Raw genomic sequence first — 69,869 nt, forward strand, 5'->3', positions numbered from 1 at the left:
ATGTTTGCTTATGTCCCTAATTTATATGTAATTAATAAAGCATATAAATTAGGGATATAAACAAACATCATTAAATTAATCTCAAATTTTTTGTGAATGTCTATCTTAGTATAAAACAGTTATGCAAAAAGTTTCATGATCATAGGATATATTATCCTACAAAAATCATAGAACATGTATTTATTAATTAAAAGAGCTAATTTTTTAGCATCCAAAAAATACTTACTTTCATAGTTTCACATTTTTTCTACATAGAGAACATCATGACAAGGCTACCCAAAAAATTTAATGAATTTATCATGCTCAAACAATTCACTATGAAATTCACAGGTTTAACCATAAAAAAGAAAAAAAGGAAAAACCGCTCAAAGTGGCTCAAAACCGCCATATGCTCATTCCGGGTGCTAAAAGTGACCGGTTTTGATAGTTGAGGGTGAAAAACAGACGGTTTTGTAGTTGAGGGCTAAAATTAAACTCGGCCAATAGTTGAGGAGCTAAAAGTGGACTTAATCCTAATATATATATCCTATGATCATGAAACTTTTTGTGTAACTGTTTTATACTGAGATAGACCTTCACAAGATTAATTTAATGATATTTGCTTATGTCCCTAATTTATATGTAATTAATAAAGCATATAAATTAGGGATATAAGCAAACATCATTAAATCAATCTCAAACTTTTTGTGAAGGTCTATCTTAGTATAAAACAGTTATGCAAAAAGTTTCATGATCATACGATATATATATTATCCTACAAAAATCATAGAATATGTATTTATTAATTAAAAGAGCTAATTTTTTAGCATCCAAAAAAATACTTACTTTCATAGTTTCACATTTTTTTCTGCATAGAGAACATCATGACAAGGCTACCCAAAAAATTTGATGAATTTACCATGCTCAAATAATTCACTATGAAATTCACAGGTTTAACCATAGAAAAGAAAAAGGAAAAACCACTCAAAGTGGCTCAAAACCGCCCTGTCCTCTCTCCGAGTGCTAAAAGTGACCGGTTTTGATAGTTAAGGGTGAAAAACAGACAGTTTTGTAGTTGAGGGCTAAAATTAAACTCGGCCAATAGTTGAGGGGCTAAAAGTAGACTTAATCCTATATTATTAGATTAAACATGAAATATACTTTCATAATATACATATTTGCAAATACAAATATTGATATTATTTGATATATTTTTAGTTAAACTTAAAAAGTTTGACTCCTCAAAAAGCGAGACGTGCATTTATTTGTGGACGAAGGAGTAGTTATTTAGGCCTCGTTTAGATCCAAAAAGTTTTTAGACTTTAACACTGTAGCACTTTCGTTTGTATTTGACAATTATTGTCCAACCATAGACTAACTAGGCTAAAAGATTCATCTCGCAAATTACAGATAAATTATATAATTAGTTATTTTTTAATCAATATTTAATACTTCATGCATGTGCCGTAAGTTCGATGTGATGGGAATCTTGAAAAGTTTTTAGTTTTTGGGCAAGGCAATACTATAAAAAAAATTAATACTATATATGGTGATGATCTCTTCTTCTCTAAAATTTGAGATTAATTTGAATCATGGCATATTGATGTGAAAGTTCTCATCATAAAATCTCATATAGTCAGGTATAATTATTGTGGGTGCCTTGTTTTAAATCCTTCTCTAATCATCCTTGGATGCTAATCATCCTTTCTGTTAAATCAACTCTTCCAATGGTCACTTAGAACAGTTTTATCAGCACGGCTTTTTCCAATGTTTTTTTATCAGCCTTAACGAATAGTATCAAGGAACAATCCCCCCCCCCCCACACACACACACATAGAGAGAGATAGCAAGCATAATCAAGCAAGACATCATCCCATGAAACGGTGCATGGGCAATAACATTAGATAACCAGCGTGTATATGCAGGACTGGTTAAGGCTGCAATCCACAGCAGCACCTTCCTGATTTTTCTATTTCCTTTTTTATTAGCGTCTTGGGCTTTGTTTAGTTGTAAATATTTTTGCTAAATAGACACCATAGCATTTTCGTTTGTATTTGATAAATATATTATCTAATTATGAACTAACTAGGCTCAAAAGATTCATCTCACAAATTATAGATAAATATATAATTAGTTATTTTTTAATATATATTTAATGCTCTATGCATGTGTCACAAGATTTGATGTGACGAAAAATTTAAAAAATTTTGCAAAAAAAAGGCCATGTTTTTTCTAGCGAGATTGTAACTACTGTCCCCCCCCATCTACTTACCATTTGATGCTAAAAAAGTTCTATTATGGCCTTGTTTAGTTCACCCAAACACCAAAACTTTTCTAGATTTCTCGTCACATCAAATCTTGCGGTATATACATGGAGCATTAAATATAGATGAAAATAAAAACTAATTACACAGTTTGTTTGTAAATCGTGAGATGGATTTTTTAAGTCCAGCTACTCCATGATCGGATAAGTTTGTCAAATAAAAACCAAAGTTCTATAGTGTCAAAATCCAAAAACTTTTTAAATTTAAACAAGGCCCGGTTCCAAAAGCCCTTCTTACTACTACTCTAGGTTTTAGCACTAGTTTCCAACTTCAACTGACAAACTGATATGCCAGACAGAAACCTGAAGCAGTACTGATATGCATCAAAATAAAGATTACTACAGCACAGACGACAAAAAGGAGATTTTAATAATTACTGGCAGAGAAATACTGAAAATGCATTTTTCAACAGAATATCTTTATTGTGCCTTGCATTTTCTAAAGAATGGCATGAATTGAGGAGCAGCACGTATTCCCCCGGCCCCATCTATCGTGGCTGCTGGTGTTGCTGCCCAGCGCCGACCTGTTTAGTTCCAAAAAATTTTGCAAAATAAAAATAGTATCACTTTCATTATATTGGCAAATATTATCTAATCATATACTAACTAGATTCAAAAGATTCATCTCGTCAATTCCGATCAAACTGTGCAATTAGTTTTTATTTTTGTCTATATTTAATACTTCATGCATGAATTTAAAGATTTGATGTGACGAGGAATCTGAAAAATTTTATAAAATTTTTTGGAACTAAACAAGTCCGAGTCCATCCTTGTGCTGCTGCACTGTGTGGCTCCTGCGCTGCTAACTGCTGTGCTGTGCTGTGCAAGTGTGCAGTGCCCCCTGCCCACTGCCTCCAAAAGAGTTTATACGCGTGTAGGATTTCCTTGCTTGAGAGCAGAATCTGTCAACTATTCATATTATGTTTTTTTTCTCACAATAAATTAGTCAATAATATTTTCTATCATAGCTAATTAGCCAAACGAATAAGACGACAAAATTGACGGCTTGGAGGTGCGAATCCATGCCTGTCTCTAGTGATCAGAATTGTAGAACCTGTTACATCATTTCTAAGGTTATGTTTAGTTGGAGGCGGTAAACTTTACCACCTATCATATTAAATATTTAGATACATGCATAAAATATTAAATATAAATTATTTATTAAACTAAAAATATAGTTAGAGAATAATTTGCGAGACGATTTTTTAAGCTTAATTAGTCTATGATTGAACACTAATTATCAAATAAAATAAAAATATTGCAGTACCTGTTAAACTTTAATACTCCAAACACCTCCTAAGGTTGTCTCCGACAAGAGTTTCCAACACAATATCTACTGTAGCATACTATAATGGAGCTACTACAATGGAGCTGAGAGAAGTCTGCAGAGCATGTTTGAGACTACTCCATTCTAGTTTTTGCAACTCCACTACACGAACTCTACCATGGGCAGCTTTACCGTAGAGTTTGTGGAGTACTCCTTATGTCCTAAATTAAGTGTTATTTTCGGTTTTCGTGTCACAAGGTTAACTCAATTTTATAAAAAATACGTGCAATATTTATATCTCCAAATAATAATTTTGTTAAAAAAACTAGATTTAAAGTTTTTTTCAACGATACTAATTATGTAACATAAATATTAATATTTTTAATATATATTTAGTTAAAGTTATTTCTCGAGAAGCGAGAACGATAGTTATTTTGTGACAGAGAGAGTAGATGGTACAATTTGGTATACAGCCTAGCTCTAGGAACGAGTTGTTCCATGCAAAGATCTATTTATATATTGATGTTTGTTGTATGTTTTAGTGTCTCCGGGTATATATATGTAAGTGAATATTTACAAAATAAAATCTAATGTACTCCCTCTATCTCAAATTATAAGTCATTTCAAGAATTTTGAAAAGTCAAAGCATCTCACGTTTGACTAAATTTATACGATAAGATAATAATATTTATAATATCAACTAAGTATCATTATATTCTTTATTAATTATATTTTCATAATACATCTATTTGATATCATAAACTTTTATAATTCTTTCTATTATTTTGGTCAAATTTGAGATGGTTTGACTCTTTAAAATTTTTAAAATGAGTTATAATTTATAACTAGCAAAAATGCCCGTGCGTTGCAACGGGAGAAAAAAAGTTATCAAGTGGACTACTACATTATTTGGTTAAATCTAGTTATAACCAAACTCAATAGCAAACCAATTCCATCTAGAACCAGTCTAAACGTAGTTCGAATCGAACCTAGCAACAAAGAGTTGGCGGACAGAATTTTTTGGTAAACTAAAATTTTGACAATTATATATTGGAGAAAGATTAGATATAGATATAAATATAGATTAGGAATCTAGAGTTTCGGTTCAGACCTAATAAGTTTTGGAACCAAACTCTATATCCCGCTAGACAAAAGCTATTCTAACTTGTCTAAGTATAGGCTCTATATATAAATATAAATCTGGATGAAAGAAACTCCCCATTGTTCGGTAGTTAAAGAGAGATGGATCAAACAAATGGATGGTTGAAAAAAAAGTCTAAAACTTTACCTCTTTATTATTAGATATAAATATAGATTTAATGCTCTATAAGATTTGATATGATAAGAAATCTTAAAAAGTTTTGACTTTTAAACAAACTAAACAGGCCGTGGCTTTAATGGATCACCGCCTCTTAAAAAGTTTTGACTTTTAAACAAACTAAACAAGGCCGTGGCTTTAATGGATCACCGCCTCGGTCCTCATGTTGAAGGCCACCTGCGCAACGTGGGGGACCGTGTGTGTGTCTCCGTCAGGTTGGAAGGGACGTGTTAGGGAGAGACTTGTTGCTGGTCAGAAAGACACGCTACGAAACGGAAAAGATGACAACGTGATCGCGGACAGGATTGTGGCGGACAGAAAAAAGAAAGGCAGACTGAAATTTTCTCTCTTTACAGATAGGTATAGATTTGGGATGAAGGAAGTATCCTATAGAAATCCGGTTGGAGTTGAGAAGCCTTTTGCAGCCACGATGATATCTGCTCGGATGCCGCGAGTCAACTTTGTTTTCGTTCTTCGGCGCAGGCCTGTTCATGTAAAGGAAATATTTTTTAGTAATAAGGGAAACAAAAGAAACGACAGGTGTATAGTCAAGATATATAGAAAATGCTGATTTTGTTTCCAAACCTCTACACCTCAAAAAAACTCCAAAGTAATCATCTACCTGATGATTCCAAAAATGTATATTATTTAGTCATAAAGACTACCAAATATAGACTTACAAAAAAAACTCTAAAGTAATCATCCACCTAGTGATACCAAAAATTGTATACTATCTAGTATGAAGATAAAGATTACTAAATACACTTGCAGTTGGGTGGTGATACAAAAACGAATACTATCATATCACAAAAGACTACCAAATATGCTCATGCTAGTACACCCCCGTTGCAGAGTCTGCACGTAAGAGAATCATCTGCACATGCGAAATAGAGATCGAATCGAAAACGTTTGGCCGAAACTGAACCGAGGACGTCCCTGGCGCGCCGTGGTCGCTTGTAAATATGAAATCAACTGCCATCCATGTCCGTGATGAGCACCGTGGTGAGGAGATATCCTTTATTCATGCCCGTCTTTTTTGGTTGGCACGTTTGTAAACCTTTTAGCATAGGGTAACGTATGTTAGATTGCACCTTAGATACAACACGAGAAATATTAATACAAAATTTACGAACTTACGGGAATTAATAGATGCAAAAAAAGTACAAAAATCAACCAGTACATTGAAATCACCGGACATTGCATGGGTCTCATTTAGAGATGAAAACAATATATAGATATTTTCCGATCGTATTCTAGATCAATCTATAGAGGGGTTCAAATTTGTCCGTATCCGAGTCTGGATATTCAACATTCAATACCGTATTCATATCTGAATACTCAAATCGCATATTTATAATATTAATATCCAATTGTATTATATTCGACATGGCTGACACTATCCGTATTCGAATCCGAATTCGACCAGAAATATAAAAACAAATGTAATATCAGTGATATCCGTTCATATCCAATCTGTTTTCCTCCGTATATAGTCCCATTTATATTCCACGACATTTACGTAACCGAACATACTATTCATGTGGGACCTACTTTTTTTTACACATTGCCTTTGCCCTCAGCAATGATCTGCCAAAGCAAAAGCGGGACACGCAAAGATGGTCTCGAGAAGGATGGGTCGTGTCCTTCACGCACACGGGCGGAGGGCCGGGGAGTCCAACAGATACATGGCAAAGTGATTGGTAATTAATGAGTAGCAAGGTGCGTAATCATACATCAACTCTAGGTGAGAGAATAGAACTCCAAAACTAGAGTAGTATGAGGTGCTTCTGAAAAACTAAAGTACCTACTGAGGTGCTTTAGAAAAAAAATATAGAGGTCAACCTGACAGTGGGCTGAGATCCAAACCAAACCCACACCAATCCAAAACATATATATGTGAAAGTCAAATCCAAATCAAATTAGACTATGACTTCAATCATCCACACTAAACCATACCACTTATGCGCTAGACCCATTAAAATATATTTCCATCCCACCATTTCACCGGCACCTCATGCTATTGTTTATATTTAGCCATAAACAAAAGCAAAAAAATAAATAGATAGAATAAAAAATCATTGTAAACTGTATTATTTACAGCCAAACCAGTTCAGTTCACTTTAATAGGGCCCAAACCAAACTGGTCCAACAGCCTTTTCAGCTGTTTCAATCCAAACAAATACAGCCTAAAAGTAAAACCAAACCAAAAAACCCGGTTTTAACCAAAACCATTATCAGGTTTAGAGGTGAAGGTGTTTAAAATTGGAGTCGAGCAGTCTCAAACTGCTCCTTCGTTTTCTAGTTCGTTTTTGTTGGAGCCGAAGCTATTTTGCTCATTACTACGGTCTGCTAGAATGTTAAACAATGTTGTACAGTAGTTTGGGAGTTGAAGGATCTGAAAGCCGCACCAAACGACACCTTAGTATCAGTAAGATTGTAACAAAGCATGTTCAGTGCATGAACAAATTAAGGTTCGTCCTCTTCTTATTTCGCAGCAAAGGCAAACACGATGTAGCAGCAGGAAGTTGTGCCAAGCCCAGCATCCTATTATTATCATCCTAATGCACGACCGAACCCCAGGTAGAAACAAAACTAACAATGTTAGACATGGCGAATGATGTAGACCGTCATTGTAAGCATCTTGATGTCGTCCTTGGTCAGCTGGAAGAGGCAGATATCGTTGAGTTTGAGGCGGTTGTCGTGGACAAAGCCACGCCAACCTTGAATAAGCTTGTGTTCATGCATCTTGACCTTCCATGCCACGCTCTTCCCGTTCCTCACGAGCGTCACGGTGTGTTCCCCGTGTGGAAGGTACTTGATGTTATATTGTTTGCCGAAGTACTGTTTCTCATATATACATACATGCATACATATATACAATGTAACCTTCGACATCAAGCATACTATGTCGACTAGTCCGTATGGAGCTACCGATGCCTTGAGCATATGTCCCTCCGTTGGGTATACAGTATACTCCACTGGCTAATCTTACTGTTTCTATATTCAGTAAGGTTTTTGTGCTATTAAACATGATTAGCTGTTTCTATATTGAGTAAGGTTTTTGTGCTACTAAACATGATTAGTATATTCATCATAGTTGCCACTGGTAGTTCACATATGCACATGTTTGTTGTTACGAATTTACTACTATATTTTGGATCAAATTAAACATAAAAATGCCTAAATTTCTAAAGTTATGTGCATATGATATGTTGGAATAGTGGTTGTATTGAGAAGAAGGGCTAAAGCCCAAATATGTACAAGACCCTTATAACAAACATGAAAAATATAAGAACACACATATCTAACAACCCCTCCCTCTCAAACTCATGGGGTCACAAAGACTGAGTTTGGACAAAAAGAAACAGCTTTCATGAAAAAAATCTGCCAACTAAAGCACCGAGAGCAAAAAACACAAAGCAAAGCTCAATAACATCATCTTGTAACATGTGCCCAAGCTTGTATAAGAGGCATTACACCAATATGTGCAGTAAGCTCATGTTTGATTGGGTCATGCAATGCTAAGAGCACCAGTGCTATCAGACAAAAGAGATGTCACCACGGAAACACAAATACCAAGATCCTCAAGTAACCATCATAGCCAAGTAACCTCTATAGTAGCAAGAGTCGTAGCTCGCAAGTCAGCCTCTAAGCTAGAATGAGAAATATATAGTTGTTTGCTTCTTAGTCTTCCAAGCAATAAGAACCACCAAAAACACACAACAGACAGATAGAGAGCGATGATTGGAGGAGTCACTAGCCTAAGTAGCATCAGAATATGCTTGGAGCTGAAAAGAGTTGGAACATAGAAAGAACATACGATGAGAAATGGTCCCACGAAGATAACCCAAGACATGAGTGAGATGACTATAGTGGAGCTGAGTCAGAGTAGAGATCGACAAACTAACTCACAATGTGCACAACATATGAAATGTTAGGATGAGTCACACCCAAATAGAGAAAACACAACAATGTGATGATATATACCAAGTAGGATTAGTAAGAGGTTCACCATCGGTGGGGTGAAGATGAAGATTAAGCTCCATGGATGTATCGGCACTGGTGATCAGTGAGAGAGGAATGATCAAGAAGGTCGTGAATGTACTTTTCTTGGGACAGATAAAGACCATCCACATGCCAGAACTGATAACCACCATCGGACTATCACTACCGGTTGCTTTGGACCTAGTAGTGATATAGTATCATTGTCAGTTCATGGTTTCATCCGACGGCGATAAGTGAACTATCACTGGTAGTTCATGGCTTCAACAGGTAGTGATAGGCATACAACCTCTCACTGCTGGTTGAAGCCACGAAACGACAATGATAGGTCCACCTAACACTGCCAGTTCGTGGCTTGAACCGCTAGTGATAGGCTGCTTTGTACAAAAAAATTCATAACATTGTTAATAGGATGAAGATAAATTTTATATCGAAATTTTAGAGTTTACAGAGATATACAACTTTGTAGTTGACTTTTTTTGTTGAGGTGGTTTACAAGTCCAAATATTGTAACAAACCTGAAATCTCGGAAGAGACCTAAAAATCAAAATATAACAGTATATGGGCGGCTTTTGGCACCATTCAGCTACGTTGTCGAAATTTGATTGCTGAATTTGCCGAGCTACATTGAACTGCTCCCAGCCCAAAACAAGTTTCCACACTTCTTGAACGTATGGGCAGTGGAGGACAAGTGAGGTCCTGTCTCCATCGGTCCACTGCACATAGCACAATTAACTTGGTGTGGCCACAATAGAAAATATGATTCTAGGGTTATATAACACATGAATTAGTGTCTATAAAATTTCGTATTTTTCTTTTGTCCACCGCTGAAAGTATCTAAAACTCAAGGATTCAAAATCCAAAATTGCAGGATTCAAAATTTCACGAATTTTAGTTGCGGCAGTTAAACCTATTAGCAGTTAAACCAGAAATCTCAGAAGAGACATACAGATCCAAATATATAACAATATTGTCACAAAGGATGTTCAGTGCATCAACAAATTAAGGTTCGTCCTTTTCTAATTTCACAGCAAAGGCAACACGAAGCATTGCAGCATGAAGTTCTGAAAAAAAAAACAGCATTCTATTATTTATCCTAATGCCACGATCGAACCAGCTGGTAGAATCTAACAATGTTAGACATGGCGAATGATGTAGACCGTCATTGTAAGCATCTTGATGTCGTCCTTGGTCAGCTGGAAGAGGCAGATATCGTCGAGTTTGAGGCGGTTGTCGCGGGCAAAGCCACGCCAGCCTTGAATGAGCTTTTGTGCATGCATCGTCACCTTCCATGACACGCTCTTCCCGTTCCTCACGAGCGTCACGGTGTGCTCCCCGTGTGGAAGGTACTTGCTGCTGTATTCCTTGCCGAAGTACTGTTTCATTCAATCATGCATACATACATCATACACACGTACAATTTGTTACTCCCTTCATCCCAAATTATAAGTCATTCTAAGAATCTTTGGAGTCAAAGTATCTCAAATTTGACTAAATTTATATAATAAAATAATAACTATTATGACACGTATCATTAGATTCTTCCTTAATTATATTTTTATAATATACTCACTTTATGTTATAAATTTTAGTATTTCTCTCTATAATTTTGGTCAAATTTGAAAATGTTTCTCTCCAAGATTCTTGAAATGACTTATAATTTGGAATGGAGAGAGTAATAAATAGCCACAGGGGGAAAAGGGTTTTTGAGCTGCTTACTAAGATGCAGGTGCTGGTGACAGCGACACTACTCTTGTTCATCACTGCCACGTAAATGGGAACTTGAGACTGAATGCTGCCAACTATATCTTCAACTTTGTTCCTCTGCTCATCAGTCAAATGAGCATGAGCTGACAGAATGTAAAGACCTGCTTCAGAAGGTCCACCGGAATCGCCAGACTCATCATCAGTCCAATGACCTTTGGAATTAGAAGGTCCCTGATGGGCTGGTTCCTCCTTAACACGCGCTATCGGCGTCACCTCCGCCTCTGCTTTGCCATCATTTGGGTGCACAATCTTAAGATCATTTGCCTTTGACCTCATTGTTCTGCCTCTATTGGAGCTTGTTCCCCCTGCTGGACTAGGACTGTTTCCATTTTTTTCATCATGTAATAATGTACCAACCTTTGACTGATGAATCAGATGAACCATCAGAGTGAACCATACGCCAGCAGTCTTCAATGGCTGAAAGATGCAGATGTCACCTTCCTGCACATGGTTGTCTTGCACAAAGTGTGACCAAGGCACCCCGCTTAACATGTGGGAACTTCTATCTTTTCTGACGTTAAGCCTGGGATGCCACTTCTTGCTCTTGCCTGGCCGCTGAAGCGTCACGACTTGATTTTTGTATGGGAAGTGCGCTGCTGCATAAGCGTGGGGAATTACCTAATTCCAGATGGGAATGGGATGGATCAGCAAATTTGACTCGAATATAGACTGCAAGAGGTTCATAATCTGACAGTGAGAGCTGACTTAAACAGGCTGAGTATTTGAAGGATTGGATTAGATCAATTTAATTGACAAAAGAGAAGACCGCAGCTTACAAGAGTAGGGCGTCGTGGTTTGACATTGCCGGGCTTTATTAGTGCCACAAATACAGTAGTTTCAGGCTGGATTTGCTTGATAAGTCCATCTACTTGCTCCTCTTGTTCATCAGATAGAATACTCGTACATGATAAGACATAATCAGGTGCAGCATTTGTCTTAGGGTCGTCATCAAAACCTGACATTCATATTCAGCAGTGCCCTCAGGTCATGTACATAACTGATAATTACTAAAAGCCGCTAGGGAAAAAACAAACAAACAGATAAAAGACCTTTTAGATAAATCAAACCAAAGCTCATTGCACACAGGCACATTTAACAAAAGAAATTATCTTCATGCATGTATAAGGTAGCCAACAATTATGTATAACATAATAACCTGATTCCTCGGACGAAGAGGCTGAGTCTGTGGTAATCCTTGCAGCTTTTCTACGTTGACTTGCACAATCCCCTTGACAGTTAGAGACTCTTTTACGAACTCTGGATAATTTTTTGGTACGGTCATGGGCGCTATCTGAAACATCAACATAATCCTTGTCTCGTTCTTGGATGTTACTAGAACTGATTCTGATCCCATTACACGGAAAGACTTTCTCACAACCATCAGGATCGATTATCAGAACCTTAAAACGGGCCTTCTCAATGTGCTGGAACAGCAACGAGTCATTCTGGTCTATGGGATGGGCATCAACAAATGCTTTCCATCCACACTGGGGAAGCATCTTGTTCATGTACTTGATGCCCTTGACAGCATAAACACTACCGTCAGGGGATTCGATGTCCATGCTCTCTGAGATCTCTCCTCCAAATTGGTTCATGAACCTGACAGGCATTGTCTGCACCAAGAACAGTGAAATAAATATAATGCCTGGTTTATATATCTTTATACAGAGCAATCCAAGCAACAGAGAGCAACCAATGTCTAATTTTTGCAATTCACTGATGAACAGTAAGTTTGAAATTCAGGAATGTAATTGATTTCGCTCGCTCAATTAATCACAAGGCATGATTCTAGAATCTTTCAGTTTTGTATAGCACACAGACTCAGTTAAGTTTTTGGAAAGGGTAGGCAACTATATACTACTTCGAAGATTGAAATCTATCTCCAAAGGAAACATGGTAGATAACGAAAATGTATCAGGGTTCAGGGCACAAAGATATATAAATTTATGAAAGGCTCACCATGCTGTGTCTATAATTAGCAGACATTGGCATGAGGAAACACTTCATCTTTCCATGCAAATGATCCTTGTACATTTTGCAACAAGCACAAGATTTCTTCACCTGGGGGCCTTGTCCAGCCATGTTCTGCAATTTGCAGGATATATGTCAGATAGAAATTGGACTCAACAAATGAACAAATATTCAGTAACTTGGCGACACCACATTCATGTTAGAATAGGAGAGAAGATTGCCCGATATAGTGCCTTAACTTAGGACAGATGCTTTACGACACAACAAGGGCGGAGCCGAGAAAGAAAAATAAAAGATGACAACATGAATGTTCAGCATAAACATGTATTACAGTTTAGAACTACTACTATATATATGAGATTTTTTTTGGCAATGCTATCTTTCTTATGCAAATCCTGCGTCTCTCCCTCTTCTTCACCAAGTCGGCCTCCGGCGGCCTTAGAAGGAGCTCAGAGGAGGGTGGCGGAGACGGCCGGGCCAGATCAAGGTTGGGGCACCTAAGTCCGGAGCTCGCAGTAGAAAGAGAAGGGGAGAGAGGAAGGAGGCCACCACGGCCACGCTAGGGCTTCACTGGAGCTCCGACAAAACCCTAGCATGGCCGTGGCGGGGACGAGGAGGAAGATGAATAGCTAACAATTAAACCGAGTGTTCTGCCCTCCCCACAAACACCCAAACGTACAGTAGACAGACTTTTTTTTTACCCTGCTTTTCACCGAAGAACGGATAGGAATCTGCAGAAGATGTCATGATTTGCTTTCCTGGCAACTAGCAGTCCACAACAGATAAGCACCGAATTTTAACATTTGATGAACAAATTATATATCCCCGCAACACGAGGAAATGAAATGTCAAATGAATGGTGCAGAGCAATACGTACCTAAGTATCAACCAAGCTCTGCAAACATTCCTCACACAGGCCAGGCCTGGATCGCAGCTTCACAGTTGCACTTCTGTCTATATTCTGTGGCCAAAAGTCGAAAGCGTTTGATGAACTCCCTCGATCGAGTGCGTTCTATGAGTGAATTATTAAGGGCGCCAGCACCATGAGGGCTGGTGATTGATTCACCCAATTAATGTGGGAGACGTTAGGGGGAACTGAAGACCGGAAATTACGTACGGTAAATATGGGAAAAAATGTCTACTACCAGCTGTGCAGCAACATCGAGTAGCAGTGAACACAAGAAAAAAAAATGGAACTAATAACAAGGGGGACAGCTAGGCTACGGAAGAAACAGAGAGCACGAAACTCTGAGAACCAAAGGACAGGAGAGCTTACATTGATTTGCCGCAGAAACGTTTTGTACGGGAGAGGAGAACAGGATGCAATGACCTTGCGCCTCTTCGGAGACAGAGGCGGAAGAATGGAAGACGCCAAGAGCTTTTTTTTTTGTTGGATGATATAGATGAGACTTATTACTACCAGTTACCAAAGCCGGGCACGTCTGCAATTACTATATCAGCTGAACAGCCACTGGCCGTATGCCAGCCGTATGACACAAAATACTGTACTGTTTATATACACAGTGAAAAAACACATCAACAGTCGCCGGCAGAATGCCAGCCGAACGGGACCCATTTAAAGTGATTGTCGTTTGACCAAGTTTTTGGTGAACAAGTTTCTAGTAAATAAATGGTATTCACATTTGTGGTTTCAAATCAATTTATAATAAAAATACAATTCATAATTATATAATGGTACTTCCTCATATCTGAATAAATAGACTCCTAGAGTTGTCTTTAAAATAAAATTTTTAAACTTTAACCAAATTTTTTGAAAAAAATAACTTACGGTACCAAATTAGTATCATTAGATTTAACATAGAATATATTTTCATAAGGTGCATATTTTATGATATAGATGTTGTTACTCTTTTCTATGAAATTAGTTAAACTTTAAAAAGATTTTTTTTTTTTGAAGGAACTGGAGGGGCCTTGGCCCCTACAAAGATTTTATTAAAGATTAACAAAGATTACAGACAATATGATATAATGCAGTGTAGTGTTTCGAAAAATGTTATTCATGCAATTTGGTATATGTTGAGTTCCTAGCCACGAACTTGCATCAAATTTTGTGCAACATGACGAGCCACTTCCTAGGGGCCACATTTGACTTCAAATAATCACATATGGAGACAGTGACGGAGCTCGTCAATTTTCTACGTCTAGGGCCAATATGAAACCATGTATACTACGAGTCCACCACATCGGATCAAAATAGCTCACAATTAAATACATAAGTTTAGCTGTTATTCAATTGTATGCTTAAATCCACAACATAATTTCTTTTATCTCAGATGATGGTTTGGCTTAGGAACAGGAGTGACAAAATTTTAATGTATTATCCTTTTTATTGTGCAACTCTAAAAATCGATATTTTATTGATGGAATTTTTAGAGAGAGGAGAAGCCAAGAATTGGTTCTGAGAACCGGAATTTACAACACGCCCGATAAAAGTGACCGTACGAGTAGTCCATACTCATGCACTTGTGGCTGACGGCTTGGTGCCCTGCCCACAGTCCCACACGTAGACGTGCTTTGTGGCCAATGCACGGCGCGTCTCCAACGGTCAAGTGGACATCTTCTAGCGACTAGTGACTAGCGACAGCCAACATGGGCTGAGACCCCGAGTTGCCGGCCAATATAGTTGTTGCCTAGTGGGTTGACGAGCGGCAGGTAGAACGCTGTAGTGGGGATTTGCGGCGCGGCATGAGACGCGAAGTGGGGGTCACAGCGATGCCCGCGAAGTTAGAACTCGGATTTTTCTCTCCTCTCTCTGTGTTTGGGCCTGATGATTTAATTCCAATACTTAAAATTACTTTAAACTAAGCCAGAAATTTACATATGGTATAAGAGGTATTTTGGGCCACACCTAGGGCCATGGCCCCTGTTGTTGTAAGGTCCAAATGGCTAGAGGAGGGGGGGTGAATAGCCTATTTAAAAATTCTACAAACTTCAACTAGACAAGTTGATTAGTAAAACAAAAGGCGAAGTTATTCTAGCACTAGCACAACTAAGCTATGCAAGCCACCTACACAAGTCTAGCAAGAAAGCTAAACACTAGTTACAACAAGAAAGCACAACTAGAAGCTTGCTACACTTCTAAACAAGAAAGCTAAGCTAAACAAGCTACACAACTAGCAAGGTATATACAAAGATAAAGGAGAGGGGAGTGATTGTTATACCGACGTTGTAGAGTAGAAATATATCCAATCAATCACTCACAATCACAAGAGAATCCTCGGTAAGAGATGACACAAGATTTTTTACCGAGGTTCACTTGCTTCCCGGCAAGCTACTCCTCGTTGTGGTGATACACCCACTTGATGGATCACGAGCTAATTGGCAATCCAAAGCCAAACCCTCAGCGGGTGCCGCACATCCACTCACAAGATGGGGATCCTCCAAGCCACGAGCAATCCACTAGAGTAGCCAATTGCGATCTCCCGCGGGGAAGGCTCAAGAACCCCTCACAAATCACTTGGTGAGGCTCGAAACAATCTCCAATCACGAGCTCAACACCACCGCTGCTCCAAGCCGTCTAGGGCGTCGGAAAACACCCAAGAGTAACAAGAAATCCGCAGCAAACTCAAGAATCAAGTGCCACTAAATGCAACTCTCAAAGCAATGCACTTGAATCTCACTCAATCTCACTAGGATGAGCAATCAAGCAAGGAGATGAGTGGAGGGAGTGTTCTCTAGCTCAATGTATGTCTCAAGTAATCAAATGTGCAAGAGCTAACCTCCCAAAGCCGGCCACCAACTATTTATAAGCCCCTCAAAGAAACTAGCCGTTGGCCACTTTCACTAGGCTGAAAACGGGGGCACCGGACGCTACTAAGTGAGCACCGGACGCTCGACTCCCTGCGTCCGGTGCACTGGAGTTGGCCACGTGTCGAACTTGAATCTCGTGCGTCAGTTTCTAACGGCTACCTGCAACACACCGGACGCTCTGCAAGTCCACACCGGACGGTCCGGTGCACACCGGACTCATGCGCAGAGAGTTTGTCAAACTCGCGACCTCACCGGGCGCTGGGCACCGGACGGTCCGGTGCTCACCGGACTCGTGCGCAGAGAGGGTTGCAAAAACCCCTCACACCGGACGCTTACCACCGGACGCTCTCAGAGTGCGTCCGGTGCTTAACCCTAGCAGGGTCAAGCACACCGGACGCTGAGGCCAGCGTCCGGTGCCTCCGCACTTCAGCGTCCGGTGAGTGTTTCTCAGAGAGAAAACACTCCCGCGACTTCTCCAAATTTCCCACGGGCGCAATAGAAAATAAACACTTATTTTTCTCAAAAGCGCCGAATCCCGCCTCGCAAGCTCGGCGGGAGGGAGAGAGGAACCCACACCCCTCTCAACCCTAGGAACTCCACCTCCTTTGTAAAAGTGCTAACACCAACAAGTGTCCACCACCAAAGTGCATGTGTGTTAGCTTTTCACAAACATTTTCACCAAAGGAGTTAAGTTAGCACTTTACTAGATCCTAATGCATATGCTCAAGATGTAGACCTAGTAGCACTTGATTCGAGAGATGACCGTAATTTCCCCTCTTGATAGTCGGTTATCTATCCTAAACCCGGTCAATCACTTCTCTACTCATCTTAGACCGACAAAAGTAAAACCCTATGTTTATACCTTTGCCTTGATAACTTTGCTCCTCGTCTATCATCATGATCTCCACATCATGCTTCATTTCTTTGTAATCATGTGGCCACCTTTTCATGCCACCATGCACCTTCATCACATGTGTTGCTATGCCTAACTCAAATCACTTAAACACAAGGCATTAGCAACTTGGTGTCATTAATTACCAAAACCAAACTTGGGCTTTCAGTTGTCCTAGGCTTATATCTGCCCCTGTGTGGAGATATCTGGGTTTTAGGCATCCGATGTCACAACTCGTTCGAAACCTTTTCAATTTTTTTACCACAGCCTACATATGGATAGCATGACATCTCGACAAGATTTTTGATTTTCGGACTTCATATAAATTTTATATAATTTAAAAAACACCTTTTCAGTAAGTCGCTCGTATGCAAAGAAGATGCGCAAACATTGATGCAAGTTCTTGGATAGGGACTCAACATACACCAAATTTCATGAATAACATTTTTTAAAACACTATATTATATTATTCCATGTACCTAAAGTTCAAATTTGAAATATTCAAAAAAATTAATGAAACAAAATAAATTAAGAAAATATAAATTAGTCCAAACTTTAAAATTAAGTTTCAAATAATGTATTTTACCCAAAAAAGAACTAGTCTAAAAAGACAAAAAAACTACCGACGACCTTACTTGTAGCCTTTGACAAAGAATTTTTTAAAAAAACTAAAAAACATTTGCCGAGGGCCCTGTGTGTCTGGCCCTCGGCAAAGAGCCCAACCCTATATGCCAATCGTGCAGGCCAAAAAAAAGCCACAAACAACTTATTCCTTCGACCCCCGCGCCCAGCCACCGCTCGCCGCGCCCAGCCGCCCGCGTGCACCTAGCTCCCCCGCCGCCGCTCGCCGCACCTGCAACAATCGATGCACCTGCAACAAGCAATGGGCAACACACATCTCTCTCTCTCCCTCTCTCTCTCTCTCTCTGCTTGTTTCCCTTCTTTAGATCCAGCGGCTGCAGCTCGCTCTTCTCCCTGTCCAACACCAGCACGAGCCGCGACAATGCCGACAGCGCCACCGCCCTGACGGCACCGGTGCCAGCACCACCGGCCGCGCGTCTCTCCATCCGAGCGACAAGATCTACCGGTGACGGCCCCCTAACCCGCTCGTGGGACGAGATGTGCCAACGACGACTCCCTAGTCCCTACCATGGTCATTCCTAAGCCTGCACCTGACGCCAGAACCCACACCTGATGCATGGCGACTCCCGATCCACCCCTGCCCTAGGATTCGTGGATCCAGAGGAGGACAACACCAACGCCATGGGTTTTGACTTCTTCTCCCAGCTGGATTGCATGCCTCCACCTTCCATTGTTGCAAGTATATACATCTAACCTTCAAGCCGAACAACCTGTTTAGCCCATTCTGGAACAGCACGAATCATTCATGTGGAGATGGTCAATTTTGTTACTGTTGTTCAATGCTTGATGATAGGTGACATGTAGTATATACAGGGATGTTTGGTTGCTAACCATAATCTACCACAACTAATTTTAGGTAAGTGTGGCAAGTCACAAAAAGTGTGGCTAGCAAATTGGTTGCCACACTTTGCCATACCTAAAGAAATCTTGCCACACGTTTTAACTCTATGACATGTGGAGCCCAAAAGAATCATGTCTAAACTTAGTTGTCAACCAAACACTTGCCAACTTGGTCAAACTTGCCTAAGGTAAAGTGTGGCTAGCAACCAAATAGCCCCTACATCTGCACTAGTATCAGGTCATGAATGTGCTCATAGCTTATAATATATTCAATGATTTACATGTATTTTGAACAATTTACTGTCATGAGGTTTTGTTTCTTGACTGGCCAACATAACTTCAGTGAATTTTGTTGATGAGCTGATATGCTGCTAGCTTGCTGCTTCCATGAATTTTGCTTCTAGCAATAATATGCCATGAATTTTGTTTCTAGCAATATACAGAGAGCGGAGCTGAGAGCATTTGCTTGTGCACCAGTCTTGTCTCTACTTGAAACCAGCACCATGCCTTCATCCCAAAATTCAAAAACTTTTCAAGATGACGTCACATCAAATCTTGTGGCACATGCATGAAGCACTAAATATAGACAAAAATAAAAACTAATTGCATAGTTTGTCTGTAATTTACGAGACGAATCTTTTGAGCCTAGTTAGTCTATAGTTAGACAATAATTGTCAAATACAAACGAAAGTGCTACAGTGTCAAAATCCAAAATCTTTTCACAACGAAACAAGGCCTTAGTCTAAACTAGCAAAAATGCCCGTGTGTTGCTACTGGAAAACATAGTTTATTGACTTGTCACTTATACGACTTTTGACTAAAGTGAAATGTAGGGACACACACTTTGCACTCATGTCTTCAAGTTCCTTTACAACTACAACCAGAACCATTCCAAAAACCACTCACCCGCTGACACTCTGGGTCAGAGGGTAGTTCTAAAGATGGCAATATTCTTGTCAAAAAAAAAGATGGCAATAGGAACCCAATCTCCGATTCTCTGTGGGGAATTCCCCTATTAGGGGATGAAAATAGGAAGATTTTAGCCTCCACGGGGAAGAAAACGGGTAGATATAATTCCCCGTCGGATCTGGCGGAGACGGGGATGGTTCTGTGTCCTCCGTACCCGTTCGATTCCCCGCATCACCGTCCCACTAAAGAATACAAGCTGTGGCAGACCAGAAATTAGTCCAAGTTGGCCCATATTAGCCCATCAGCGTGTAGAGTATATATTGAAATTCTTAACCCTAATTTACAGTATCCTCTCCCACATCCGCCGTCGTGTGAGCCTTGTGCCTAGTGCGGCAGCACCTCCTACCAATGCCCAGCTCACTGCTCACGCAGGCTCGCTTCAGGCTTCCCAATCCCGCATCCAACCTCGCCCCTATCCCCGGTCATCATCGCCATCGCCAAGCACGCCACGAAGAGGACATGCGCCCGTTGTTTGTCGTGACAGCTGTAGTAATGCTCGATCTTGGCCAGGGAAACTGCACTGGCTTTCTCTACTCTCTCTCTCTCTCTCCTCAGTCTAGAGACAAATTCTCTCTGCTCTCTCTTCGCTCGGCCTGCACTCTCCAGGAAGGCAACGTCAAGGTGCTAAACAATCAATAATTTTGTCACTTGTGATTTCTAAGATCCGCATTAGATTTTGGCCACCTACGGAGGTGTGAGTTGGATTGTTGGAATCCGTCTGTAAACTTTAATCTTGTTTGGTGTTGTTGCAAGATGAGTTTGTTAGTATTTTGTACACTTTTGGATTGTCGATTTGAACAGTTCTTTTATCCTATAGTGGGGATAGGGATCTCCGTCGGGTATGTAATCTCTGCGGGGAACGGAGGTGGGGAGAAAATGTCCCCCGCGAGTCTTAACGGGGATGGGGACGGGGACGGGGAAAGATTTCTAGGTGCAAGGGCTATTTGGGGGTTTCGAGGATGTGGTTTTCCGCTGGAATTTTGGGATTTGATAGTGCTCTGTGGTCGGTTATGTCAATCGCATCACCGTTTGGCGCGATTCTGGGATCCTCGTTGTGGATGCGGTCATTTGTCGGTTGTCGCGATTCTGAGATCTTGCGCGCCCAGATTGAGGAGGAGAGGTAGTCTGATTTGGATTTCTATTCTATCTGGGGTATGAGACGCGAGCGAGTCGAAGTCGGTTGATCTAGGGGAGAGGCCAGACGAAAATTAGTCACGAAAATTTTGGCTGAAATTTTGCCTCTTTAGGTATAGGTATAGGTATAGGTATAGGTATAGGTATAGATATAGATATGCTTGCTGCTTATTGACTTTTAGTTACTACGGAATTTTCCATGGTATATAAAAATTGGGCTCAAGCTTTGGCAGGAATCAGCTGAGATGGGAATCAGCAGTTTCGTGTGTTCTTTTGGCTACAATACAACTGTTAATTTGACTTGTTAGTGAACAATTTAATTTGGCTAGTTTAAACGTGTCGTACCTGCTCATCACACACATGCTGTAGTAAAGGGACTTTCACTAGTAACTATTCATTGTTACAACCAAGTAACTATTCCTTGTTACAACCAAGTAACTATTCCTTCTTATTTTCACTAGTAAGTGCAGATGAAGTTGTTTCCGAGATAAACATACTTTAACCAATTTACCAGTTTCTAGATAGTTTAACTGTAGTCTTTATACCACTGGTATATTATTGAACAATCTTAGTTGGCAGCATGTGCCAGAACTGTTTATTTAATTTTGTGAACAATAATATATTACAATTTGAAAGTCCAGTGTTTGTCTCCTTTGCACACCAAGACATACCATTTTCTTATTAAAAATGTAGAGGTGTTGTGCCCAAGTGGCAATGCAAATGCTACTTGTGAATTCAGTTGCTCTAGCTAGTAGTATATCTATGCACATCTTCTTTTATGATTTATGTGGTCAGATTTAATATTATATATATATGGTTAGATTGAATTTGAAATTTTATATATATATATGCTGTGCTAACTACTTCATTTAATTATTATAATATTATTTTTTTTGTTATAGTAGTGTCTTTGCTGAGGGCTCTTTTAAAAAAGTAAAAAAAAAAATCTTTGTCGAGGGCCTATGTAAGCCCTCGTCAATCGATAAAGAAACCGCAAATGGCGCTGGCACCGTAACGGTTGCTTTTCTTTGTCGAGGGCCGTTCTGGCCTTTGACAAAAGCTTTGTCGAGTGTCCGATAAAGGCCCTCAACAAAGACTCTCTTTGCTGACTTAAAATTCTCCGAGTGCTCTTTGCCGAGGATCGCCCTCAGCAAAGCTTTTGCCGAAGGTCCAGTAGTGGATACTTGACAGCAAACAACGTTGCTTTACTATCCAGATACATATAATTCTAGAGAGGAACGAACACGCTTTTGAGATGGTTTGTGCCATCAAGATGATCACCGTACCTTAGACCTTTTATATTTATTATTGGAATATAAGGAGAGACAAACTCACAACTGTTACATGGTACTAGTATAGGTAATACATTTATTACATGCGTGGATATATAGTAGTATGTATATATCCAGCAGTTATTAAGCGCAGGAGTTTTTCTAGAGATTTTTCGAGAAGACGAAAATGGGAAACACGAGGACAACTGGGCCCTTGCTTCAACGTGAAACTCTCTTGCATGCTTAAGAAACATTGGTGGCAGCGTCAACATGCTTGGTGCAGAAGCGGTAGCATGCTTCGCCGCAGCGGTCCACGGCATCATCCTCCTCTTCTTTCAGGGCAGCTAATTAATTAAAGAAATAAAGGTATCAATTGTCATATACCAGTTTTGAGGACAGCTTCTTTGACGACCTCTGAATGAAATGAAAAAGGCATTATTTGTCATATATATATATACCGGTTTTGATGTTGTTGCACACAGACGATGTACATCCCGACTTGCAGAATTCAAGCACAGCATCCGCTGCCTCTGCAACACAAAACAATGCATGAAAAACGGAACTATATATAGCAGTATTATTTCCCGTATTTCCTTACGGCAAATATATATATATATATATATATATATATATATATATATATATATATACATGCATGAAACAGTACAGAGAGCTACGTATATATTAGAAATTTAAAAGAATAGAATTTTGGTGATGGATTCTAATGTACCAGAGTCCGAGTAAGGGGAGTACTGGTGGTCAATGTAGTGAGGGTCTTTACATTTCCCCTGAACAATTTCGCAGCGTGCGAATCTCGCACACGTTTCCCTGGAAGCGCCTCGAAAGCGGCATGTATTGTACATATTTCTTGCAATCCTGGATGGGCAGCAGCTCTTATTAGCGTGCACTGCTTGGCCCTGCTGCTCCAGAACTAGACCCAGGATAAGCATGGTGATAACCAAGCTCTTAGTCTTATCCATGGATGATGGATCCTCCCGGCCGGCGAATGTGAGTAATGTGATGGACTGATGGTGAGTGAGTGGAGCGAAAAAAGCTTGACTGATGCTAGAAGCCTAGCTTGGATCCATTTATAGGCGAGATGGATGAGAACTACGACATAGGAGTATGTGTGGTTACAAATAAAATATATATCATCATATTATTAGTAGTAGTATGTAGGAGTAGTTGATCGATACTGTCATTTAATTTGCTCGACGCAGGTGGCAATCGCTGAGGGAGTGCAGAGATGGTGGTGTGTACGTGCCTGAACCCACTGCACTGCACGCGGGCGCCTACGGCATGCGCATGACCATGAGAATTGAAGCGCTCTCGTCGGCAGCCGACTGCTGCAGCGCAATCGTGGTGTAAACAGATCCATATCACACGTATGACTGCAGATTGATTATTTTTTACGAGACGATTGAATAATGGCAGCTAGAAACTACAGATTCTTCTCTGGTGATGTGAGGTTCTTCTAATAATGTTTAGCATTCAGCATCTGTACAATCTTTTCTCTATCAAATGTCTCTAGTGAGGATTTTTATGTGCTAGAACTGATGTATTCTTTATTACTCCGTACTACCTAAAACACTATAAGAACTCCACAATTCTGGTAGTAAATAAATTATGCAAGATCAGTCTCTATGTGTCTGGTGCATTAGTGCTGAACTCGATTAATACATAACACTAATATTATCATGGTAGACCAGCAGAGTGAATCGACGAAGGAGAGTATATAAAGCTCTAGGATAAGATATTGAGAAGATTCAGAGATAGCATTAGCCATGACAAATTAGATTTCTAAGGGCCTGCGCATGGAGTTCCCATTGATGAGGAGTGCAAAGATATGAGCAACCAGAGACCACGTAAGATAGAGGGGGCATGGGTCTCGGCACAAAATTGGATCCGTGATGGGTCATGGTTTTTTTGCAGGCAGATTTATATTTATGGATATAAGTTTGGGTTGGCAAAACCCAATAAATCTATGTAAGAGGGCTTCATACTCCACGATATTCACTTCCACAAAAGATTTCGCATGCTACTAAACCTGGATTAACGGAGGCAGGCACAGTAGGATGTCGCCTCCGTTAATCTCCGTCAGGCCTCGCTGCAGCCGTCTTTATTAATGGTTATAATGGAGGCGGTCATCATAAGATAACCGTCTCCATTAATAGTTTACTAACAGAGGCGAATGCCTTATGACACAACCGACTCCATTAATTCATTAACTGAGATGGTCATTAAGTGTTCGCCGAGAAGAGCTGCTTAAAACATCCTCCTTGGTTAATAGATTAACAAAGACGACGTTGCTACGATAACCACCTTTGTTAATAGACTATTAACAGAGGTGGCTATCCTTAGGATGCCCGTCTTTGCATCTTTTTCCTCTACATGCTCCTCTTTTATTTTGACGGGATTGGAGCTCTAGAACTCCGAAAAATCACTATTTTTTAAGGTGTTTTGGTGTAGGGACATTTCCCAGTAACAAGTTTGCAGCCTACTAACGCCGCGCACATTCCAAAGTGAGTATCCTTTTGAGTAGTGGATGGGCAGCAAACGTCGGAAGCTTGCACTTGGGTGTGCTGCTCAAGAACTAGAGCAAGGGCAGCACCATGATAGCGAAACTCTTTTTTTTTAACGTAATGGCAGGAGCTCTGCCTTTCAATTAAGAGAGGAAATAGAAGTATGATAGCGAAACTCTTAACGCCTCCATGTCCATCGCTGAGGTAAACGACAACTAGCAGAAACAGCTTTGCTTTCTATTCAGACGGTGGTGAAAATTAAGCAAGCACCATGATAGTGAGAAGCAAGCTAAGCTTGACTGTGCTAGCAGAAACCTAGCTTTCGATCCATTTATAGGCCATACGGTTGCGTGCGCTGATTTTTTTTTTGTGTCCAAATAGTAGGAGCAGTAATTAATTTATTTCGCTCCTCCTAGATGCAGTATCATCATTTGATTAATTTGATATGATCGATGCGTGGAAGGCATGCGTCAATCGCTGAGGGAGTTTCACTTTGGATAAGAACCCAAGCCATACAACTGCAGCCGGGCGTAAAGGACTCCATCATTTGGCGATGGACCGCAGATGGATGCTACTCCACCCGCTCTGCGTACAGGATTCAGTTCAGAGGGTCTTATGCCACTTTCAAAAATGACCTCATTTGGAAAGCCCGAGCAGAAAATAAGTGCAAAGTATACGCTTGGATTCTAGTGCAAGGCAAGATACTAACGGCGGATAACCTTCAGAGAAGAGGTTGGCCTCATCAGGATCGCTGCGTTCGGTGCAACGGCCCCTTAGAAACATGCTTACACCTTTCCCTTCTATGCCCGTACGCCAAGGCGGTGTGGAATCATATCCTAAACTGGGAGCACTCAATTCCACCAAGACCCTTCTAGCATCAAGTCATGGTGGGAGGAGGCTGTAACGAAAATCCCAAGGGAAGAAAGAAGGCGCTTCAACGGCTTGGTCATTTATACTTGCTGGAATCTTTGGAAGGAGAGAAATCGTAGAATTTTCAACAATGCATATGAGGCGGCGCTGCAGGTTGCTTCAAAGATTAAAGAGGACATAGCGCAAAGAGAAAGGGCTATTCAGAGAGCAGGCTAGCTTTTTTTCTGGAATTTGTTATCTTCTTCTCTGAGTGCTCTGCTTTTAAGCAGCTGTTTCCTCAAGCTGTACATAAAACTTTCTCTTTTCTAACTTAATAGAGAGGCAGAGCTCCTGCCATTCCTTTCAAAAAAAAAATCGCTGAGGGAGTGCAGAATCAAATTAAAATGGGTGCTGTGTGCGTGCCTCAACCCCTTGATCGTGCGGCACGTACACTTCCATTTTAAAACAACATGTACGCTGTGTATCTTTACTGTTTGTACTAAACTGGATTTTTTATCCCATTATTACAACATACGGGCATGCTGTTAGTAAATATAAACCAATGTCTCAACCCCTCAGAACTAGGTATGTACTGTAGGACATGAATGTAGACATAGGAGTATATTTCAAGAAAAGGAACCGAGGATTGTGGAAACCTCATTGAGAACTTGATCATATTTGTTTGCCTAAAAATGAGTTGCTTTCAAACACGCAACCATCTTCACTTTTTGTAAGAGCCAAGGGTAGCTCTGAAACTCTAGCTGCATGTTCAATCGTCAGGAACAATTGTACTGCCCTTGAAAGAGCCTGCTGTTGTCGGATTTTGATCAGAGCTACCCTCAACGTGATCGTATAACTACAATTTTGGTTAGGTGCTCCCCAAACGATTACAACAAGGCAAGAGACACTGAGTTATCACAAAACATATATTGGCATGCAATGAAAATCAAACAAAATTGTCTGCTAAATGTACAAGCAAAAGCAAGGTGACATTTCGGCATATAGGATGATAACCATGACAGTCCTTATATATACGGCAACACTTTCATATACCGCAGCCTAAAACTTCTCCTTGCGAATGATATGGACTGCCATGGTAAGCTTACTCTCTTTCTTCTTCAGTTCGAATAGACAGATGTCACCCACGCGCAGGCCATTGCCACGAGCAAAATTGGGCCAACCTCCATTAAGAAACCACCTTCTACCATTGTGAAACATCATTTTTGCCTTCCATGTCTTCCCCCCACATTGGAGCCATATATTTTGCCCTTTAGTTGGGAGATATACCGAACCATATCGTGAACCTAATTCCTGATGCATTATGGATCAGTAGTTAGCAACACACTACAATGTTGGTTCAACAACTCTGTAATTAACCTAGAAAACTTCTAGGGGCTATATTGGTGGGTTGTATTTGTAAGTTGACTGTTATGGAGAAAATATTACGTTTTTATGATTTAACAGCAAAGAGTTTGCTGATACGAAGGCGGGTGAATCGGTGAGCTCTCAGATGACAAAAGATGCCCACTTAAACAAAATAAGGTTAAGATGACAGGAACAGCAAGCTTAAGGATAAAAAAAACAATTTTAAGACCAAACAAAAAAAAGAATTGAGCTTACTAGCATCCAACGTTGAGCAACACCAACGTTGTTGTTCTTCATTACTGCCACACAAATGGGAATTTCAGATCGGATGGCTCGCACTCGCTCCTCAACGATTCTCTTCTGGGATTTAGATAGAGGACTCTTGCATGGTACAATGTATGGAGGCACAAATTGATCATCAGAGTCTCCGCCCTCCAGAGGTTCATGAGGAATTTCTTGCATATCACTTTCCGAGGAAACATGTTCACCTGCAGACAGTTTTAGACTATATAAGAAAATGAATAATCTAGAGAGCTAATAGTGTTTTATGTTTTGCACTAATACCAGCGATAGGTTCCTCCTCGATATGGATTTCTGAAGCCATGTGTGCACTAGATGCACCAGGGAATGGGCCACCCATTTGAAAGCCAGCCCCACCTCTAGAATGAGTTGCTTCATGAAGAACATAGACCATAAATGTGCACCTTATCTCATCTTTTGTCGGTACAAGGAGGCAGATATCTCCCTCCTGCACATGATTGTCACGGACAAAGTCTAGCCACTGTCCTATCAGCATGTAATTTCTACTTTCATCTCTTCTGTAGAATTTGGGATGCCACTTCTTGCTCTTGCCAGGCGTCTCAAGAGTGACATGTTTACTTCCATCTGGGAAATGTGCACTTGCATAATCCCTGGTAATTCCCTGATAGCAAATGGAACATGATGCTCAGAAGATTCATGACAACCAGAATTTCATAGGTAAATCTCCCATAAATTGTTACTATTATCTACAAACAGTTCATGTTGAGATAAATGAGTTGCCTATTCAATAGGAGTAGTGGAGTTACCAGAAAAGGACCCGGGGGTTGCACATTGCCCCTCCGCATTATTGATATAAAAATTGTGAATTCAGGTTGAATTTCCTGAATAAGCTCCATTACTCTCTTCTTTTGTGCTTTAGATAGGTAGCATCTATATGCCAAAACATATTCCAAAAATTCCTTTTCAGAGAGAATGTCTTCTCCTGTACAAAATTTCACAACAGAGTTTAATAATAACAAGTGATGATTCGAGGTAAAGATGAAAGCAACTGGAATAATGCTATAACCTGACTCCTCAGATGATGAGGACGCCATAGCCATCTTCGCAGTTTTCTCGCGACGACAGGAGCTAGCCGTTTGACACTCCGTGGATCTTTCACTGCTTGCAGACGCTTGTGTGGTATCATGTTCAGAAATTCTGGAAATATTAATGGGATCTACACTTCTTTCTCGAACTCTTGGGATGTTTTCTATGCCAGGGCAGGAAAATAATTCATCACAACCACCATTGGGTGAATATGGCCCTGCATCCCTTACTGACTCCACCCTCTTGGTAGTTAGCTGGTGTACCAGAGTACCAAATTGACCATGACTTAGTGGCCCTTCACTTGACACCTGCTCTAGAGATCTGATGCAAGTAACTTCACCACGCCTTTGTTGGCATTCATAACAGAACCATTCTATTAACGATGCATCGAAGACAACTTTGTCCAAACAGTATCTACACAAGGACGACCATTTTAATAAGCTTTAACAACATAATTTCAGTACAGACTACAGAAGGTACTTGAGTTTTCAATGTAGGTATTACATGATTTGCAAATACCCATTTCTAATTCTAATTCAATAGAATGTGAAGATAGGGATACATTCATATAGTTTATCTACTCGACTTTTGAAATGATTCGAAAAAAAAAACAATGATGTAAAATGGTGGGTAAAAAGTAGGCCTAACCTCTAAGATGATAGCGTGGTTTGTCATATAAGGGGTGGGGGGGGGGGATGTTGTTGTCTACGCCCATTAATAAGCACAACAAAAATCAAATGTAATAAAAATAAAGCATAACTAGTGTAAAGAGAGAGACATACTGGTGCACAGCATAACGCTTGCAGTCTCTGCAACATAGCAGAAGTTGTCTGAAACCAATATCTCCACAGACTTCACACACAATGTTCTGCACAAACACACACACAAAAAAAAATGTTTGCTGTCATCATCAGATTATCAGTTATGCCAGCAACTCACTATCACAACTCAAATTGTTCCGGCGAAACCCCCCATCTTTTCTGAAAAGATTATCTATCTATGTGACTAGGTGGGTGTCTCAGATCAGTTGATTACTCAAAGAGTATTAGGACGCCGCTTACAAACAGCAGAGCAGCAGAAGGTTCATACATTAGCCAACAATGGCAGCATCGACCGGAGGAATCGATAGCATTTGAGTAATATCCGAATCGCCCGAACGCGAATCGCATCCTGAGTGAGGACAGGAGCACCAAAACCAAATTAAAGGAAACAGTATATCACCCTTAACTATTAATTAATCTTTTTTTTCTAAAAAAGCTAACTATCAATTGATCTCGTTGCGCGACGGGAGCAATCCAGACGAATTACATTGCATTGAAACCACACTTTTGCCGGCGCATTACATATTTACAATGCCAGCCGGGAAGAAGTAGAAGAACAGGAAATCGCAAGGAGGACGAGAGGAAGGAGACGAATCTATCGGGGGTATGATATATGATGCATGCAATACATACCATATTCGCCGGCCGGCCGGTCACCACCACCTTTGCCTGCCTGCCACACCAAGAAACGAGAAGGGATCACCCTCCGCCGGCGGCCGGCCTCAGCAGCTCAGGCCGATCCCAATCCCGTAATAATCTGCAGGAGGCCGCCGGGGTTTCCGCCGGTCGGAGTCGGAGGGGCCGCCCGCGCTTGTGCAAGGGCTTAACGAACGAACGGAAAAGAAAGAGGGCCGGAGGAGCTGCGGCGCGCCGTTGGATTCGACTTCGGACGAACCACCGCCACCAGGACCGACCGATTTACTAGTCGGTAGACCTTTCTTCGTTTCCGCATCGGGTCAGGTGGGACCCACCAGGACGACCGGTTTTCCACCTGAGAGAGGCCGGCACTACAGACTATATACAGTGCTGACTACCACCGGAACTGCTAAAAATTTGGCAGCTATTTAGTATTATTTTTTTATCATAACAAATTAATGAATAGTATTTTCAATTATAGTTTTGAAAGAAAAAATCAAATGCACGTAGTGACGTAGAGGATTGTGTGGAGGAGCAGACTTATAGTGATACATCAACGAACAGTTCTTATAGTGATACATCAACGAACAGTTCTTTTAGTTATAGTTTTAAAAGAAAAAAAAAACTATAAATACACATAGTGATGTAGAGGATTGTATGGAGGAGCAAACACGTAGTGATGCAGGGCAGAAACAGGACCAAAGACTGTATTGGGACGCCATGCAGATCCAGGGTGTTAATTTGTGCTCTGCATGCTGCTTTAGTTTTGCATCCGTATAGGATCAGTAGTCTGCAAGTCATGCAACGCTCTCCAGCAGAACGGAATGTTCTTCGACTATTTAAGTTTATCAGTCGAATCTGTTAGCTATTTAGCAATATTTTTTTCTCACAATAAATCAGCCAACAGTATTTTCTGTCATAACATGCTCTTGGTTACGGAAGGCAAAAGCAGAATAGGAGGAAACGGTGTAAGGCTAGACGAAAAACTCGAATTTCGTTAGCTCGCTCGGCTCGTGGTTGGCTTGGCTCAGCTTGTTAGGATAACGAGCCGAGCCCAGCTAAGATTTTAGCTCGTTAGTTATAACGAGCCAACTCGAGCCAACCCACGAGCCGCTCGCGAGCCTAACGAGCTATAGTGTTAGAGAGAAAATCATCATAACTTATACTAGTTTTGTATTACTTAATGTCTTACACTTTATAAATGGTTGATATGTTAATGTCTTACACTTTATAAATGGTTGATATGTTAACTCATATGAATATTTTGTTAGACTTAAAACAATTGGATGTATTATTATTTTATTATTACTGTTTTTAAGCTTTAGATAAATATAAATATTATATTTTATATACTCTTTATACCTGGCTCACGAGCTTAACGAACCAACTCGAGCTAGCTTTCTGGCTTGTTAAGATAACGAGCCGAGCCGAGCTAGCTCGTTATCCAGTCTTAAAACGGTGTAAATGAAAGTGCATCAAATCCTATCGTGAGTTTTGGTGATATAATGTCATTGTAAACAAAGGACTAATTCAAAGAACAGATCAAGAAAAGAAAAGGAGGATTGTGAAAACCGCTTCGAGAACTTGATTACATTTGTTTGCCTAAAAATAGGCTTGCTTTCAAACACAGCCACAACCATGGATTAACTACATAAAGTACGAAACAGGCACAACAAGCCCAGCGTGCCAACCGAAAGAACAGGGGGCACACACTTTCGTATACACAGCAACCTAAAACTGCTCCTTGCGAATGATATGGACTGCCATGGTAAGCTTACTCTCTTTCGCCTTCAGTTCAAATAGACACATGTCGCCGACACGCAGGCTGTTGCCACGAGCGAAATTGGGCCAACCTCCATTAAGAAACCACCTTCTACCATTATGAAACATCATTTTGGCCTCCCACGTCTTCCCCTCGCACTGGAGCAATATGGTTTGACCCATAGTTGGGAGATATACCGAAGCAAATCCTGAACATAATTCCTGATGCATTATGGATCAGTAAGTTAGCAACACACTACAATGTTGGTTCAACAACTCTGTGAGGAGTTATATTGGTGGGTGGTGTTTCTATGTTGATTGTTTTGGAGAAAATATTACGTTTATATGATTTAATAACAGCAAAGAGTTTGCTGATATGAAGGCCGGTGAATTGGTGAGCTCTCAGATGACAAAAGGATGCCCACTTCGACAAAATAAGGTTAAGATGACAGGAACATCAACCTTAAGGATAAAAAAAACAAGACTAAACAAGAAAGAATTGAGCTTACTAGCATCCATCGCTGAGCGACACCAATGTTGTTGTTCTTCATTACTGCCACACAAATGGGAATTTCAGATCGGATAGCTCGCACTCGCTCCTCAACAATTCTCTTTTGGGATCTAGATAGAGGATTCCTGCATGGTACATAGTATGGAGGTCGTTCGAATGGATCATCAGAGTCTCTGCTCTCCAGAGGTTCATGAGAAATTTCTTGCATATCACTTTCCAAGGAAACATGTTCTCCTGCCGACAGTTTTAGACCATAAGAAAAGGAATAATCTAGAGAGCTAATGGTTTTTTTCATGTTCTATAACAATACCAGTGGTTGGTTCCTCCTCAATATGGATTTCTGAAGCCATCTTTGCACTAGATGAACCAGGGCATGGGCCAATCCTTTGAAAGCCAGCCCCACCTCCAGAATGAGTTGTTTCATGAAGAACATAGATCATAAATGTGTATCTTATCTCATCTTTTGTCGGTAAAAGGAGGCAGATATCTCCCTCCTGCACATGATTGTCACGGACAAAGTCTAGCCACTGTCCCATCAGCATGTTCTTTCTACTTTCATCTCTTTTGTAGAATTTGGGATGCCACTTCTTGCTCTTGCCAGGCGTCTCAAGAGTGACATTTGTGGTTTTATCTGGGAAATGTGCAACTGCATATTCCTTGGTAATTCCCTGATAGCAAATGGAACAAGATGCTAAGAAGGTTCATGACAACCGGAATCTCATAGGTAAATTTCCCATACATTGGCACTATTATCTACAGACAGCCAATGTTGATATAAACGAGTTGCCTATTCAATAGGAGCAGTGGAGTTACCAGAAAAGGACCCGGGGGTGCTACATTGTTCCTCCGCATTATTGATATAAAAATTGTGAATTCAGGTTGAATTTCCTGAATAAGCTTCATTACTCTCTTATTTTGTGCTTTAGATAGATAACTTCTATATGCCAAAACATACTTCAAAGATACGTTTTTAGAGATAGTGTTTTCTCCTGTACAAAATTTTGCAACAGAGTTTATAATAAGTGATGTACAATTCAAGGTAAATATGCATGGAACTTGAATAATGCTATAACCTGACTCCTCAGATGATGAGGACACCGTAGCCATCTTCACAGTTTTCCGATGACGACAGGAGCTAGCCTTTTGGCATTCCGTGGATCTTTCACTGCTTTCGGATGCTGCTATGGTATCATGAGAGCTGCATGAAATACTAATGGGATCTACACTTCTTTCTCGAACACTTGCAACAGGGTTTTCATGGTCTACCTGCTGGTTCTTGCCATGGTTGCTCTGAGCTGATTCTGTTCCAATGCTTTCACAAGAGCATGATGCTTCAGCACTTGTATGGGTGGTAACTTTAGCGATTCGTACTTTTCTACTTGTGCAGTTACCCATTGGTTTCATAAGTGACTTCTTTTTATTGTGCTTCTTAACCGAAGAATAAATTCTGTTGAGAGATGTATATTTAGTCGCAAATGATTCATTTTTTCCATTTCTCCATGGCTCTGCATCCCTTACTGATTCCACACTCTTGGTAACTAGCTGATGTACTGGCGAACGAAAATGAGCATGACTTGGTGGCCTTTCACTGGACACCTTCTCTTGAGAACTGATACAAATAACTTCACCATGCCTTTGTAGGCATTCATAACAGAACCATTTTATTAACGATGCATCGAAGACAACTTTGTCCAAACAGTATCTACACAATGAGAAAAGGCCAACCATAAATTAATATGCTATAACAACATAACTACATTACAGAAGGTACTTGAGTTTTCCATTTAGGTATTATATATGATTTGCACATGTCCACTTATAACTTATAAGCCAATGGAATGTGAGGATAGAGATAGATTCATATAGTTTGTCTACTTGGCTTTTGAATTGGTTGGGAAAAATTTAATTGTCTACTTGGCTTTTGAATTGGTTGGAAAAAAATAAATGATGTAAAACGCTGGATAAAAACTAGACATACCCCCCTACATAGCGTGGTTTGTCAAATGAGGAAAAAAAAATTGTTGTCTAAACTACACCCATTAATAAGCACAACATAAAATGGAATGTGATGAAACGAAGCATAATTAGGGTAAAAGGAAACATACTGGTGGACAGCACAACGCTTGCAGTCTCTGCAACAGAGCAGAAGTTGTCTGTAACCAATATCTCCACAGACTTCACACACAGTGTTCTGCATAAACACAAAAATGTTTGCTGTCATCCAGTTATAAATCGCACCAGTAACTCACTAAAAACAATGTTCCGGCGAAATCCCCATGTTTGCTGAAAAGATTATCTATCTAGGTGGGTGTCACATCAGTTGATTACTACTCAAAGCTTAGCATTAGACTGCCTACAAACAGCAGCAGCAGAAGGTTCAAACACTAGCCAGCAATGGCAGCGTCGACGGGAGGAATCGATAGCATTTGATTACTACTCAAATCGCCCGAAATGCGAATCGCTTCCCGATTGAGGGCAGGAGCACAAAAACCGAAGGAAACAGCAGTGCCCCCTAACTAATCTCGCAGCGCGCCGGGAGCAATCCAGACGAGGCCGGTGCCCCGGGCAAGAAATGGTACCACACTTTCGTGGGGCGCGTTACATTGCCAGCCAATCGGAAGCAGTAGCACAGGAAATCGCAAGGTGACGAGAAGAATCGAGTAGCATACATACCATATTCACCGGCCGGTCGCCACCACCATGCCACTCCAAGAAACGAGAAGGGAACGCCTCCGCCGGCCTCAGCAGCAGCTCAGACCGATCCCAATCCCGGAACCTCCAGGAGGCCGCCGGGGTTTCGGCCGGTCGGAGGGCCGCCCGCGCTTGTGCGAGGGCTTAACGAACGAACGGAAGTGAGCTGTGGGCGCAGCGGCAGGCGGCGGGCGAGGAGAGGCGGAGGAGCTGCGGCGCGCCGTTGGATTCCGCTTTGGACAACAGCCGTACGAAGGAGGTAGAGCGACTGAAAACAGGCCTAGCTCAGAAGTCAATTTTAGGTGTTTAGTTTGGTTTTTCTTTGCAGTTGTTATAGGTAGATTTTTATGGGAGTACGTGCACAATAGCAGGTTCTACAGTCTAAAATTTTGGCCCTAAAATTTTTTGGCCCCATTTAGTTCTCAGACCCTAATTCCACAAAAATTTTCCTCTTTAAGCCAATTTGAGCCAAAAATTTTTAAATCTAAACAGGCCCTCAGTTGCTCAGTCAGATGGCATGAACGGCAAGGATGGAGCGACTGCAGCGAGCAGGCGTGAAGAGCGACTTCATTCGTCTTAAAAAATCCAAAAAAAAATTTAAGACTTTTTATCACATTAAATTTTGCAGCATATACATAGAGTATTAAATATAGATAAAAAACTAAATACACAATTTGCCTATAATTTTGTGACATGAATCTTTTGAGCCTAGTTAGTCTATGGTTGAACAATAATTATTAAATATAAATGAAAATACTACAATGTCAAAATAAAAAAACACTAAAAATATTGTTCGCTTGTCTGAAAAATCATGACCGGAAATACGACTCAAACTAAGCCTAAACCAGGCCTTAAGACGTGTTTGGTTGGGATTGTTAAAGTTTAATAAGTATTGTAGCATTTTTATTTTATTTAACAATTAGTGTTCAATCATGAATTAATTAGGTTCAAAAGATTCGTCACGCAAATTACTCTCTAGTTGTGTTTTTAGTTTTATAAATAGTCTATATTTAATACTTCATGCATGTGTTCAAATATTCGATATGATAAGTAGTAAACTTTAATGGGTGCAACCAAACAGGGCCTTAGTAGGATAGGGGGAAGAGATTCTTCAATGGAGTCAAAACCTTCCACGTTTTGTTTCTACATCTGGTCACTCGTATATAGGATTGGGGATACGGTCATAACCAAATCCAGACATAAAGCACGACGGTCGGGAGCTGGGAGGTGAAAGTGAAACAATATACCATCACAAGAAAACGACATCCATCTTATTCGTTTTTATGCTCTATCGTGACGGCCCGACCCTGCCCCCACGCCCTCTCTCTCTTTTCTTCCCCGTATTCGGTAATCCTAGAATAGTCGGGTAGTTGTCTCTAAACCAAAGCTTCTATTTTAGATTTGAGTGTTCAACTCTATTTTTGTTAGTCTAATAAATTTCTCTATTTATGTTAGTCTAATAAATTTCTTTCGCTCCAGCGGCAACACTCCAAACAAAGCCTCCCAAAATCCATATCAAGAGACAATGACACGAGGGACCCATATGTCATTGAGTCAAACATTTCCTCCTCTTCCTCTCCACACACAGCGCATGGCCCAAGCAGAGCTAGTTGGGCAACTAGAAGACCGGCGCTACTCCCATGCAACGAAGAGAGGCATGGCTAGGCTGCTTTGGCGCAGCTGAGGGTGGTGGAGCAAATGCATGTTATTGGGACATCAGATCATGTGTCTGACTTGCATCCTTTTCCAATCTAAGGATATTGTTGTTGAAGATTTTGGAGCCTTGCATGGTCGAAACATTTACGATGGTTGATGTTAACTACCCTATAATCTAAAAAAAATTCAAGATTTTTTATCACATCAAATCTTGCGGCACATACATACAACATTAAATATAGATGAAAAAATAACTAATTACACAGTTTACCTATAATTTACGAGCCAGCCGAATCTTTTGAGACTAATTAATCTATAATTGGACAATAATTACCAAATACAAACGAAAGTGCTACAGTGTCAAAATCCAAAAAAAAAACAGATCTAAACAAGGTCTAGACATCAAGTTGGGGGTCATCTCAGGACCACATAGCAGTACCAATTTGGTTGTGAGCTACTGTGAGTTCATCTTTGACCACTAAAAAGGAGCACAAACTCGAAACCAGGCATCGATGTTGTTCCTGGTGTTACCAATGTCGAGCCGCATACCAAATGGACACCGACATCAACCTCGCGGCAGTGGTATTTCCTCTTTGTGGAGGCTGCATATATCCAAGGATCTCAACTCTGAGAAGAAGTTTGTGTAGGCTAGGCTACTACTACAAGTGAAGCAAAAGCAGACACTACTGTTATTCCGACAGTGAGCGGTGGCATCACTGACCAGTGAATAATGCTGTTGTAACGGTCAGCAACCTCACTATTACCACATCATCAGCAAGCAATCTAGTCGTGAAAACACGTGACTACCCCCAAATTAGCCAAACTAATTTGCAATCTAGTTGTGAAAAAAAAACTTGAGTCACTAATGAAAACAGACTACTACCCTGAATACTCTTTTTCTTGTTTCAGTGTACCGTGCGCTCATATAAATTTGAACACCAAGGAAAACGCTTGAAGTTGCCTACTAATGGAACACAAACAATATTGCATTAATTTTCCTTTTTACCATAAGAATTAGCTAGCAAAAGATGCTGCATCGCATAAAATTTACTAGAACCAGTCTGGATGGATACTGATAGCGTGCATCAAATGAAAGAGTTGCACAGATAATTCGACGACAACCATAGATTATTTCAAAGTACTACAAAATAACAAAACACAGGGTGCCAGCACAAAGAAAAGGTCACCATTTCCTTCTATACCATACTACAAACTAAAGCTCCTTCATGGGAATGATGTGGACCATCATGGTAAGTTCCCTCTCGTTCCTCTTCAGTTCAAACAGACAGATATCACCTAAACTTAGATCATTGTCACGAACAAATTTGTGCCAACCTCCACAAAGATAATGCCTTTGACGATATGTCACCATACTGGCCTTCCATATATTTCTCCCGCACCAGAGCACCACAGCTTGCTCTCCATTTGGGAGATTCACAGCAGTAGCATATCGCGAACCTAATTCCTGATGTGTTACAGATACAAAGTTAGAAAAGAGAACCTAATTCCTGATGTGTCACAGATAGAAAGTTAGAAAAACAATGAAAGCGAGGCGGACAACTAATTCTAAGTTTATATTATTGGCCTTTATATACTCAGTATTTTACAGGGACGAATAAGACATTACTCTGATGTTGTAACAAAAAGTTTGTTTCATGAAAGCAGGTGCATATATAGTTTGGGATTCATAGACCAGCAATCATGTCAACATAATTAAATCAGCTTAAGGTGACAGTGACCAAAACCAGAAGAATGAATAATAATAACTGAATGAGTTTAGAAGACAATTGAACTTACTAGTACAGGTTTCCGAGAGATCCCAAGGCTGAACTGCCTCATGATTGCTACATAAATGGGAACTTCGGATTTGATAGCTTGCACTCTTTCTTCAACAATCTTCTTTTGGGATTTAGATAGACTGCTCTTGGATGGTAAAAAGTAGAGAGGCTGAGATGGACTACCAGAATCTTTGCTCTCCAGAGATTCATGCAAAATTCCATTCATGTCTCTTTCAGATGAAACATGCTCTCCTGCAGATAGTTTTATAGGCTATAAGAAGGGGATAATCCAAAATGAAATTGATTTTCTAAAAGTTTGCAATAATACCATCCGTTGGCTCCTTAGTATGGACTTCTGAAGCCATCTTTGGACTAGATCCACCACCAGGACATGGGCCAGCCCTTTGAAAACGAGTTTCATTCCTGGAACGAGTAGCTGCTGCGCAAAGTACATAGACTATAAATGTAAAGCTTCTCCCAAGCTTTTCCGGTAAAAAGGCGCAGATATCTCCCTCCTGCACATGATTGTCACGGACAAAGTCTAACCACTGCCCTTGAAGCCTGTACACACCACCTTTTGTTGTGTTGAATTTGGGATGCCACTTCCTGCTCTTGCCTGGTCTCCGAAGTGTGACAATTGTGTTTCCATGTGGAAAATATGCAAATGCATATTGCTTTATAATATCCTAATTACAGATGGAACATGATGTGATGTAAACAAACAACCAAGACTCTAAAAAATAATAGTTTCAACAGTGAACAAAAGGGGAAAAAAGTGTCATTTGTCCATATGTAGTCAAAAGGCTCATGAGAATTTGAAGAGGATTTAATTTAGCTTATACCTGTGGCAGCATGTACATCAGCAAAAAGGAAATAATTTTGGGAGAGGTGTCATGCTATTCAACAGTAGTGAACTTACAACAGAAGGAGCCAGGGGATGAACATTGCTCTTCCGCATGACTGCAATGTAAACAGTAGTTTTAGGTTGAATCTCCTGGATCAGCAAAGTTACTCTCTCCTTTTGTTCTTGAGATAGATAAGTTCGATGTGATACAATATAATCAGCCCCTGGTGCCTGAAGATCATCTGACTCAAAAGATTCATTTTCAGATGGAATGTCTTCTCCTGGGCAAATTGACACAACAAACAATAGGAATAAGTAACATAAATTTGAGGCAAATATGCAAGTAAATTATAAGTTATAACTGTATAATCTGAGCCACCAGATGACGAGGATGTTACAGTCATCTTCAGATTTTCCCCATGTCGACTGGAAAGTTCCCTTGACAATCCTATTGTATCAAACTGAGAGCTGCTTGAAATATCAACATAATCTACTCTTGTTTCTCCAACACTTGGGATGCTTTTTATGCAATCACAACAAATGATTTTCTCACAACCATCGGAATCAAATATCAGAACCTTGAAAACAGAGTTTTCAATGTGCCGGAACAGCAAGAAGTCGTTCTCTTTAATATGATGGGCACCAACAAATTCCTCCCACCCATGTGCGAGAACCATCTTATTATAACATTCCGTAACTTCAACATTATATACGCTGCCATTAGGGGATTCTAACTTGATAGTTTGGGATAACTTTCCTACAAAATGCTTCAGAAATTTGTTTGGCACAATCTGTAGTAACATTGAAAGGAATTAATGTAAATAGAGCAAGTCCTGGCCAGGTCAACCAAAAACAAATAATGTAATCTGAGATATGTTTGTCCGGATATGTATCAGTAAACAGAGATCGTTTTTTTATGGAGCAAACTACTTCTGTGATTTAAATTATGTTTTTCACTATGAGGACCATATGGTTGTAGGGGTGTCACTCTTCCCAGTGTTCAGGAAGTAGCTAGCAGCCTAGCACCCTTCAGTTCTTCCTGGCTACCCCAGATGAAGTTAATCAAAGTACTATGCAAATTATGGAAAGCAAGATATCAAACTTGAGAAGTATTACCATGATATGTTTAGGACGGGCAGTCATACGCCTGAGGAAGCAGCTCATACTTTGATTCTTCTCATCCAGATGGTCCACGTATCGTTTGCAATGATCACAAGGTTTCTTCATTCGGGAAGGACCACTTCTAGCATCTCAGCTGGAATTGCAGTTCATATTAGAAACATATTCAATTAAAAAAAAAGACTCTGCTCTGCTGCACACTCGCCCATTTCCAGAATAACAAAATCTCAAGACCACATCATAAATGTAGTTTGCTCAATAAAACCGAGTAACTTGTTAAATGAAACCCTTTTTTCCTGGAAATCATTACACAGGTGGCAACTCTTGTCTATGCATAGTTTTAAAAAAGCAATTTTGCATCACGCTTAGATACTGCAATTGGGCACCCAAAATATAATCCATTTTGAAATTCAGCTCAAGAGAAATGGTTCCCTATGCTACTACCAGTACCAGACAAAAGCAGGCTCAAAATCAAACAAAAATATAATGCAAATAACTGAACAAATCAAAGCTGCTCTTTACTCTCTTACATTATTGATGCTCGGAGAAGAGAAAACACCCTTGCCTCTGCAATGAAGCTCCAGCGAAGAATGGTGACAGCCTCAGAGCTACTGATACACACTTATATACACACATACGCACAAGCCATGAAACCAGGCATCACCGTTGCATGGATACAGTGGTAAAAGCATGTGCTGGATGCAGAGGTGATCGTCTTCTCTCTTTTGGACAGACTTGATGGAATGACAATTCAGTGAATTATGGCAGGGAATCTACAGAAGCTGCCACCATGTCCTCTCTGAAAAAGGAGCATATACTTTTTCTTAGGCCTTGTTTAGATACAAAACAAAATTCCAAAACTTTACAAGATTCCCCATCACATCGAATCTTTGAACACATGCATAAAGCATTAAATATAGATGAAAGGAATAACTAATTAGACAGTTTAATAATGAAATGGAATATGTACTTATAATTAGGTAACAGATTCCGCATCACTAGGATTGTATTATACAGTAGCCCAGATTAAACAACTTGAAAAAAATTAAATGGTAATATTGCCTAGGTTTACTACTACTGCTTATACATACCTGTATCCAATCTTTGCTCCAGACTGGCCATTTATGCGGAGAGAAGTGGGAGGAACCCAAAAGCTCAGAATATGAATGCTCACTGATGTCGGGAGTCAGGAATCTAGAAGAACATTGATGCTTCAGAATATTTCGGCAGATTACCTGCGCAATAATATGATATATGCACCATCAGGTCTGACAAAAAGATACGAATGTACGATCCCATCCATCTGGTCCAATCCAATCGGACCTGCGGATTTTGGCAGCGAGCCCTCCTCTGGTCAGGGGTCGAAGCCCGCCAAGATCGACGCATGGCGAGCAATCCGGTGAGGTTCGGCCGCGTACCGCCGTACTTGAACGCCACCGGTCCATAAACAATCGTAGCCCACTAGCTGACCCCACTGGTCCGAGAACCCCGAAACTGGTATGTACACCCGGAGTTCTACACAGATATTTATTTCAAGCACTTTCGGTATTGAGAAAATTCCTAAAACTAAAATCCACCAAAAGCAAAATACTACATATTTATATAACGCTATCTATCTCTTTGTTGAAACATTTCCATCACAAATAAATTACTATCCTTTTATTCATATTTTGTATTCATAATTTCTAAAACTTTTTTCTTGTCTTCTATACCTAAATTGGAGAAACACTATCCTATTTTCCTAGCTTCTTGTCAGGCCACGTCACCCCCATTCTTTAGAGCTCTCCACGTGTTAGTCGTTCCAACTCGTATAAGCATAGTGAACCTAGGTCACAAACACAGAACATGGTGCATCGCTCTTTAATATTAGGTAGAGACAGAGATTATGCATGTGATAGTCTAGGAATAAAGTTTTTTGCCTAATTATGAATCTAAATAACCCTGTTTAGGAATTCCGGTTTACACTGGCTGTTGTTGGATGCACACAGCCACAAAGGGTTGGAGGTTACCGTTTACTGTTCACTTTTGTGTCTAAAAAATACTTTCAGGAATTATTTTAAGGTTCTAAGAAAATATTCCCATCAATTCATACAACATGCGAGCGCAGGTGGTCAAGCTGTTATAAACACAAGCAATGCCATCTCGCATCATATAAAAGACCGGTGTCATTGGTTTACCAATTACCATAATAAGTCCTATATATATCGGGCTTGCTAAAAGGGTCTGTCAACACGAGAAACTGTTCATAGTTATTAGGACCTCCCAGGGTGGCCATCAGAGAATTGGCCAGCACGTTCGGAGATTAACCACACCATGGTTTTAAGTTCAAGATAACAAAAAAAAAAAACAAGCAAAATAACCCAGGAGGTACTAGCAGACAGGATCACAGGACACAAATCTCCTTCTTTCTCAAGCTAAAACTGCTCCCTGGAGATGATATGGACCTCCATGATAAGCTTCCTCTCATTCTTCAGTTCAAACAGACAGAGGTCACCGACTCGCAGACCATTGTCACGAACAAATGTCGTCCAGCCTCTCCCCAGAAACCTCCTGTGGCCACTAGTAACCTTCATCCTGGCCTCCCAGATCTTCCTCTTGCACTGGAGCACCATGGTCTGCTCGCTAGCTGGAAGATGAGCAGCAGCATATTTTGTGCCGAATTCCTGATACGTTACAAGATTGGTAGTTAGAAACAGAAACATGTATACATCACAATGTCTGTCTGTCTGACATTGTCCAAAGGAACTGATTCCAAGGGTTCGTCCGTCCCTGAAAGAATAGATTTCTGGCCTAAAAATTTGTCCCCAAATAAATCAATTTCTAGGATATATGGTCCCCACTGCTCGCCTCGTATTCATCGTGGCATCCAAGACGCACACGCCTCGTCTCTCTAGCATCCAATGACGTGAACAGCTCGTAGCCCAAAGCAGTGATTCCTGTGCATCTTAATGGTGAAACTCATATTAATTAAGGGTAACTTGGTCATTTGGCAGCTATGCTAATCTGTCTGAAACTTGCTAGAAATCTATTCTTTCAGGGACGGAGGGAGTATATGCCATTTATGTGGTGTAGTAGCAAATACTTAGTTGATATGAAAGTGGGCGAATAGCTTGGAATTCAGACAAGAAACATGTTCACTAACACATGATAAAAAACCACAATCTGGAGAACAAAAATATATAGTAGTAGTTTTAGCATTTGGAGAAGCATTGAACTTACAAGCTTAGAGACAGCAGCATTGGTCTTCCTCATTATTGCTATGTAAATGGGAACTTCAGATTTGATGGCTCTCACTTTCGCCTCAATAATCTTCTTTTGGGATCGAGATAGACCGCTCATGCCTGGTAAAATGTAGGAAGGCTCAGCAGGACCTCCAGAATCCTTGCTGTTTGGAGATCCATCAGAAGTTTCTTCCATGTCACTCTTCCATGAAACATGTTCTCCTACAAATAGATTTTACACCATAAAAAAAGGAATAGCTTAAATTTGGTCTCTCAACTCTTGTGTCTGTCTAATTTCACCCTTAACTCCAAGACCATTTAAATCTAAAACCCCAACTATCAGTATTATTCGATTTTGACCTCGAGCTACTTTTTTTGTGGTTTTGGAGTTATGTGGCATGGTTTTCCCCTCCAAATTGTTTTTTTTTTCTGCCAACTAGACCATGCTGACTGTCTGGGACTTTTTTTTTTCGGAAAACGCAGGAGATCTGCGCATCAATATAAGAAGAAATAGGGTGCAAGAGCCCAACACACTTACAAAACTCAACCCAACTCAACGCACACCCACAAACAGCAAAACACAACAGACATTTTGCTCTCCAAAGCTATGTTATTATCTTCATTCTCTCTTTCCATGGCCGCCGCTTTCCTAGGTGGCAGAAAATACCAACTTGCATGGAAAAGCATTTCCACATCACTTGAAAGCTACCAGAAATAGGCTGGGAGGCCAAAATTGAATGGTATTGAGACTTGAGGTACCATATGTAGACACTCAAGGCAAATATGTGGCTAACTTAATCAAGGCTTAACGGTATACCTGACTCCTCAGATGATGAGGATGTTGTAGCCATATTTTCGGTCTTTCCATGGTTACTGGATCCACTCTTCTCAGACCTTGCGAACCTTTCACTTCCAGATGATTCTGTGGTATCATGACAAGAGCTGCTTGAAATACCAACAGAATCTACACTTCGTTCTTGAACACATGGGGTGTTCCTTAGGCCAGCACAAGAAAAGACTTTCTCACAGCCATCAGTATCGAAGATCATAACCTCAAAATGAGATTTCTCAATGTGACGAAAGATCAAGAAGTCATTCTCTTCTATGTGATTTGCATCAACAAATGCCTCCCATCCATGTCCGAGCATCAACTTATTTAAGTGCTCTGAAACTTCAACGTCGTACAGATTGCCATTAGGGGATTCTAATTTGATGGTTCCTGACAACCTTCCTCCAAACTGCTTCGCAAATCTGTTTGGCACTACCTGTAGTAACAGCAAAAACGTAGTGATGTAAACAGAGAAATTGCAAAACCTAACAGAGTATCAGAAAATATATGGAGCAATGTCATGAATGCAGATTGTTCACACTGCAAACTAGCAGATACGGCATCAGAATCTCATGCCATGTAAAAAATTCACAATAGAAAAGGTTGTGGAGAAGAGCAATATCATATAAACTAGTTCTGAAGGAAAAAAAATACGGGAGCTGCATAAAAACTCACTGAATGTCTAAAAACATTCACAACAAGCAGTTTGCAATCTGTTCAATTTTTTTTTTGAGACCACGCGAAGGCGTGTTTTTCATTTGCAATCTGTTCAATTAGCAGTTATGACTGGCCCGTAATGAAGCTTATCAAAGTATGAAAGCCAGAATCCACTTACTTATTCCAACAGATCAATCAAAATGCAAGGAGAGAAAGAAAAAACTTTCAAAGGCTTACCATGCTATGTTTAAAATTGGCAGTCATATGCCCTAGGAAGCAGCTTAAACTTTGATTCTTTTGTTCCAAATGGTCCAAGTACCTTTTGCAGCAATCACAAGGTTTCTTCATTCGAGTCCGAGAACCACCACTTCTAGCCATGACAACTGTAATTCGAATTGCATTACATCATATACATTTTTAATCAGAAAAGAAGCTCTGCTCTGCTGTAGAGCATGCAGAACAATATATTGACCCCGTATAAAAAAAATAGAAAAATTGGCTTCCTAAAAGATGCCATCTTGCCCCTTGAAATTACAGCGGTAGGATTGTTGCTTACGGTTCATTCGAGAAAACAATTACCCTGTTTCAAAAAAAAAACTTGCGTGTTACCCTAAAATACAAGAATCTAGCACCCTAACAACTGCAATCTAGAGTACAAACGAAGGCGGGTTTTTTTTTCCTTAAGAGCAAATGCTCTCACTCTCTTATCTATTAGATTCGCTTCGAGAAATGAACACATCTCAAAGCAAATCTAATGTGTAAAAGGGTGAGGGCACATGCCGCAAAATAAACTTTACCATATACAAAAACAAAAAAATGGCGCACTGCAGCATAATGCAGTTCTGCGCATCCTGAAAACCAGTCGAAACTAGCAATAAAGAAATCAGAGTGGCTCATGGCTCTCAAACTTCTTTACTGCTCAAAAGAAAGGCGAGATGCCCCTTACCTTCGCGGAGAAGCCCCACCAAGATGATAGGGATGCAGAGAAAAACCTACTCTCAGAGAAATGTTTTTTTGCAAAGAGAATGACTATGAGAAGCCCTCAGATAAGGGAAGAAAAGGAAGCCCAAGAGTCGGAAGAGTCTCTTGGTGTTTGGTTTGCACAGTTTGGTGTGTGACAGTTTCTTGTGTTCAATGTATGAGGAAAACACTCGAGTAAACAACTAATGGCTATTAATGAGTGGCCATTGGTTGGTAGATCTTTGTTTTTAGGCCTTGTTTAGTTCCTGAGGGAAAGAATTTTATGACACTGTAGCACTTTCGTTTGTTTGTGTTAATTATTGTCTAACTATTCACTAACTAGGCTCAAAAGATTCGTCTCGTCAATTCCGACCAAACTGTGCAATTAGTTTTTATTTTCGTCTATATTTAATACTCCATGCATGCGTCTAAAGATTTGATGTGATGGAGAATTTTGAAAAAATTTGGGTTTTTGAGTAGAAGTAAACAAGGCCTTAGATGACAGGGTGGAAATTGAAGATTAGTAGATACTTACTCACTCCGTATAAGGCCTTGTTTAGTTTACCAAAAAAAACAAAAACTTTTCAAAATTCCATATTACATCGAATCTTGCGCCATATGCATGAAGTATTAAATATAGACAAAAATAAACTAATTGCACAGTTTACCTATAAAATCACAAGATGAATCTTTTGAGTCTAGTTAGTCTATGATTAGACAATGTTTGTCAATAAAAACGAAAATACTACAGTACCGAAATCCAAAAAAAAAATTCGAAACTAAACAAGGCCCAAGTAGTTTTGGACAATGGCACGGTCTCCAAAGTCTAACTTTGACTTTTTTATAAAAATATTTATCAAAAAGTGGTATAGATATATTTTTATAAAAGTATTTTTCAAGACAAATCTATTTATATGGTTTATATTTCCAATGTTTGACCCAAACCTTGTCCAAAACGACTTGTTTTATGGATATAGAGGGAGTACTTCGTCCACAAAATGTTAATTTCTAAAAAATTTTTAAATTAAATTTTTTAGTTTTAACTAATTTTTTAATACTTCGTCCACAAAAAGTTAATTTCTAAAATTGTTTTAAATTATTTTTTTTAATTTTAACTATTTTTTTAAAAAAATACTAAAATTATCAAATTAATATCAAAGAAAAAGAAAAAACCGCTCAAAGTTGCTCAAAACCGCTCTGTCCTCTCTCCGGGTACTAAAAGTGACCGGTTTTGATAGCAGACGGTTTTGTAGTTGTGGGCTAAAATTAAACTCGGCCAATAGTTGAGGGGCTAAAAGTAGACTTAATCCTTAAATTTATCATAAAATATATTTTTATAAATATATATTTTATGTCATAAGTACGTTACTTTTTTCTATAAAGTTAGTCAAACTTAAAAAAAGTTTAGGCCTTGTTTAGTTTCCAAAAAAATTTGCAAAAAAAAATCAGATTTCCTGTCACATCGAATCTTGCGGCGTATGCATGGATCATTAAATACACATAAAAATAATATTTCATTGTACAGTTTACCTGTAGTTTACGAGACGGATTTTTTAAACCTAGTTAGCCTATGATTGGACAATATTTGTTAAATACAAACAAAATTGCTACAGTGTCGGTTTTAAAAAAAATAGAACTAAACAAGGCCTTAACTCATACAGATTTTAGGAACTGATTTTTTGGGACCCATTCCACCTCAACTAGTTGGGTTAATAAAGCCAGATCAAGTTTTGGTTTAATATGGTTGCTCATATTTATCTAGATTTATTCTATAATTTAACGATGTTGTTTCTTCGACCTTTAATATTAAGGTGCCTATGGCAAGTCAATTTTTTTAGATTTATTCAAGATTTAAAGGTGTTGTTCTTTCGGTGGTAGGCGATGTTCCTCCTCGTAGTGAATTGTTCTTTCAGCAATACATGCATGCCCCCTTTCTCGTGCTCATAGGGATAATGTTTGCACGCTTTTATAGGTATGTACTGTAATTCAAAAAAAACTCTCATTTGAACTACAGTAGCTTTGCCGATTGTTTTGGATGTTTTCCTTCTCGAGTTAAATTAGGTTAGATGTGACCCAACAGTTTAGATATTAATGGTGCTTTTTTATTTTTTTAATTACTTTTTCAATTCTAAATTATAAGTCGTTTAAATAAGATTTGCTATGTATCTAGACATATGTTATATCTAGATGCATAGCAAAATGAATGCATTAGAAAAGTCAAAGCAACTTAATTTGGAACCGAGTAATTACATAGTGTTGACTCTCTCTCTCTATCTCCATCTCTCTCAAAATAAGGTCTTGGCACGACTTCTCCAACACTTTCACAAGTTGTTTGAAGTTGTTTTATCAAATGAGTACTTTTTAAACTATTATACATGTAAAGTTTCTTAAAACATGCTCTCATAAGAGCAACTCCAGCAGGACCCCTACTCAAGCCCCAATAGCTAAATATGGGTGCTCAGTCTAAAAACAATACTCCAGCAGTGCCCCTACTCCAGACCCCATATTTGGCTGGGCACCCATATTTCTCCTCCAGACCCCATTCCTGTTGGCCCAACAGGGCAGCCCCCATCCTCCATCGCGTGTCATAGCCCCAGCGCATGCTCCCTCTCTCTCTACCTTTGCATGTGCATGACACCCTACGGTAACCGGCTCAATGCTCTAATTGTGTCCAGGTCCAAAAGAAGAAGAAAGAGGAAGAATAAAAAGACATTGACGAGTGGGTCCCTTGTGTCATTCTCTCTGGAATAGATTTGGGGGCCCAAATTTGGGTGCTACTGTTGGAGTTGAAGCAAAAAAGTTGAGCCCCAAGAAGTAGGGGGAGCACCCAAATTAAAAGTAGGGGCCTAGTTTTTGAAACTACTGCTGGAGTTGCTCTAAGGGGTTGATTGGAATAAAGCTAAAAATAGATGTTTCTCTCATTTCCACTCGCTTTGTGCCCCCTATGTGGGATTATATGAGAGCACTACATGTAGAACTATTTTGCCAAATGCTTCACCAAAATAGTTTCAGCTCTACTAAAAGAGCTAGTCACAGAGTTAGAACAAGAAAAATCACTAGTGAAGCGGAGCTACGCAAAATAGAGTCTAAGTACACATTTCACAATTTAATGAGTCTAACTAATTTTGATTTTAACTAATTGAAACTAATAGAATGAATAGGGGAGCTGAAGGGTGATTTTTGTTACATAAACCCGTATCGATAATAAGTTTCACTACACGAAACTTGATAGTCTAAGCTTAGCTCATACTCCCTCTGGTTCAGTTCATAAGACATTTCACTTACGTTAAGAGTCAAATTTTATAATCTTTCACCAATAATTTAGATCATGGCTTTTAGCTATTGTAATATGAACTTGATACTATTAGGGTTGTTGGGGAACAGCTGCATCCTTCCCCCTGGTAGCGTCGAAGGTTATCCTTCATCCAAGGAACCTCCGACGCCTGAAGCGTCGAAGGATAACCTTCGCTGGAAAGTACTAATGTTGACGACTCGCGTCGAAGGTTATCCTTCACCTGAGGAACCTCCGACGCCTGAAACGTCGGAGGATATCCTTCGACGCGAAATGCTAATGTTGACTCCTCGTCTGGTCGTGCGAAGTGTGTGCAGGGACTGAGACACCGGCGGAGGTCCACGAGCGAGGAAAGGTTGGAACCTCCGACCCTCCCGGGTCCGAGGATGGCGGGAGAACGCGGCCAGGCCAAGGAACCTCCGACTGGACCAGGCTAAGGAGGAACTCCCAGGATGGCCGGGTCGAGCAACCTCCGACCAGCCGGGCTGCGGAACCTCCGACACCAAAGTGTCGGAGGATCCGCGACTGGGCGGAGGATCCAAGCCTCCGACCTGCTGAGGCCCCAATCAAAGGATGGACGAAGGGTTTGCAATGTGAAATTACGCAGGTGTATTAGGGTCAGTAGACTGCGATGAAAGAATATGCTGGAATATTCCCCCACCGTCACGGGGCATTTATGTAAATGTCATTGGATCGGTTTCCGGGCCCTATATAAGGGGCGTGATACCGCCATTAATAAGAGAGGGCATTCACTGTATTCACCCACTGTTGGGCCTATTGCTTGTTGGAGCTCAGACCCCTCACGGCACCGAGTGAGAGGGTTCACCATTCATCGTACTGCTGGGGAGTGCGGGGAGCACCTTCCCAACATTGGCGCCCACCGTGGGGCTCGAGTATAACCTACGATGGCTGGAAAGAGAACAAGCACCACAAGACCTCGGGGAGAGCCCTCCAGGAGAGGGAGGCCAAGGAGGGCCGTGCGGAGCGCGTACGCGACCGTGGAGGGAGAAGGTTCTGAGGGCGAGCAGCCAGAGAACGAGCAGCCGGAAACACGCCAGGAACCTCCTCCCGCCGCAGACCCGGCGCAGCCCTCGGCCACGCAAGAGCTCCAGCAGCTTCAAGCGCAATTGCGGAACCTTCAGCAAGAGCGAGACCGGATCGCTGCTGCCTACGCCGCCAGCCAAGAGGCAGCGGTAGCCGCGACGCAAGCGGCCGAGATCAGGCAGCAGCTTTCTCTCCTGCAGGCAGAAATCCTTAGCATGCAACCTCCAGCTCAGCCGACAATTCAGCCCGCTGTTCTGAACAGCGCCGGCCCAACATTAGATGTGCAACCGACGAACTACGGCGGCATGCTGCGGGGCACTTTGGACCTTCGTTCCCCTCTGTCCGAAGGATTGCAGACCTCGCCTTGGCCAACAACCTACAAACCAATCACGCTCCCTAAATTCAGCGGAAAGGCCGATCCGCGCCAATTCCTGATGAGTTTCGAGGCAGCCGTGGCCTCAGCTGGAGGGAACGAGACTGTGATGGCAAAATCCTTCGTGATCGCAGCCGAGGGAGATGCCTTAGCGTGGTACTCGATGCTCAGACCCGGGTCGATCTATTCATGGGAGAACCTTCGAGACAAGATTTTAGCGAACTTCCAGGGATTCGCGGTTGAATCACTAACCTCCACGGACCTGTTCCAGTGTCGCCAGAATCAGGGAGAGGCACTGCGGGAGTACTTCCAGAGGTTCGTGCAGACTAAGGCGAGAGCACCCGGTGTGCCGGAGGAGGTTGCCATTGAAGCGGCCATCAAGGGTCTTCGCATAGGACCCTTCGCGGCTCATTTGGCCAGAGAAAAGCCAGCATCCATGCACGAGCTGTACCACGAGTTTGAGAAGTATTGCAGGTCAGACAACGACTACCGCAAAAGGTTGGAAGACCAAAACTCTCAGAAGAGGCAGAGCAATGATAGAAATTCACAGAAGAAGAACCTCAGCCAGGATGAACGCCGGCCACAGCGAGAGGCTGGTGGACAGATGATGAATATCGAGCAACCGAAAAATGACAGGCCGGAAAATAACCGTCCACCAGTGGAGGCGCGGAGCTCGGAACGCATACCCAACCAAGCCGGAAGAGGGGGTCGAAATGCGGGATGGCGAAAAAATCAAAGTCAGCGACCACGGAAACAGTATTGTTTCTTCCATGGAGAAGAGAAGGGTCACTCCACCAGAGATTGCCCAGATGCAAAAGAAACTCAGGAGAGGATCAAGAGTAGGTCAGCTCCGCAACCTCCGATACCAGTTGCTCAGCCTCGGGAAGTAAACCACACATTCCCTCCAACCTTCTACCATTCATATGTCGGAGGTTCAAGCCAGCAGCACCCAGCTCCACTTCAGCCCAGCGCGCTAGCCTCCGCTTACTATCCCAGCTTCCTACCAGCTTGGCGCCCAGCCCAGCAAACCGCGGACCACAACCTTCCACCAAACTATGTTCCTCCACGACCTCCACATATCACGTACGTCGAAACCCCGCAACCCCACCAGCAGTCACTACCTCCTCCCCCAAACCAGCTACAGCTACTCCAAGCCCCACCACCACCAAAAACCGAACCCCACCCTGATAACCAGATCGGCCCTCATACACCCCTGCCCACAATTGGAATGATCTTACCAATAGCTGGGGGATCCTCAATGGAGTTCCAGACAAAGAAACAGAAAAAGGATCACCTCAGGCTCATCAACAACGTTGCAGTTCAAGGGCCAGTGAGATGCACTGATTGGTCCAGAACCCCAATAACCTTCACCGAGGAAGACCTAAGATTGGAAAGCTACCCTCACACAGACGCCTTGGTCATAACAACAAATGTTGCGGGTTGGGGAGTAAGCAGGATCTTAGTGGATTCAGGGAGTTCCGCAGACATAATATTTGCTGGAACCTTCGACCAAATGAAGCTCAGCAGAAGCCAACTCCAACCTTCGGAGTCACCTTTAATTGGGTTCGGAGGAAAGCAGATACATGCTCTGGGAAAGGTCGCCTTGCCCGTATCCTTCGGCACGACAGAGAACGCAAGAACAGAGTACGTCACCTTCGATGTGGTAGACCTGCACTACCCATATAATGCCATATTCGGGCGAGGATTCTTGAACAAGTTCAATGCAGCCGCTCATATGGGATACCTATGCATGAAAATCCCGGCTCTGCACGGAGTGATAACGGTTCACGGAAGTCAAAAGGAGGCAAGGAACATAGAAAAAGCAATCTACAAATCCTTCCGGAACATAAACTCCGTAGACTCTGCGCAGCATGAAGCTTCCCAGCCGCCAGACATGCCAAGGGGGAAAACAGACCTGGCTGATCAGGAAGAAACGAAGTGTATCCCTCTGCAGGAAGCTGTTCCAGATAAGAAGGTCACCATCTCCGCCACCCTTGGTAGAGAGGAAGAACTCGAACTGCTAGACGTATTGCAAAAGAACCAAGATATCTTCGCTTGGAGTGCCACTGACCTACAAGGAGTCAGCAGAGACATAATAGAGCATTCGCTGGACATCGATCCGAGAATGAGGCCAAAGAAGCAGAGACAGAGGAAAATGTCTGAAGAAAGAACCTTAGCCGCGAAGGCAGAAGTACAAAGACTCCTGGACGCAAAGGTCATCAGAGAAGTCATATACCCGGAATGGTTGGCAAATGTGGTCTTGGTCCCCAAGAAAAATGGCAAAATGAGAATGTGCATAGATTTTACAGATCTCAACAAGGCTTGTGTCAAAGACTCCTTCCCCTTGCCAAGGATAGATACCTCTGTAGACAAAGCAGCTGGTTGTCAGAGATTCTCACTGCTGGACTGTTTCTCTGGTTACCACCAAATTTGGCTCAAGAAAGAAGACGAAGGAAAGGCAAGCTTCACGACACCATTCGGCACGTATTGCTACACCAGAATGCCAGAAGGTCTCAAAAACGCTGGAGCAACCTTCTCCAGAATGATGGGGAAGGTTCTAGGAAGTCAGCTACAGAGGAACATCATAGCCTACGTCGACGATGTTGTCGTCATGAGCAAGCGCAAGGAAGATCATATCAAGGACCTGCAGGAAACCTTCGGCAACCTCAGATCTGCCGGGCTGAAACTCAACCCGGAGAAGTGTGTATTTGGAGTCAGCAAGGGAAAAATGCTAGGGTATATCATCAGCTCCGAAGGAATTAGAGCTAACCCAGACAAGACAAAAGCAATCATGTCAATGGCAGAACCTTCAAACAAGAAAGAAGTGCAAAGACTGACCGGCCGAATAGCAGCCCTCAACAGATTCATATCAAGATCGGCAGAACGGAGCCTCCCATTCTTCAAAGTGCTGAGAGGAGAAGGTAAAACAGAATGGGGTCCGGAACAATCAGAGGCCTTCAGGCAACTCAAGAATTACATTGCAACCAACCTGGTGGTAACAGTGCCCGAGCCAGACACTCCACTACTACTGTATGTGGCTGCTTCCGAGCACGCTGTCAGCGGTGTTCTAGTGCACGAGACAAGCGGTACTAAGGGAACGGTGCAAAGACCCGTTTACTACGTATCCGAAGCTCTGTCAGGAGCAAAACTGAACTACACGGAGATAGAAAAAATCGCGTACGCGGTCCTGTGTGCATCAAGGAAGCTCAAGCATTACTTCCAAAGCCATGAGATTAAAGTGCCCACCTCACAGCCATTGGGTGATATCCTTAGGAACAAAGAGGCTTCCGGACGTATAGGAAAATGGGCGGCCGAACTATCACAGTTTGATATCACCTATGTCCCCAGAACCTCCATCAAATCTCAAGCCCTGGCTGACTTCATGGCAGATTGGACACCTTCGGACAAAAACGAGGAGAAGGTAGTCGATCAGCCGTGGACGCTGTATACAGATGGCGCCTGGGGCCAAGCGGGAGCAGGAGCAGCAGCCGTCCTAATCACACCATCTGGACTCAAACTAAAGTTCGCTGTACGGCTCGAATTCAAAGCAACAAACAACATAGCCGAGTATGAAGGTCTCATCCTCGGGCTGAACAAAGCTAAGGCTTCGGGAGCAAAAACTCTACTCATCAAAACAGACTCCCAGGTGGTGGCAGGGCAAGTAGAGAAGGAATACCTAGCACACAACTCGGAGCTGGCAAGGTATCTGGCCGTCGTAAGAGGCCTGGAGAGAAGGTTCAAGGGATTCACTCTGCAGTACATTCCAAGAGCCGAAAACTACGAAGCAGACGAGCTAGCGAAGGCAGCAGCCAACAACACCCCCTTGCCAGAAGGAACCTTCCACCAGATTGTCACAACACCCGCAACCGAATCGTTGCAAAAAGCCTTTCGCTCAGTCTTGCTGACAGAAAGCGAAGATTGGAGGCAGGCAATAGCTGATTGCCTCAAAGGCGAGACAGCTGTAGATGACGAAGCAACATCCAAGAGGATGGAGGCAAGAGCAAGGAATTACACCTCCATTAACGGGATCCTGTACAAGAAAGGCGTAGTCCAACCTTTGCTGAGATGCATATCACAAAGCGAGGGCAGAGAACTCCTACAAGAAATACACTCAGGGATGTGCGGGTCTCACATTGGACCCCGCGCGTTGTCTGCTAAAGCACTAAGACAAGGCTTCTACTGGCCAACTCACATTAAAGATGCTGAAGAAATAGTGAAGACATGCAAAGCCTGCCAAACCTTCTCACCAATTCAGTCAAGACCTTCAGCACTAACTCAGCTCATACCAGCATCATGGCCGTTGCAGAGATGGGGAATGGACCTGGTAGGGCCAATGCCAACTGCCCAGGGGGGAAACAAATTCGCAGTCGTGGCCATCGAATACTTCACAAGATGGATTGAAGCTAAGCCACTGGCAACCATAACCTCTGAAACAATCAGGAAATTTTTCTGGCAGAACATAGTCTGCAGATTCGGAGTCCCACGCTTGCTCACAGTTGACAACGGGAAGCAGTTTGATTCAGACAGGTTCAAGGAATTCTGCCATCACATAGGAACCAAAATCGCTTTCGCGTCTGTTTATCACCCAGAGTCAAACGGGGCCGTAGAGAGAGCAAACAGAACAATATTCTCCGCAATCTCCAAGACCTTACTCAACCTACGCAAGGGGAAATGGGCTGAAGAACTACCAAGAGTTGTATGGTCACATAACACAACAGTTTCAAGAACAACTGGATTTACTCCATTCAAGCTCTTGTATGGGGAAGAGGCAATGTTGCCCGAAGAAATCAAGCACCAAAGCCTGCGTTCCATGAAGCAGCAGTTGGCTGAAGATGAAGAGTACTGCAAGGAAACATTAGAATCAATAAGACTTGAGGCAGTGGAGAACATTGCAAGGTATCAACGAGAAACCAAGAATTGGAGAGACCGCAAGGTAGTACGAAAAGACATACAAAACGGAGACCTGGTCCTCAGGAAAAAAGGAGATCACCCAAACGCTGGTAAATTGCAACCCAAGTGGGAAGGACCTTACACAGCAATACAAGCAGGAAGGACGGGATCCTTCTACCTGAAAGACCTCGAAGGAAGAACCTCCACCCACACGTGGAACGTCGACAACCTACGTAGATTTTACATTTGAGTGTAAGGATGACCCCTGCAAAATAAGCGGCGACATCCACATCCCCAAATACGCTAGTTTTCTTTTTCTCTACATTTTCGCATTCCAAGGTCTGCACTCTTTTCCTCACAGGGGTACTCCTACCAGGAGGTGAGGTTTTTAACGAGGCAGAACCTATGTAAAAACCTCTGAAATATAAAGAGGAATCCACCCCAGAACCAAATCCCAAAAAGTCGAAAAACAGCCAGCAACGAGGCTGCAGCATTCGACAAAACATCACGTGATCACAAGGACCCTCCGCAGCTTTCATTCAACAGCTCAGAAAGCTCGGAACGTCCTCAAAGGTGAAAAAACACCAAATCCTTAGCAAAAGACCTAGCCAAGAGCCGGGCAGCAAGGATAACACGGCCAAAAAGTGAAAAAGTCCTGTCCTTCTCAGGCATCACAACATGGCCAGAAGGAGCAAAACCTTCAAACCTGACAAAGACCTGAGGAGAATCAGGCATCAGGAACCACATTATTTTCACCAAAAGGCAGCAGAGGTCTAACATTCACAGGACAGACCCCAACAAAATTCACAAAACCTTCACCAAAATAAGGTCGAAGCTATCCTGCTACTCTAAGCAGACTCCCAACAAACAAAGTGTGAAATCCAAACAGAACTACAATAACCCTCTGTCAGATACAGCAAAACCAACTACCACAACAACCATCAATAACCCGATAATAAATTTTGACCTAACGGAGTACATAAAATAAATGCGTGAAACCCTATAAAACCAGGCTCACCTTACCACCACCCTCAATCATGATCAGCACACAAAGACCCGAGCATCGAGTGCAAACCTAGCAGTCAAAAAGCAAAATCCTAGGCCACCATGGAAGCAGGAGTTAGCCTCACAACACCAACACAAGTTTGTATCGCACGAAGCTTCGTAATACTAGAACTACGGCGTTGTGATGAACATCGACCACAAAGTCGTGAACAGCCACAACAGAAACAATGGAAGTCAGACTCAGAGGTCTCTGAAGGGTATCGCACGAAGTCTCGTAACATCCCTTCAGAACCTCCGACTTAAACAGCCGAAGGTTCTCCTCGACAACACTCCACGGGAGTCGAGCAAAGGAAAAAAATAGCACAATTCGGCGAAGGATCCTCCGCGCCAAAAAAGTCGAAGGTTCTAAGGCCAAGAAGCAGCGATCCTCTGCGAAATAGAAAATCAACAACTCCTTCGCAACTTCAGGTATCAAGAACAAGCAAGCCACAGCAACACAAAGATCCTTAGGATCAACACCACCGTAACGTTGCAATATATAAGTGCTGTAGCGCGAAGGTTGTAATAAAAATGAGATCGAAGGTTGTAGCAAACTTAAAAACTTTATTATCGATGAAGAAATCATTACAAAAATTCGTTTACAAAAAATAAATAAAATCATCCTTCGACCCATAAAAAGGCGAAGGTTATGGGTAGCTTGTACAAGTTCAACTTTCAAACCCTCCTTCAACTAAAAACCGAAGGATCTATGAGTCACTTACAAATTATAGCGCGAAGGCTGTAAAAATTAAAAGGTGCGAAGAGCATGTAATAAAAATATCTGATCTTTATTAACCATATACAATGTACATAACACAAGCTTACAACAAAAAATGAGAAACATTCTCCGACCGTAAAACGCCGAAGGTTCTAAGACCCTCGCACAATCCTAACATACGAATCTGGAAAAAGCCTAAGATCATCACAGTAATCACGAACAAGGAAATCAACTAAGTCATCTATACTACGCGTAGGATACTTGTGGCGCCACCAGTCAATTAGATAACCCCTCGCGTACAAATCTCCACGCTTGAACGTCACCGGGGTAACGTAACTTCCTTCGACAAAGTTCGAAGGAAGATCTTCCAACGGAGAGGAATTCACAACCTGCGCGCAGAAAATAACAACTTCAAATCCAACAAAAACGAAGGATAAAACTAAAAAGCCAAACGAAGCTTTCGAACCTCCGGAAAACCTTGAAGAAAAGGCTCAGCAACATCCTCAGAAGCCTCCGCCACCCAGCGTACCCTATCCCTCTCACCAAAGATGCGAAGGATAGGATATGGCAACTACATAAACACATCAAATCATGTCATAAAAAATATAACCAAAACCTACGATAAACGAAAAGAAAAACAAAATCATCCACCTAAGCCGGAGGCCATGAACCTCGGCGCGCAAACGACTGGATAAATCCAGATCCTTCGCCATCAATATCATATCCAACAAACTCGAACATATCCACCAATCTCATGTTAGGGAAGGCAACTTGCCAATACTCCCACAACTCGCCAGAAACATAAATCCCTTTGTAAAAAAACGAAAGGGGAGTAATGAAACGATCCTGCGCAGGTCCTCCGCCAGAGACCTGCGCAGGATCAAAGTGTAAAACAAAGGCTTATCTGAAAACAACTCAATATATTAAATTTTCAACAGTCTTTACAAAATAAAACACAACCTCCGGCCTTACTTACAAAAAAGCGTCACATGCTTGGACGCAAAAAAGACTAAGAAAAACCTAAAAACTAAATAGCCTCACACCTGAGGCGGAGGAGGAGCAGGAGCCTCGGGCGTCTCTGAAACCTTGGCACCAGACCCCTCCGGAGCTTTGGCATCAGTATCACGAGCCTCCGCTTCAGGCTGGGTCGGAGGACACGCCTCACTCGGTGGACGCGAAGGACCGGCCTTGACAACCTTAGCCTTCTTCTTCGCAATCTCCTACAAAATACCCATCTTAATTAACATTGCAAAGCAGCGAAGCAAAGTACAAAAAGAAATAACCAAATAATACAAACCTCAGCTCGACGATCCTCCGCCATTTTCTTCGCCTCATCCCGCCCAAACCTAATCCAGAACGAACTGATAAAGTTCCGGACAGATTTGCGCAGGGAAGGGGTCCCTTCGCCAACGTCCTCCGCCGCGGCAAAATCCTCCTTGGCGACTCCCTCCGCGTGAGAGCAACCTCCGCGGCGCAAAAGCCTAGCGAAGGAGCTAACCGCGGCCAAAGCCCCAAAATCAACAGCACCTCCGACAAAGTCGGGGAGCATGCGAATATGAGACTTCAGCCATGCGAGGGCAGCCCCAACATCGCCGCCGGGCGGAGGAGCAGAGGTGCTTCCCCCAAACTTCGCGAGCGAGTCGGCATAGAGCCCAACAATAGCTGCAGCCTCCGCTTCCGCCTTCTGTATGCGAGTCTGCAGCTCAGCCGCAGACGTCCGCTCAGCGTCAAGCTCTTTGCGAAGGCGTTCAGCAATGTCCTCCGCCTTCTCGGCTCGCTGCAGGGCTAAGTCCCTAACTCTCCCCGCCTCAGCGACACTTGTGCGGAGGACCGCCGCCGAAGCTTCGGCATCTTCCTTCTCCTTCTTCAGGGCCTCCGACCCAGCCTTGTAGTCATCCCTCTCCTTTCTCAAGGAGTCAACCTCCCTCCTGACGGAGGAAAACTCCTTAACCTCCTCCGACAGACGAGCCTTCTCAGCTTCCAAGGTCTCGTTCTCCTTCTTCAGAGCACCAATCGCCTCATCACGGCAGATAACCTCCCGGGAGCAACGCTCCTCCAAGGCGGCAGCCATGTGATGACCCTGCTCAAAAATAAAGTTACAACAAACCTCCGAATGAAATACCGCGAAGGAAAATATAACAAATCACAAACATACAAGGCTATGGTGCTCATATTGCACGCGAAGGAGCGTGTCAAAGTCCATGCCGCGAAGCTTCTGACGAAAACGATCTGTAAAGCAAAAACAATTAAGAAAAAACATCGTAAGAAACAAAAAACCATTGGCGGAGGCCAGAACACTAACCTCCGACCAAGGAATGAACCTCGCGCAAGGCATCAGTCCAACCTGTGATCGAAGGTTCAGAAGCACCTGCGCATGACAAAAACAAACCTTAGAATAAAACGCCAGAAACAAACCAAACTGTTGAACCAAAAAGAGGAAACTCACCAGGACCAAGAACATCAGCAGGCGAAGGCCTGTTGGCCAACGCAGAAGGCGCAGGCTCACGCGGCGGAGGAACGGCAAGTCCTTCCTGCGCAACGCTGGCGCCTTTGGCCATCTCCTCCGCGGTAGCCAGCCCAGCAAAAACATCCGCTGAAAGATAAACCAAAAACATGAGACCAAGTCAATCAAAACTTGCAGAAAAACAAATAATCAGCAAAAAATCATTACCCATGTACAACGAGTTAATACCGTCACCAGCCGGACGAAGGGGAGCCTCCGCCCTCCTGATCCTCCGAACAGAGGCGGACTCAGCTTCGTCGCTGGACTCCACCTGAACCTCCTTAGGCGGAGACCCTCCGCCAACTGAAGCCACGCGCGGACCCTCGGACGCTGCAGGATCCGCCTCCCGCGCAGGGCTCGCCTCAGGGGCCTCCGCGTCGGAAGACTCCTCCCCAAGAAGAGACGCGAAAGGCGCGCGCACAGAGGAGACCGCACGCGAAGCTTCAGCTTCAGGAGCTCCACCAGCAGCAGCTGCCTCCGCAGGTGCAGAAGCTACCGAGTTCGACTCGGCACCAGATGAGCGGGCGGAGGAAGACTCCACAGGAGTCTCTAAAACAACCTCCGCCCTCCGCTTCTTCGCAAGTCGCTTGACTGCGCCACCCCCTTTCCTCTTCTTCGACTCCGCCAAAGCAACAGCCTTCGAGGAGTCCTTCTTCTTCTCCAACCCAAGCAAAACATCCGGAGGAATAACATAATCCTCATACTCGATCCCCAATTCCTCAAAAACGCGGTTGAACCGGGGCATCGTCCCAAGCGCAGACCTCCGCTGGAGATATTCCTTCTCCGAGATCTTCCCGACGATCCTCCGGGCAGAAACCTCCACACGATCAAGGAAGGACTCCTTGGTCTCATCCTCCGGAATACCTGCGCCGAACCGGGGAAACGGCAACCCCTCCGGAGGACCAAAAACAGGAACTTGCACCATCTCAATGGTGAACTCATCGGTCCTGCGGCCAAGTGGCCAGTAGTCAGCAGCAACCATCTCCTCAACCAAATCCCGACCTCCGGAATATCGGCATGCCAGCGCAAATGCCTTATCACAAGCAAGTCGCTCCTCCGACATCTCCTGCGAAGGATCAACCTTCGAGAAAGGCTTCAACTCCTTCATCAGCGACGCATAAGGATAAACCTTATCAACGCTGCCGTCATCTAAAGTCTTCGACGCGGCGGGGGTCCTCACGTAGAACCAGGCTCTCATCCAATCCTTCTCCCACTTCCCCTTTTGGCAGTAGGAGATCTCGCACCTTGGCCCAGGCATTGTGCGGCGCGGCATGAACGCGCAGCTTCCAAACTGCGCAATGCACTCAACACCTTCTGCATCCTTCACCCTTTTAGGCTGGCGCTGGAGCTCAAAGTACGAGCAGAAAGTGTCTATGTGGGGCATAGCTCCGTAGGATTCGCACGCCCAGGCAAATTTGCTAAGGGTCAGTATCCCATTAGGGCTGAAATGCTGCAGCTCCACGTTGAAACTCTCCATCACTTCGCGAAGGAAATGATACGGAGGCATCCGAAGTCCGCAAGTAAAGAAGTCCCTGAATACCACCGCATACCCCTCTTCAGGCGCAGGCACCGTCTGACCCGCAGGAGGAGCCTCCGCCCGACCTTCCTTGAAAAACCTAGCCTCAACCATGTCAGCGATATCCTCCGCCCTCACAGTCGACTGCCCGAACTCAAAAGTAATCGCCGCCATCCCCTCAAACTCCTTCGCACTGATCAAATCACCGACAGAAGCTTCGACGTCAGACAACGTCTCCTCCAGATCTCGAGCTGCGGCCACCTCAAGCATCCACTCCTCAAACCTCCGCAGCCAACCTCCAGACCTCACGCTAAGGAAACTGCGCAAAGGACCAGAAAAATCTGACCTCGAAGGACGCGGTGAAGGAAGCTGAGCCACCGTAAAACCTCCGACAACACTTTAGAACTAAACAGAAACGCACGCGAGCAGCTCAGAGAGAAAGATGTAGCGAAGGAAGGTGTGCAGGCAATGAGCAGCAAGGGTGAGAGCTCAAGGCTCCCCAGCACCCCCTTTTATAGGGGGGGGCCTGCGACCGCGCGGCCGTTGCGATTCCCCGCGCCCAACGGCTATAAGCGGAGGAATCGCCCAGACCGTTGCATTTCGTTAATTCCAACGGCTAACTCCAATAGCAATAACATCCTCCGCAATCCTCCGCAGTCTAACGCGCGTAGGATATCAGACAAATATAGCAGCAATGATCGGAGGATCACGGCAAAATAATGAAACAAGAAAAATTACGACTAAGTAAAAGAAACAATTTTCCAACAATGCTAACAAGCACATCCTGCGCACCAGGGGGGAAGGCAGCAACCGTGCTCGTAGCCTCCGCAGCGCGGCATGTTTTTGAGCACATGGACCGCAGGAGTGCCATTAGCCCAAAAAGGGGGGAACTGTTGGGGAACAGCTGCATCCTTCCCCCTGGTAGCGTCGAAGGTTATCCTTCATCCAAGGAACCTCCGACGCCTGAAGCGTCGAAGGATAACCTTCGCTGGAAAGTACTAATGTTGACGACTCGCGTCGAAGGTTATCCTTCACCTGAGGAACCTCCGACGCCTGAAACGTCGGAGGATATCCTTCGACGCGAAATGCTAATGTTGACTCCTCGTCTGGTCGTGCGAAGTGTGTGCAGGGACTGAGACACCGGCGGAGGTCCACGAGCGAGGAAAGGTTGGAACCTCCGACCCTCCCGGGTCCGAGGATGGCGGGAGAACGCGGCCAGGCCAAGGAACCTCCGACTGGACCAGGCTAAGGAGGAACTCCCAGGATGGCCGGGTCGAGCAACCTCCGACCAGCCGGGCTGCGGAACCTCCGACACCAAAGTGTCGGAGGATCCGCGACTGGGCGGAGGATCCAAGCCTCCGACCTGCTGAGGCCCCAATCAAAGGATGGACGAAGGGTTTGCAATGTGAAATTACGCAGGTGTATTAGGGTCAGTAGACTGCGATGAAAGAATATGCTGGAATATTCCCCCACCGTCACGGGGCATTTATGTAAATGTCATTGGGTCGGTTTCCGGGCCCTATATAAAGGGCGTGATACCGCCATTAATAAGAGAGGGCATTCACTGTATTCACCCACTGTTGGGCCTATTGCTTGTTGGAGCTCAGACCCCTCACGGCACCGAGTGAGAGGGTTCACCATTCATCGTACTGCTGGGGAGTGCGGGGAGCACCTTCCCAACAAGGGTGTTATTTAGTTTCTGAAATTTTTTACAAAAATCCCAAAACCTTGAACAGCCCACCAAAATCCTGACAACAAATCTTTTTTGGTTTTGATGTTTAGTTCCAAAACATTTTGCAAAACAGAGACACAAACATCACCTATTTAATGCCTCAGTTTGGGACTGCATAGTTTGAAGCTGAAAAATTTTGACTCCGTTTACTTCTAAAACGCAAAATATTTTATATTTGGTCCAAAAAAATTTAGAACTAAACAAGACCTAGGTTTATAATTGAATCTACTATCCAATAATCATAAATTTATAGTTATAAACAATATAATATAAAATAAATGAATGATCATCAAAGTATAGTACAGTGAGTTAAAGACTTCTGGAGCCGAGTAGATGGAGTGTTAGATTGGCTACATTCCATTATTATATGAAATGGGAGCTGCTTTTAGGTGGGGAAACAAATAAAACATGGCGTCGACATGGACCTAAAAGTAAACTTAGGTTATCCTAGAATTAACTAGCCACAATTTAAAAACTATTCAATGGTCTTTTGCTTCTTATTTCGAAAAATCAAAGTATGAAATTATAAAATTTTGTAATACAAGACATAGGTGTGTAATTTCGAAGCAGATATAGCGGTATTTGTTAACTTTTTCTTAGATATAAGTTTGCATTGTGTCAATATTTTTTTTTGTAGTAGCAGATGTGGATAACTAAATCTTAGACCCACTGATATCACTGTCAATGGTCAGATTTTCTTTGGTGGGAATCTCTCTTTTTAATGTGCCTGACGAGGACTAACATGGAGCTTGTTCCATAGGCGAGGGCATGACATTTGTGATGACTGAAGTTGTAATCTCTTACCAAACCGCGGCACATCATATAGTTCAACACAAGAGAACTCTACTAAACATCTTATTCCTGCAGAGATCCAGTGATACAACACACAAGATTATTCATGAGCAGGAGTTTGCTTCGGAGTACTTGATCAGACTAACAGCAGGTCACCAAACTTTATTGTTTTAGCAATAGCAGTAGGGCAGCCCCCTCAGTCACCTACCAGTCCACACTAACGATTTTTCTTCAGGTCGCCAAAAGCTACCATAAGTTGAGTCCATGAGCAGAACGACAGCTAGTTAAGAGTACTGCTTGCTGCGAATGATGTGCACCAGCATGGCAAGCCTCTCCTTCATCGGCTCGAACAGGCAGATGTCCCCGTCCTCTAGGCCGCTGTCGCGGACAAACTCGCGCCATTCTCCGGTGGCAAGCATCAGCCGGTTGTGCAAGTCTGTGCGCCATGCCCTTCCCTGCCCCTGCCAACGGAGCGTCAGAGATTGCTTCCCGTCGGGAAGATACTCAGCGGCATCACTGAAGTCCTGCATTACATTCCAGGTACGAAGAGTAAATAAGCTCCCAATACCTATGTACTGTCTACAGAACTAAAACTGTGGTTCTTGTGTATGGATATACTTAAAGCATTCGGACTTACTAGGATGAACGCTTCGTTGTTGTAGCCAAGAATTTTCTTATTCATGGTCGCCACAAAAATGGACACTTCAGCTTTGATGGCCATGGCTTTCTCTTGCACTACCTTGTCCTGTGCTGGAGTTAAACAGGTGCCGCCCAGTACCACATAGAGAGGAGGCTTAGAACTAGAAGCCCCCCCACAGTCATTTAAAACTTGATGCCCTTGCTGCACAGGTTGACGCTTATGCAGGTCCAACAATCCAGAATTCTCACCTGCAAAAAGGATTCTGCGTCATCAATTCATCATCCTCAAATAGAACAAAAAGACGCAAAACAAAATATGTGACATGCATGCTAGACCATAACAGTGGAAAGTGTCCATACTGCCTGATTTCTCATGAACATGCGCAGTTGATGCCAGTCCTCTTTCTATATGGCTGTGTAAGCCATGAACATGCCCATCCGAGGAAGAGGAACGAGTGCTTCGCTCACGAAGCAGATGGGCCATCACTCTGAAACCTTTTTCACTTGGCATCGGTTGAAACAGGCATATATCATCCTCCCGTAAACGGTTATCACGGACGAAGTTTTTCCATTGCGTGCTTAGCATGTATCCGCGTCCGTCAGGTCTAACATGGAGCTTGGGATGCCACCTTTTCCCTCCTGGGCATTCAAGTGTGATGAATTGGCTTTCTTGAGGAAAGTGTTGTGCTGCATAGCCCTTACAAATGACCTAACAGATAGGAAAACGATTTGTAACGATTTAAACAAAAGGTTGATCTATCAATGAACTTGATCCACTCATTCAACTGAAAATAAAGAAAGTGATAGTGCTGATGTACTGACAAGTGAAAAAAATGTAATGTTTCAAAGTCTAATAAGAACTTGAGCATATCCTTGTTTATTTACAATACCTAACCCCGAATGCAACATGACAACTGATGATGGTTTGCACTGAATTATTACAAACATGTAAAGAAGAGACATTCAATGGCATATAGTAACCCACTACACAAAAAAATACCAGTGCATATTACCAGATTAGAGTTAAGACGTTTGACATTGATCTTCTTCATCTTAACCACGAGGACAGGAATTTCTGGTTGAACTTTCTTGACAAGAGCAACTATTTTCTCCTTTTGTTCTGCAGTCAGGTGGCACCGTGCCGATAAGACATAGTAACGCTCTGAGAATGCCTTGACATGATCTAACTGGGTAGATTCATAGCCAGATAGAGTACCTTCTTCTGCTAAGATATATTATATTAAATTGTAAAAGCGGCAACAATAAAAGAGGTATGGTCCGAAAATACAAATCTCAACAATTTGACCTGATTCCTCATATAGCGAGGATGTCCTAGCCTTGTTTGCTGTTTCCTTTTGACAGCTTAAGCTTCCTCTCTCACCTGTAAAAAGGATTTCGCATCATCATCATCATCAAACAGAACAAGAAGATGCAAAACAAAATATGTTTACATGCTATGTGTCCATACTGCCTGATTTCTCATGAACATGCGCAGTTGATGTCACTCTTTTTATATGGCTGTTTAAGCCATGAGCATGTCCACCCAAGGAAGAAGAACGAGTTCTTGGCTCACAAAGCAGATGGACCATCACTCTGAAACCTTTTTCACTTGGCATAGGTTGAAACAGGCATATATCATCCTTTCGTAACTGGTTATCACGGACAAAGTTTTGCCATCGTGTGGTTAGCATGTATGCACGTTCATGAGGTCTAACATGGAGCCTAGAACACCACTTTTTCCCTCTTGGGCGTTCAAGTGTGATGAATTGGCTTTTTTGAGGAAAGTGTTGTGCTGCATAACCCTTACAAATGACCTAACAGATAGGAAAACAATTTGAAAAGATTTAAACAAAGGCTGATCTAGCAACAAAGTTGATCCATTCATTCAACTGAAAATAAAGAAAATGATAGTGTTGATGTACTAACAAGTGAAAAAAAAATGTAATGTCAAAGTCTAATATGAACTTGAACATATCCTTGTTTACTTTACAATACCTAAACCTCGAATGCAACATGACACGACCAATAATTGTTTGCACTGAATTGTTATAAACATGTAAAGAAGAGACCACTTCAATGCCATAGAGTAACCAACTACACAGAAGAAGACCAGTGCATATTACCAGATTAGAACTAAGACGGTTGACATTGCTCTTCTTCATTTGAATCACAAGAAAAGGAATTGCTGGTTGAACTTTCTTGACAAGAGTAATTATTTCCTCCTCTTGTTCTGCAGTCAGGTGGCACCGTGCCGATAAGACATAATTACGCTCTGAGAATGCCTTGACATGATCTGACTGGATAGATTCATGGCCAGATAGACTATCTTCTCCTGCTAAGATATTATAATAAATTGTAAAAGTGGCAACAACAAAAGAGGTGGATGCGAAAATACAAATCTCAACAATTTAACCTGATTCCTCATGCAGTGAGGATGTCCCAGCCTTCTTTGTTGTTTCCTTTTGACAGCTTAAGCTGTCTCTCTCACCTGCAAAAAGGATTTCGCATCATCATCAAACATAATAAGAAGATGCAAAACAAAATATGTTACATGCTAGACCATAACAGTGGAAAGTGTCCATACTTCCTGATTTCTCATGAACATGCGCAGTTGGTGTCACTCCTCTATTTATATGGCTGTTTAGGCCATGAACATGCCTACACAAAGAAGACGAACGAGTGCTTGGCTCATGAAGCAGATGGACCATCACTCTGAAACCTTTTTCATTTGGCATCGGTTGAAACAGGCATATATCATCCTTCTGGAAATGGTTATCATGAACGAAGTTTTGCCATCGCGTGGTTAGCATGAATGCACGTCCATCAGGTCTAACATAGAGCCTGGTACGCCACTTTCTCCCTCCTGGGCGTTCTAGTGTGATGAATTGGCTTTCTTGAGGAAAGTGTTCTGCTGCATAATCCTTACAAATGACCTAAAAGATAGCAATACGATTTGTAAAGATTTAAATGAAAGGCTGATCTATCAATAATGATCCATTCATTCAACTGAAAATAAAGAAAATAATAATGCTGATGTGGTGACAAGTGAAAAAAAATGTGATACTTCAAAGGTCAATAAGAACAGAGACATAGTAAATTGGTCCGCGGGCATCACGATAAGTCCTCTGTCCTACTACAGGTGCTGCGACAACCTTTACCAAGTCCGAACGATTGTCAACTACCAGATCCGCTGGTCCGCTATATTCACCCTAGCCCACAAGCACAAATCTTCGGCGATCCTTGTTTACTTTACAATACCTAAACGCCAAATGCAACATGACAAAACTGACAATGGTTTTCATGAACTACTATAAACATGTAAAGAAGAGACCACTTCAATTGGCATAGAGTGAGTAACCCACTACACAGAAAAAGACCAGTGCATATTACCAGATCAGATCTAAGATGGTTGACATTGCTCTTCTTCATTTGAACCACAAGGAAAGGAATTTCTGGTTGAACTTTCTTGACAAGAGCAACTATTTTTTCCTCTTGTTCTGCAGTCAGGTGGCACCATGCCGATAAGACATAATTACGCTTTGAGAATGCCTTGAAATGATCTAATTGGATAGATTCGTAGCCAGATAGACTATCTTCTCCTCCTAAGATATTATATTATATTGTAAAAACGACAACAATAAAAGAAGTATGATGCGAAAATACAAATGGCTCAGCAATTTAACCTGAATCTTCATACAGTGAGGATGTTGCAGCCTTCTTTGCTGTTTCCTTTTGACGGCTTAAGCTTCCCCTCTTACCAGATCCACCCCTAGAACAAGTGGTTGTTGCCTGAATTAAATAGACTGTAAATGTGGATCTTCTCCCAGCCATTGTCGGTAAAAAGATGCAGATATCTCCTTCCTGCACATGATTGTCACGGACAAAGTCCATCCACTGCCCCTTAAGCAACATTTGTGCATCTTTTCTTTTGCAAAATTTTGGGTGCCATTTCTTGCTCTTGCCTGGCCTCTGAAGAGTCACATTCATGCTTTTACGTGGAAAATGTGCAAGTGCATATCCCTTAGAAATAGCCTGATTATATATGGAGCAAGATGAGAGGCTCTTGACAGGCAACCAAGAATACAGTTTCAATTGACAACGAAAAGAAACAAAAATCATTTGTTTAACACGTGTTCAAAAGGTTCCTGAGAACTTGAATATGGACAAATTCCTCTTATACCAGGAAGATAAATGCTCACTAATACAAAATCAGCTATCAACAAAAAAGTTATTATTGAGATAAGTGAGTTGCCACTGAACAGGATGAGTTGTGATCTTACCAGATAAGGACAAGGTGGTTGAACATGGCTCTTGCACATGACTGCTATAAAAGCAGTACTTTCAGGTTGAATTTCCTGGATAAGCGCAATTACTCTCTCCTCTTGTGCTTCAGATAGGTAGCTTCTTTGTGACAAAACATAATGTTGCCTCAGGGGTGTCTGAAGATCATCCAACTCAGAAGATTTGTTTTTAGATGGAATATTTTCTCCTGTACAAAGTTTCGCAGCAGATTAGAGAATAAGTATCATAAAATTCAACTCAAATGTGTAAGTAGCCTAATTAACATTAACCTGACTCCTCAGATGATGAGAATGCTGCAGCCATTTTTGCAGTCTTCCCACGATGACAGGAACTACCTTTCTGACACCTAACAAATCTTTCACTTGCTAATGATTCTGTAGTCTCATGATGAGAGCTGCTTGAGATATCAACATACTCTACACTTCTTATGCCAGCACAAGGAAACACTTTCTCACAGCCATCAGAATCAAAGATCAAAACCTTAAAACAAGAACCCTCAACGTGACGGAACAGCAAGTAATCATTTTCTTTTATGTGATGGGACTCAACAAATTGCCCCCATCCATGTCGGAACACTACATTGTTACAGTGCTCTATAATACCAACATCATATGAACCACGATTAGGGGACTCTAACTTGATGATTCCTGACAACTTTCCAGCGAAATGCTTCAGAAATCTCTTCGGCACGACCTATAGTAACAAGTGCAACAAGTATTGATGTAAACTGGGTCTATTTCTGTAGCGATCAGAGAAACAGTAATGTACAATGTAAAGTAAGATGTGCTCAGTTTCTACAGTGAGTAAATGCTGCATAAGTGCATATGCTTACATTTTAAACTAGTGTGGCACAAAACAAGAAAGGGTATACTCATTCATGTACAAATTCGATAGTAGTAAAGATCAATTATGGGACAGAGCACGGTCAGAAGCTATATATTAGTTATATCCAAAAGAAGCTGGTGCTGCACAAAATTACTGCCATTGTGGGGAATCTGGCAGAAAACCATGATGCGCCTTGCATTATTACACACTATTGTGACTGACAGGATTTGCCAACCATGAGAGGTTTGTAAAGCTAAACAAATTTTGATAGGCAACTATGTGTAAGGAATCGAAGCAGATGGTATTTATTTTATTCAGCAATGATCAATGGTATACGCGAGAAGGCTAAAATACATGAAACGAACTAAATCTCTTACAAAGTGGCAAGCTGAAGCTTCTCCCCAGGTAGAATGATATACATGTTCATTCTGCTTTTGTTGTAAGCTTGGACATGTCAAAGAAATGCTAAAGTACTTGACCAGTCAG

The 69,869-nt window shown here is 42.1% G+C and overlaps 8 protein-coding genes across 13 annotated transcripts in view; all 8 read right to left on the reverse strand.

Moving 5' to 3' along the window:
• Nucleotides 9,836-11,230, reverse strand: LOC8062502 (B3 domain-containing protein Os03g0620400). Its single transcript, XM_021457416.1, has 2 exons — nt 10,609-11,230; nt 9,836-10,265 (listed from the first exon to the last, which is right to left on the reverse strand). Exons 1-2 carry the CDS (start codon nt 11,146-11,148, stop codon nt 10,026-10,028), a joined length of 780 nt encoding a protein of 259 aa, XP_021313091.1. The 5' UTR covers nt 11,149-11,230; the 3' UTR covers nt 9,836-10,025.
• On the reverse strand, nt 22,204-23,195 carry LOC8062503 (thionin). The gene is made up of 3 exons (XM_002466766.2): nt 22,877-23,195; nt 22,605-22,676; nt 22,204-22,490 (listed from the first exon to the last, which is right to left on the reverse strand). Exons 1-3 carry the CDS (start codon nt 23,124-23,126, stop codon nt 22,390-22,392), a joined length of 423 nt encoding a protein of 140 aa, XP_002466811.1. The 5' UTR covers nt 23,127-23,195; the 3' UTR covers nt 22,204-22,389.
• Nucleotides 26,426-30,026, reverse strand: LOC8062504 (B3 domain-containing protein Os03g0619800). Its single transcript, XM_002466767.2, has 7 exons — nt 29,684-30,026; nt 29,012-29,097; nt 28,210-28,643; nt 27,950-28,125; nt 27,447-27,804; nt 27,138-27,370; nt 26,426-26,828 (listed from the first exon to the last, which is right to left on the reverse strand). The coding sequence occupies exons 1-7, from the start codon at nt 29,684-29,686 to the stop codon at nt 26,577-26,579; spliced, it is 1,542 nt and encodes a 513-aa protein (XP_002466812.1). The 5' UTR covers nt 29,687-30,026; the 3' UTR covers nt 26,426-26,576.
• LOC8062505 (B3 domain-containing protein Os03g0619600) lies at nt 31,234-34,910 on the reverse strand. Of its 3 annotated transcripts, XM_002466768.2 has the most exons (8): nt 34,632-34,910; nt 34,064-34,149; nt 33,225-33,660; nt 33,032-33,136; nt 32,772-32,947; nt 32,269-32,626; nt 31,957-32,192; nt 31,234-31,669 (listed from the first exon to the last, which is right to left on the reverse strand). In XM_002466768.2, exons 4-8 carry the CDS (start codon nt 33,063-33,065, stop codon nt 31,418-31,420), a joined length of 1,056 nt encoding a protein of 351 aa, XP_002466813.1. In that variant the 5' UTR covers nt 33,066-33,136; nt 33,225-33,660; nt 34,064-34,149; nt 34,632-34,910; the 3' UTR covers nt 31,234-31,417. The 3 variants fall into 3 exon arrangements, with proteins under 3 accessions (XP_002466813.1, XP_021315001.1, XP_021314996.1); XM_021459326.1 differs by having other exon boundaries at nt 33,032-33,660; XM_021459321.1 differs by having other exon boundaries at nt 32,772-33,660.
• Nucleotides 37,405-38,325, reverse strand: LOC110433984 (B3 domain-containing protein Os03g0619600-like). Its single transcript, XM_021457345.1, has 2 exons — nt 38,103-38,325; nt 37,405-37,770 (listed from the first exon to the last, which is right to left on the reverse strand). Exons 1-2 carry the CDS (start codon nt 38,307-38,309, stop codon nt 37,519-37,521), a joined length of 459 nt encoding a protein of 152 aa, XP_021313020.1. The 5' UTR covers nt 38,310-38,325; the 3' UTR covers nt 37,405-37,518.
• On the reverse strand, nt 42,194-45,843 carry LOC8062506 (putative B3 domain-containing protein Os03g0619850). 2 transcript variants are annotated; one of them, XM_021451843.1, is made up of 6 exons: nt 45,700-45,843; nt 45,310-45,333; nt 44,991-45,136; nt 44,085-44,532; nt 43,266-43,489; nt 42,194-42,709 (listed from the first exon to the last, which is right to left on the reverse strand). In XM_021451843.1, exons 2-6 carry the CDS (start codon nt 45,314-45,316, stop codon nt 42,461-42,463), a joined length of 1,074 nt encoding a protein of 357 aa, XP_021307518.1. In that variant the 5' UTR covers nt 45,317-45,333; nt 45,700-45,843; the 3' UTR covers nt 42,194-42,460. The 2 variants fall into 2 exon arrangements, with proteins under 2 accessions (XP_021307518.1, XP_002466814.1); XM_002466769.2 differs by lacking the exon at nt 45,310-45,333.
• On the reverse strand, nt 58,638-60,559 carry LOC110437465 (uncharacterized abhydrolase domain-containing protein DDB_G0269086-like). Its single transcript, XM_021465930.1, has 6 exons — nt 59,767-60,559; nt 59,521-59,667; nt 59,377-59,442; nt 59,230-59,303; nt 58,790-59,154; nt 58,638-58,701 (listed from the first exon to the last, which is right to left on the reverse strand). Exons 1-6 carry the CDS (start codon nt 60,557-60,559, stop codon nt 58,638-58,640), a joined length of 1,509 nt encoding a protein of 502 aa, XP_021321605.1.
• LOC8062507 overlaps nt 63,605-69,869 on the reverse strand; it is an 8,297-nt gene continuing 2,032 nt past the window's right edge. For 2 of the 3 annotated variants that reach the window (XM_021457764.1, XM_021457771.1), the window contains 13 exons: nt 68,828-69,251; nt 68,537-68,745; nt 67,940-68,288; nt 67,647-67,858; nt 66,841-67,189; nt 66,670-66,744; nt 66,380-66,591; nt 65,725-66,070; nt 65,563-65,637; nt 65,270-65,478; nt 64,617-64,965; nt 64,255-64,505; nt 63,605-64,141 (listed from right to left, as the gene is read on the reverse strand). In XM_021457764.1, the coding sequence (XP_021313439.1) occupies nt 63,902-64,141; nt 64,255-64,505; nt 64,617-64,965; nt 65,270-65,478; nt 65,563-65,637; nt 65,725-66,070; nt 66,380-66,591; nt 66,670-66,744; nt 66,841-67,189; nt 67,647-67,858; nt 67,940-68,288; nt 68,537-68,745; nt 68,828-69,251 (3,300 nt within the window). In that variant the 3' untranslated portion in view covers nt 63,605-63,901. The remainder of the gene's footprint in view (nt 64,142-64,254; nt 64,506-64,616; nt 64,966-65,269; nt 65,479-65,562; nt 65,638-65,724; nt 66,071-66,379; nt 66,592-66,669; nt 66,745-66,840; nt 67,190-67,646; nt 67,859-67,939; nt 68,289-68,536; nt 68,746-68,827; nt 69,252-69,869) is intronic. The other variant, XM_021457772.1, reaches the window with a different exon arrangement.

The sequence above is a fragment of the Sorghum bicolor genome, chromosome 1 (assembly GCF_000003195.3).
Source record: "Sorghum bicolor cultivar BTx623 chromosome 1, Sorghum_bicolor_NCBIv3, whole genome shotgun sequence".
Lineage (NCBI taxonomy): Eukaryota > Viridiplantae > Streptophyta > Magnoliopsida > Poales > Poaceae > Sorghum > Sorghum bicolor.

Coding starts and splice junctions, on each gene's coding strand:
- LOC8062502 (XM_021457416.1), bottom strand. CDS start 11,148: ATGTTAAGCGGGGTGCCTTGGTCACACTTTGTGCAAGACAACCATGTG. Junction 10,266..10,608: donor TCACCAGCACCTGCATCTTA/GTAAGCAGCTCA, acceptor TGAATGAAACAG/TACTTCGGCAAGGAATACAG.
- LOC8062503 (XM_002466766.2), bottom strand. CDS start 23,126: ATGGATAAGACTAAGAGCTTGGTTATCACCATGCTTATCCTGGGTCTA. Junction 22,677..22,876: donor CTCCCCTTACTCGGACTCTG/GTACATTAGAAT, acceptor TTTGTGTTGCAG/AGGCAGCGGATGCTGTGCTT. Junction 22,491..22,604: donor GTGCAACAACATCAAAACCG/GTATATATATAT, acceptor TTAATTAATTAG/CTGCCCTGAAAGAAGAGGAG.
- LOC8062504 (XM_002466767.2), bottom strand. Junction 28,126..28,209: donor CTCATCATCTGAGGAGTCAG/GTTATAGCATTA, acceptor AATTTTGTACAG/GAGAAGACATTCTCTCTGAA. Junction 26,829..27,137: donor TTGCTCAACGTTGGATGCTA/GTAAGCTCAATT, acceptor ATAATGCATCAG/GAATTAGGTTCACGATATGG.
- LOC8062505 (XM_021459321.1), bottom strand. Junction 33,661..34,063: donor AAGCGTTGTGCTGTCCACCA/GTATGTTTCCTT, acceptor CTCATTGTGTAG/ATACTGTTTGGACAAAGTTG. Junction 31,670..31,956: donor TCGCTCAGCGATGGATGCTA/GTAAGCTCAATT, acceptor ATAATGCATCAG/GAATTATGTTCAGGATTTGC.
- LOC110433984 (XM_021457345.1), bottom strand. CDS start 38,309: ATGAATGGAATTTTGCATGAATCTCTGGAGAGCAAAGATTCTGGTAGT. Junction 37,771..38,102: donor TCTCTCGGAAACCTGTACTA/GTAAGTTCAATT, acceptor GTAACACATCAG/GAATTAGGTTCGCGATATGC.
- LOC8062506 (XM_021451843.1), bottom strand. Junction 44,533..44,990: donor CCAATTTTAAACATAGCATG/GTAAGCCTTTGA, acceptor CTGTTACTACAG/GTAGTGCCAAACAGATTTGC. Junction 43,490..44,084: donor CTCATCATCTGAGGAGTCAG/GTATACCGTTAA, acceptor ATCTATTTGTAG/GAGAACATGTTTCATGGAAG.
- LOC110437465 (XM_021465930.1), bottom strand. CDS start 60,559: ATGGTTGCTGCTGACTACTGGCCACTTGGCCGCAGGACCGATGAGTTC. Junction 59,155..59,229: donor AATATGAGCACCATAGCCTT/GTATGTTTGTGA, acceptor ATTTTTGAGCAG/GGTCATCACATGGCTGCCGC. Junction 58,702..58,789: donor GAGCTTGACGCTGAGCGGAC/GTCTGCGGCTGA, acceptor TCGCTCGCGAAG/TTTGGGGGAAGCACCTCTGC.